At 42.9% G+C, this 60,948-nt stretch overlaps 2 protein-coding genes across 5 annotated transcripts in view; both read right to left on the bottom strand.

The window, feature by feature from the left end:
* Positions 1–605: 605 nt before the first annotated feature.
* Positions 606–28,192, bottom strand: nlrc3 (NLR family, CARD domain containing 3). Of its 3 annotated transcripts, none has more exons than XM_041877440.1 (19): positions 27,855–28,192; positions 16,129–16,314; positions 15,387–15,650; positions 13,430–15,179; positions 12,950–13,036; positions 12,226–12,309; positions 11,925–12,008; positions 10,280–10,363; positions 10,053–10,136; positions 9,397–9,480; positions 8,896–8,979; positions 8,069–8,152; positions 7,723–7,806; positions 7,235–7,318; positions 6,950–7,033; positions 6,738–6,821; positions 6,196–6,279; positions 1,354–1,437; positions 606–1,216 (listed from the first exon to the last, which is right to left on the bottom strand). In XM_041877440.1, exons 2-19 carry the CDS (start codon positions 16,250–16,252, stop codon positions 1,126–1,128), a joined length of 3,408 nt encoding a protein of 1,135 aa, XP_041733374.1. In that variant the 5' UTR covers positions 16,253–16,314; positions 27,855–28,192; the 3' UTR covers positions 606–1,125. The 3 variants fall into 3 exon arrangements, with proteins under 3 accessions (XP_041733374.1, XP_041733381.1, XP_041733390.1); XM_041877447.1 differs by lacking the exon at positions 27,855–28,192 and adding an exon at positions 27,033–27,112; XM_041877456.1 differs by lacking the exon at positions 606–1,216 and having other exon boundaries at positions 1,403–1,488.
* An 11,547-nt stretch (positions 28,193–39,739) lies between these two features.
* Positions 39,740–60,948, bottom strand: part of si:ch211-183d21.1 — a 22,593-nt gene continuing 1,384 nt past the window's right edge. For both annotated transcript variants that reach the window (XM_041877423.1, XM_041877429.1), the window contains exons 2-12: positions 60,403–60,948; positions 59,953–60,133; positions 59,547–59,686; positions 58,659–59,224; positions 55,514–55,787; positions 55,104–55,299; positions 54,081–54,265; positions 53,644–53,739; positions 50,192–50,341; positions 41,468–41,561; positions 39,740–41,166 (exon numbers count right to left, since the gene is read on the bottom strand). The exon at positions 60,403–60,948 is cut by the window's right edge. In XM_041877423.1, the coding sequence (XP_041733357.1) occupies positions 41,103–41,166; positions 41,468–41,561; positions 50,192–50,341; positions 53,644–53,739; positions 54,081–54,265; positions 55,104–55,299; positions 55,514–55,787; positions 58,659–59,224; positions 59,547–59,686; positions 59,953–60,133; positions 60,403–60,948 (2,492 nt within the window). In that variant the 3' untranslated portion in view covers positions 39,740–41,102. The remainder of the gene's footprint in view (positions 41,167–41,467; positions 41,562–50,191; positions 50,342–53,643; positions 53,740–54,080; positions 54,266–55,103; positions 55,300–55,513; positions 55,788–58,658; positions 59,225–59,546; positions 59,687–59,952; positions 60,134–60,402) is intronic.

Here is a 60,948-nt window from a genome sequence, read left to right as displayed (position 1 = left end):
ACGTGCGCAACCGCTTACTGATATGTCAACTCATACCGCAGTTACACCTCCAACATCATCAAAACATCTGCTATGCTGTTTAACTGTCGATCTAATTGAATCCTTCATCTTTTCATGAAATACTAAAGCTTGCTATAGTATAAAATACATTTTATATATGTCATTGCTTTGTTCTAGTAATACAACCTTTCTTTTTGGGGGTGTGATTAGCACTATGAGCTTTATCTCAATATCAATTCAAGCACTTCTTTAATTACTAGTTAGTCAAGTGAAGGAACATTAGAGTAAACTATAGAGTATCAAGAAAAGGCGTCCTGATGGGATGAAAGTTTCATGCACGATCAACACTGCTGCCCTGTATAGTACTGTAGCTAGTAATCATTACTGTATACAGTACTATATACAGTAGGCTAAATATATGTGACTTACTGTAGCTAGTGAGATCTTTGCCATCTGAGCGTGAAGGTCACTGCACAGTACAGTATCTTCACAGTAGGGTACTGTATCTTCCAGTATGTATGGTGCACACATCATATATCCTGCATGAACTGTATATGTCACGTCACACACATTTTCAATTCATATAAAGGCATTGTATATGTAGGTGCTTTAAGATGTGTTTATTAGGAAAATAAATGTACATAAATAATATTTAAATGTAATTAGCTGTAAATCAATGTCAGTCGGTATCAATGTACACAATTCCCCCCGACAGTACCAATGTAATAGATCTTAAATGAAGACCCACAACAAATATCCCTGCGGTTTGTCTTTGTGGCTGTCCGTCAGAAGCTAGGTCCAATGAGCCAGGCTGATGGGTAGCCTCTGAAATTCTTACTCTACATGTCCATTGCAAAGACAAAGATTTCTCCATGGGCAATGGATGTGTTCAGAAGGGTGAAACGTGTTCAGAACATTGCAAAGTATTGACCTGGCACGAGAATGATGGTTCTATATAATACATGTTATATATCAATGTATAAGTATGAAAATGTATGCACTCACTAACTGTAAGTCGCTCTGGATAAGAGCGTCTGCTAAATGACTAAAATGTACTGTAATGTTTAACCCTCCTGAATAAGCCCCTGGTGACCCATGGCCTTTGACCTCTGGTGTCCCTCCTGGTCAGATCTCCACCACACAGTCTGGAGAGTTGGTTCTGATGGCATCAGAGATGACCTTTGCTCCTGACTCTCCGATGCCGTTCCCCTGCAAGCTGGAGGAGTGGAGGAGCATCCATTAATGCCTGAGTGAGTACATACTCACGCATGCACAAACCCTTTTACATACCTTTTATATACAATATACAGTCCACACCAAACCATGTATGAAAAGTCAGCAGGATACACTCACTTTATATAAGTTAGCTGGTGGTTTCCTTTCAGGGCTGTGGCGATGAATATGGCTCCATCCATTCCCAGAGAGTTCTCCTGCAGACTGCACATACATTACATGCATCAAAGGCTCATGTAGAATCCAACATGAGGTCTAAGGCACAACCAGACAAAAAACACTCAAAAACAAGACAACAAGTCCATTTGAAAGTAATGTATTGTGGCAGCACTCTGAAATTGCTATCAATAAGGGAACTGTATGAACTTGTGAATACATGTGCGTGGTTGTGTCTGTATTTGAATGTCTGTATCAAATGCTTTCTAATCAAGCCTTTCATGTGCTCTCGCTCTCCCTCTGACTCAGTACTTAGATGAACTAAGCACAACAAATGAAATGTACCCACACACAATTACTATTTACATTCCTCTACGTATTTATTTGGACAGTGAAGCTAAAAGTTTTAATTTGGCTCTATCCTCCAGCAATTTGGATTTGAGCTAAATGGCATATTATTATTATATTATTAGATCAAATGTTTTATATGAGGCGACAGTACAGAATGTCACCTTTTATTTGAGGGTAATTTCATACCTGTTTTACCATTTACAAATGAAAGCACTTTATGTACGTAGTCCCCCCATTTGACGGTATCATAAGTATTTGGACCAATTCACTTATAGTGTATTACATTTAGTAGTTGGTCCGATATTCTTAGCATGCAATGACTACATCAAGCTTGTGACTCGACAAACTTGAATAGAATATGTTCAGAAACATATTATATTCTTATTTACAATAAAATAATACAAATGTACCATTCATTTCTATTGGGCACAACATCATCTGAAACACAAACAAAACAAACTGCAAATGCATCCAACAAGTTTGTAGAGTCACAAGCTTGATGTAGTCACTGCATGCTAGGATTATGGGACCAAATATAAAACTTTTGACTGAATTTAATACACTATAAGTACATTTTTCCAAATACTTATGCTACCTTCAAATGGGAGGACTAGATATATAAAGTGCATTCATTTCTAAACAGTAAAACATACACTACCGGTTAAAGGTTTAAGAACTCATACTCATTCAAGGGTTTTTGTTTATTTTTTACTATTTTCTACATTGTAGAATAATAGTGAAGACATCAAAACTATGAAATAACACATATGGAATCATGTAGTAACAAAAAAGTGTTAAACAAAACAAAATATATTTGATATTTGATATTCTTCAAATAGCTTTTGCCTTGATGACAGTGTTGCACACTCTTGGCATTCTCTCAACCAGCTTCATGAGGTAGTCACCTGGAATGCATTTCAATTAACAGGTGTGCCTTCTTAAAAGTTAATTTGTGGAATTTCTTTCCTTCTTAATGCGTTTGAGCCAATCAGTTGTGTTGTGACAAGGTATACAGAAGATAGCCCTATTTGGTAAAAGACCAAGTCCATATTATTGCAAAAGACCAAGTCCATATTAAGGCAAGAACAGCTCAAATAAGCAAAGAGAAACGACAGTCCATCATTACTTTAAGACATGAAGGTCAGTCAATACAGAACATTTCAAGAACTGAAAGTTTCTTCAAGTACAGTCGCAAAAACCATCAAGCACTATGATGAAACTGGCTCTCATGAGCACCGACACAGGAAAGGAAGACCCAGAGTTACCTCTGCTGCAGAGGATAAGTTCATTAGAGTTACCAGCCTCAGAAATTGCAGCCCAAATAAATGCTTCACAGAGTTCAGGTAACAGACACCTCTCAACATCAACTGTTCAGAGAAGACCGTGTGAATCAGGCCTTAATGGTCAAATTCCTGCAAAGAAACCACTACTAAAGGACACCAATAAGAAGAAGAGACATGCTTGGGCCAAGAAACACGAGCAATGGACATTAGACCGGTGGAAATCTGTCCTTTGGTCTGGAGTCCAAATTGGAGATTTTTGGTTCCAACCGCCTTGTCTTTGTGAGATGCGGTGTGGGTGAACGGATGACCTCTGCATGTGTATTTCCCACCGTAAAGCATGGAGGAGGAGGTGTTATGGTGTGGGGGTGCTTTGCTGGTGACACTGTCTGTGATTTATTTAGAATTCAAGGCACACTTAACCAGCATGACTACCACAGCATTCTGCAGCGATACGCCATCCCATCTGGTTTAGGCTTAGTTTTACAAAGAAAGAGAGTGATGGAGTGCTGCATCAGATGACCTGTCCTCCACAATCCCCCGACCTCAACCAAATTGAGATGGTTTGGGATGAGTCGGACTGCAGAGTGAAGGAAAAGCAGCCAACAAGTGCTCAGCATATGTGGGAACTCCTTCAAGACTGTTGTAAAAGCATTCCAGGTGAAGCTGGTTGAGAGAATGCCAAGAGTGTGCAAAGCTGTCATCAAGGCAAAGGGTGGCTATTTGAAGAATCTCAAATATAAAATATATTTTGATTTGTTTAACACTTTTTTGGTCACTACATGATTCCATATGTGTTATTTCATAGTTCTGATTTCTTGAATGAGTAGGTGTTCTAAAACGTTTGACCGGTAGTGTATGTATGAAGATACCCTCAAATAAAAGGTGGCTTTCTGTACTGTCGCCTCATAATTTTTTAAAATCTCAAATCCAAAATGCTGGAGTATAGAGCCAAATGAAAAGTTTTAGCTTCACTGTCCAAATAAATACATAGGGGAGTGCATATCAGTGTGAAATACGTTCTTAGTATAGAGTCCACTGGAAGCCAGAGAGATGAAATATGACTAATATCACTTACTGAAACATTTCAGGCTACTAAAGCTTGATAAATGGGTAGAATTACAACCAGCACAATCAAAGACAGGTACATAAATACAGTGCCTTCAGACAGTTTTCACACCCCTTGACGTTTTTCACATTTTGTTGTGTTACAGCCTGAATTTAAAATTGATTAAATTAAAATATTTTGTGTCACTGGCCTACACACAATACCCCATAATGTCAAAGTGGAATTATGTTTTTCAATTTTTTTAGAAATTAATTAAAAATGAAAAGCTTAAATGTCTTGAGTCAGTAAGTATTTAACCCTTTTGTTAAGGCAAGATTAAATAAGTTCAGGAGTAAAAATGTGCTTAACAAGTCACATAATAAGTTGCAAGAATAGGGTTTAACATGATTTTTGAATGACTACCTAATCTCTGTAGCCCACACATACAATTATCTGTAAGGTCCCTCAGTCGAGCAGTGAATTTCAAACACAGATTCAACCACAAAGACCAGGGAGGTTTTCCAATGCCTCGCAAAGAACGGCACCTATTGGTAGATGGGTAAAAAAAAAAGCAGACATTGAATAGCCTTTGAATAGCCTTTGAGCATGGTGAAGTTATTAATTACACATTGGATGGTGTATCAATACATCCAGCCACTACAAAGATACAGGTGTCCTTCCTAACTCAGTTGCCGGAGAGGAAGGAAACCGCTCAGGGATTTCACCATGAGGCCAATGGTGACTTTAAAACAGTTACAGTTTAATGGCTGTGATAGGAGAAAACTGAGGCTGGATCAACAACATTGTAGTTACTCCACAATACTAACCTAAATGACATAGTGAAAAGAAGGAAGCCTGTACAGAATAAAAAATATTCCCAAACTATGCATCCTGTTTGCAATAAAGCACTAAAGTAAAACTGGCAAAGAAATTAACTTTGTGTCCTGAATACAAAGTGTTATGTTTGGGGAAAATCCAACACATTACTGAGTACCACTCTTCATATTTTCAAGCATGGTGGCTTTATCATGTTATTGGTATACTTGTCATCGGCAAGGACTAAGGAGTTTAAATAGTAAAAATAAATAAACGGAATAGAGCTAAGCACAGGCAAAATCCTAGAGGAAAACCTGGTTCAGTCTGCTTTCCAACAGACACTGGGAGACACATTCACCTTTCAGCAGGACAATAACCTAAAACACAAGGCCAAATATACACTGGAGTTGTTTACCAAGACGTCATTAAATATTCCTGAGTGGCCTAGTTACAGTTTTGACTTAAATCGGCTTGAAAATCTATGGCAATATTTCAAAATGGTTGTCTAGCAATGATCAACAACCAACTTGACAGAGCTTGACACATTTTAAAAAGAGTCATTTGCAAATATTGTACAATCCAGGTGTGCAAAGCTCTTAGAGACTTACCCAGAAAGACTCACAGCTGTAATCGCTGCCAAAGGTGATTCTAACAGGGGTGTTAATACTTATGTAAATGAGATATTTCTGTATTTCATTTTCAATAAATTAGCAAATATTAATAAAAGCAAGTTTTCACTTTCTCTTTATGGGGTATTGTGTGTCGATGGGTGAGAGAAAAATAAATTTGAATCCATTTGAATTCAGGCTGTAACGCAACAAAATGTGGAACATGTCAAGGGGTATGAATACTTTCTGAAGGCACTGTAGTAGGAAATTGCTGTTATATCCATTGTGAAATGTATTACTTTGTAAAACAGATTGCCATGGTAACACTAGCCCACTATAGTTAATATGTTTAAAACCACTAATGTTTTGTTCCAGATCTATGGTTGCTAATGACAATACAGCCCCTGGGGAGTGGAGTTGTTAATCCCTGTGGTTTCCTCTGTGCTTGTGGCCAAACATGTTTGATGTTAAAATGATGCAAAACAGAAATGCCTTGGTTACAGTCCTAAAGAAAATAATTTGACTTGTCACGTAGTTAATAATCTTAAAAAGATAAATGCTATTGTAGAAATGTAAGTGGGAATACAATTGCTAGTGTGCTATTGGTATTGTTGTCAATTGGTATTCTTGCTAATGTTCATACATGCTTCTTTATGATGTCCTCTGTGAAATGACAAGGACACACTGGACCAAGAGGACTCACTTTAATGATTTGAGTGTTCTGTTTGTCTTCAGTGCATTAGCCAAAGCCTTGGCTCCCTCCATCCCTATGGAGTTCCCTCGTAGGCTGGAACACAAAAGAGAACATGACAGAAAGGATACAAATAACACAAAGTCTCTATATGGACCATTGGAGGCTGGTGAAGTCAGAGGACAGGCTCATAGTAATGGCTAGAATGGAATACATGGAACGGTAAATGTAGGATTTCCATGTGCTTAATACCATTTAATTTGTTCCATTTCATTCATTACTATGAGCCTATATTGGACTGTGTGGGGACAAAAAGCTGGGAAGAAGAGATTGAAAATGTCAGGAACAAAGCGGTCACGAGAATGTGCCAACAGTGGCTGTCAAGAACAAACAACAAAGAGTGAGAAATTGGGAGGGAAAGTGTGACAGAGTGAACAATTTCTAGCAAATGCAGCGGGTCAAGAGAATGAGAGAGTCAATTTGTTGGTATTATGCCACAAGGACACATTACAAATAAAGAGAGAGCGAGAGGTTAAATCAAATAGAAAACTCACTCCAGAGTGTGCAGGGTTTTGTTGACCATTAGAGCCTCAGCCATTGAGATGGCACCACTCCTGCCTGCTGATACACCCTGGAGACTGTAGAGAGAACACACGTGACCATACACACACACTCATTCTCCTCCATCAGTAGCATTTACAATCTGGCAGAAATAAAGGCAACAAAGCTATTAGATCAGTATTGAATAGAGCTATGGGGCACTAACCACAAAGTACAGAGAGACGCATTGGTCTTCAGGGCTCCTGCCAGAGCTACAACTCCTTCATCCCCAATGGCATTCTCCTGTAGACTATACACACACACACACACACACACACACACACACACACACACACACACACACACACACACACACACACACACACACACACACAGAGAGCAAAATCAGTCTCCAAAGTCAATCAATGACATTTAACTGTTCTTTGATTTCCAGACTTGGGAATGGTACTGTTTAGTCTAAAGAAAGAATGAATTGTAGTTCAGTGCTTACTCTAGTAGCTGCATGGTGGAGTTGGTGAGTAGAGCATGGGCCAAGGATTTAGTGGCTGTGCACTTGATGAAATTCCACTGGAGACTGGTAGACAGAGAGGGATATTTAGGTGAATTTAAATGTGTGTGTGTTGCCCGCATTCTCCACCAAATGTGGCAAGGTGTGGGTTGCTGCTGCAGCCAGCAATTAGGGTGGTTCAATCTCAGCAGGCATTCCCCTCACTTTGCCACAGTGTGTGTGTGTATGTATGTGTGTGTATGTATGTGTGTGTATGTATGTGTGTGTATGTATGTGTGTGTATGTGTGTGTGTGTGTGTGTGTATGTATGTATGTGTGTGTGTATGTATGTGTGTGTATGTATGTGTGTGTATGTATGTGTGTGTATGTGTGTGTGTGTGTGTGTGTATGTATGTATGTGTGTGTGTATGTATGTGTGTGTATGTATGTGTGTGTATGTATGTGTGCGTGCACAGATCTGACTGACTTACTGTAAAGAAGTAAGCGCTCGGTTGACCTTCACAGCTCCAGCTATGGCTTTCACCCCCTCGTCGTGCAGCAAGTTGGCTGTAAGACTAAGACACACACAGAGATAATGAATGCAAGAGCATCGGTGAGAATCAAATAAAAACAGAGAAAGAAAGCGAGAGAAACCTTCATCAATTCTGAATGACCCCAGCTCAAAATAGCCAACTTCTCAGTGCTCCTACTGTTAATACAGACCCCAGACGCCTCACTATAGCACACCCTGGGGTAAAGACATTTCCTGACAGCTAGGCATTTCTGTGCCACCGAATGGCAGAGGAGACTTTACTGACAGGTGGTGTTGTGACTCACTCCAGGTGCCGGAGAGAGCTGTTCTCCTGCAGTGCCCTGGCCATGTCCTTCGCCCCCTCCACCCCGATCGAGTTCTCACGCAGACTAGCAGGGAGAGGGGAATGAAACAGAGTTATGACAAAGGCAGAGCCCTGAAACAGCTAGTGTCCTTCTGAAGATGATATGACAGGCTCTGCATAGGTATAAAATGGTATAAAACGTTGAACACTGAGGAAAACAAGGAGGTTTCTTCTTACAACACTCAGACTGAGATTATGACAGGTTTAGACAGGTTTAAAGCTGAAATCCATAGTTCATGAAACTGCCACGTCCGTTTGCGATATTACAACAACAACAAAAAGTTACTTCAAACAACGAACACAGTTTTTTTCCCCCTCTGACATCATTGCACGTGCAATAGAACAGCAGAATGTAATGCAACTTGTTTTTTTTACAACGATGCTGGATGCTCCTCTCCCCTGTTTAATCAACAAAACAAAAACAATAAAGGTGCTGGGGGGGCGAACAGTGGTGATGTTTCCCCCTTTACGGATTTCAGAACATTTCCATTCTAATCAGCGACTGATTCAGATTTGGCTGAATGTGTGCAGTGCATCCTCTGGGCAATCAGTGATGAAAATTGACCCATTTAAAGTGCCTGGGAGACAGATGTGCAGATGACATGTGCAGCAGCAGCACTGGTGTTTAGGGAGAGACATGATAAGCTGAGCAATCATAGTTGAAGGAAGTCATAATGACATACATTAATCACTTAATGTTTCCTCAGTCATTATACTCATTATGACTTCATTGAAGTGAACAGCATTTGCATTAGCTCCAGTACTCACTTCAGAGAGATGAGTCCACGGTTCAACCGCAGAGCCTTGGTTAACGCAGTCATCCCTTTGTTACTGATGGAGTTACTCTGCAGGCTGAAAATGGACATAGAAGGATTAATTTACCCTTAGAACCTACCGATCGGTTCTTCTATTTCATTCTATTTCTATGGAGTTCTTGGTAGCCTATTGCTTTTTGTGGTTGTAAATGGAACTGTACGTATTGGAAACGTGTTTGTGGCAGGCTTGCAGTAAGTTAATCATGATTGAACCAGCATGAGGAAAATGTGCCAGAAAACAATGTCGCTATGACAACTGCCACTGCTTCAAACCATGTTAGATAACAAACAGATGGTTTATGTCATCTAGGTCAAATGTGTGTTTGTGAATGTATTTGTGCTTGAGTGTAAGGGGAATATGAAACATTTAAAGTTTATGTCAAGTGGAGGAGCTGCATTGTGGTAATGTCATGTCAGGTAATGTCATGTCATGTAGTGAGGGCAGGACACTGACTGCAGCGAGAGGAGGCTGTGGTTGACTGTCAGGGCCTGGGCCAGGGCTGCAGTGCCTTTATCCCCAAGCTGGTTACTGCTCAGACTGCAGACACAGAGAAACAGAAAACACATTTCAGAAAGCAGCAATTGTGCATTATTCTGGGCCCTATTCTGTCAATACTGGTAGTCAGTGGTAACCAGGTTTCCAGGGTACCCTAAGCTAAAAAACAAAAATTCGTATTCTTGCACCATGGAGAGCACGTAAAAAATTGATATGAAAATCGACTTTCTGTTTTCTTTCAAATCCAACATTGTTTTGTTGAATAAATGAAGGATAAAGACAGGATATTGATAGAAGTTTTACTACATGTCAGGCCTTCTCCATTCATATTCATATTAATCCTGCACACCTGTTTGAGAGTCCCAGCTTTAATTTCACAATTTACATTGTGACCATTGCTTTCCCGCTCTGAGAATATAGGTCACTCGATTCTGACATATTGAACAGTTCTATAGCAGTCAATAGTCTACTATGTGATGGAACATGACATTGATTGTCTTATGCTCCTAGACGGCCAGACAATCAAGACGTTTCGGTGACATATATTTCATAGAATGTTTAGATAGACATCTTGTAATATGAACCACCGATAATGATGACCCAAACGTCCTTACATCAGTTCTGTAAGTGTCCGGTTTGTCTTTAGCGCTTCTGCAATCCTCTTGGCTCCATCTGCTCCAATACAATTCTTCTGTACACTGGGAACACAATGTTGACATGTTTCAGCGTGCGCACACACACACACACACACACAGCCACAAGACCCATGCTCACTTGCTGACCTCGATAAGTTGACCGTTCACTTATAAACACACACACACGGATGGTCGCTAGGACTCACTTCAGCGAGACAAGCTTGCGGTTGGACAACAGCACCTCAGCCAGGGCATGAGCACCCTCCTCCTCAATGCGATTATTTTGGAAACTGCAGAGCCGGGAGAAAATGAAAACACAAACCAAAATTATATTTCATATTTCACAGGCATTGGTAAAAATAATAAATGGCAGTAACTGTTGAGAGTAAATGTCAGAGTCGAAAATCATATACAGTGCCTAATGAAAGTCTTCACACCCTTTGCACATTTTGCTGCCTTATTTTTAAATCTGAAAAGGGATTACATTTGATTTCGTTTCTACTGATCTACACAACCTACTACTCATTTTCAAAGTGAGAGAAAAAATATAGAAATGTTCTAAACTTAATAAAAAACAAAGATGTCTTACTTGCATATGTCTTAAATCCCAGAGTTAATACTTGTTTGAAGCACCTTTTTGGCAGCAATTACAGCTGTGAATCATGTTGAATAAGAACATAAATCCATTGTTTTGGCAAAACTGCTCAAGCTCCGTCAATTTGGTTGGGGATCATTGATGGACAGCAATATTCAAGTCTTAATGATCTCAGATTTTTTTTAAACAGATTTATGTCAGCACCAAGACTGGACCACTCAACACCTCATGGAAACCCATTCTGGTGTGTCTTTAGTCTTAAAATGTGTTTAATTTTCCCACTGTAAAATTTAACTATCCCAGTGTTAGGTCTTCAAAAGACTGAGGCAGGTTTTCCTCCACATTCTTCCCTGGGCTTTGCCAGTTTTATATTTATTTTGGTCCTGACCAAACTCTGCAGTCCCTGCCAGGACAAGCATACCTATACCATGACACTGACACAACAATTCTTTAAAATGTAGAGGGTTTACTCTGTGATGTGTTGGATTTGCCCCAAACCTTACATCCAATTCTTTGCCATGTTGTCTTGAAGTATTACTTAAGGGCCTTGTTGCAAACAAGAGGGATGACTTGGAATGGATTTTTTAGCATAGGTTTCCTTCTTTTCACTCTGTCATATAGGCCAGTAATGTGGAGTGAATTCAGTGTTGTTGATCTATGCACAGTTTTTTTATCAGCTTAGCCAATTAACTTTGTGGCTGTTTTAAAATAATCTTTGGCCTTATAGTGATATCCATGAGCAGTTTCCATTCTCTTAGGAAGGACAGCCAGATTCTCACAGTACCAGGGTGATATGATACACCATCCACAATTTATACCGTACTTGACCATACTCAAAAGGATATTCAGTGTCTTGTAATTATTTCGTAACCTCCCCTGATATGTGCCTGTCTAAAAATGTATCACTAAGCTCATTTTCAGCTCTGAGGTTGAATCATTGTTTGAAATTCACTATCCAACTGAGGGACCTTACAGAGACAGGAGAAGTTGTTCTTAAATCATGAACTTGTTAAGATGTGCCACAGCAAGGGGTGTGAAGAATTACGCAATCAAATTCGCATATAATTTATATATGTTTTATTAATTCCTGCAAATGTCTATAATTTTTCATACATTTTGAAAACTCTTAAGTAGTTTATGTAGATCTGTAGGAAGAAAAATTGAATGTAATCCTTTTTAGATTTAAATTTAAGACACCAAATGTGACAACTGTGCAAGGGGTGTAAAGACTTTCACTAGCCATTGTAGTTACTCACTTGATGGACACCAGGACCTGATTCATTTTGAGGGCTTCTGCTAGAAACTTGGCGCCTTTAGATCCAATGTTGTTGCTACGGAGACTAAGCCACAAACAACTTATGCTTAACCAAAGGAGAACTTTGTGAAATTAAACTTTCGGTACCACTTTCACACTTATTATATAACCAACAGGTGGGGGGGGTTTCTTGCTCAGAAGATGTTCTCAGATTACTGTTAAAGTGACTGGAACATTGTCATGAACAAACAAACATATGCCATTAATTTGGATGTAATCAGACACAAATTGATCTCACTCACTCAAGCGTAATCAGTGTCCGGTTAACCAGCAGTGCTCGACTCAGGGCCTTGGCCCCTTTGTTGCTGATAGCATTCTCTGCCAGACTGAATATAAGAGAAGTTACATAAGAAAGACCATCATACTACATCATTATGCAATACTGGGCATACCAATTTGCATGTATGACCTCAGTGAATATCATGAACAGTATTATCTCACTGTAAAGAACATTTTCAATCGTAATAAAAGCATAGCAATGAACCTGAATGAGAGCTGAAATGTCCCCAATGCTAAATGTCTGACGACATTATTTAATGGTTGTGTAAACATTATGTAATCTCCTTGAAATTAAGCATTACCAGAATAGATGTGAAGGACCTGAGGTCCCAGGGGTCTAAACTGGTTAATGAAAGAAGTAGCAATGTAATTTGTTTAACCCTGATAACAGATCACACAATTGGGTGGCAGTCGGGTGACAACAATCAATTTGAGTCCAATCACAAGTACTTGAGGAGACTCATTGACAGTCCTCTGCACCTGATTGGACCATGGACGAGTTCCCCGTACACTAAAGTACAGAAACAAGGCAAGACAATGACTGAAAATTGAACACCTGCATGTCCTTAAGAGAGGCTACTTATAGGATGTAGGCTGCTTAGTTTCGGCTATTTTTTCCCCACACATAGTGAGGGGTTCTAGTCATTTTATAGAATCCCTGTCGCAAAGAAATTAATGGCTCCTGACCTTATCTTCTGAAGGTGGCAGTCCTTCGCACTCAGTAAGCTTCCCAGCAGTTCCATGACATCATCTTTAAAATGGTTATTTTCCAATCTGCAAAATGTTAAGATATAGCATCCTTAGTATTATAAACGTCTATACTCTGTCATAGGGATTTGGAAATTATATTTCAAGTTTAGCCATAAATGTCCCAACATATGGCAGGTTCTGCCTCTGACCTTAACTCTTTTACTATGTCCCCACATTCCCCCCCTTTTAATTCCCCTTATCTGAAATGGTTGCACTTTGGAGTGAAGGAGGGTCTTTTCTGGGATGGGGAGGGGCTTTGTTGAGATGAGGAGGGGGTTATCTGAGATGGGGAGGAGCTTATATGAGATGTGGAGGATCTTAGCTAAAATGTGGAAGGGTTTTTATTAGATGGGGAGGAGACACCATTAGACAGGGAGGGTATGACAGTGACCTGAGATAGGGTCTGCTCTAACTAACCTGAGATGGCTGCAGTAGAGCAGCTGAGGCAGCAGGCTTTTGACAGTGGAGTAGTCCAGACATGCCGACAGGTTGGTCTCCTCACTGCACTCTGGAGACACCTGTAGCAGGTAGGCCAGCGCTGTGCGGTGTGTTCGTGTTAGCTTCCCTCCCAGGCCGCCACAGCGCAGGTCCTCCTCCACGCTGCGTAGCACCTCTGTGTGCTGCAGCTCCTGCAGGCAGTAGGCCACGTTCACTGAGCGCAGTGACACCACAGCACCCCCGCTGCCCAGGAGGTCCTGCAGCAGCCCCGCCGCCCAAACCCTTTGGCCCCCATCGTCCTTCCCCTGGGCCAGCAGGCCTGCCAGCGGCCGCACTGCCGCTGGACACAGCAACCCTGCCAGGAACCGCACAAACACGTCCAGGTGACCATCCTCCGCCTGCTGGGACCGCTGCAGGGCACTCCTGAAGTGGTTCTGGAAGCCGATCTTGGGCCAGGACATGGCGCTCTCGGTGAACAGGTCAAAGATGGCACGTTTGGAGCAGATGTGGTAGTATGTGGCTGCTAAGAACTCTTGCACAGTCAGGTGGGTGAAGCGGTAGGCCACACAATTCGGGGAATCCTCGCGGATCAGTACTCCAGTTCCGAGGCCACCCTGGGTGGATGGAAGGTCTACTCCATAGGCCCTCATGTCCTGCTCACTGAAGGTGTATTTGTGCTTCAGAAGTCCGTAGAAGGCCAGTCGGCCCAGACTTCCCAGCAGCTTGCGGTTGTTCCCGTTAAGCTGGTCCATCTTGATAGGCTCTCTGCCTCTGGGCTCGCCTGCTTCGGCTCTCATAGCGCAGAAGTGGGAATAGAGCTCAGTGCAGGTCCTGGGAAGGCCCTCCTGCCAGCCACTCTCCAATAGGTACCCAAAGGTAACCGCCACTATCCAGCAAATGCAAGGCATGTAAGACATCACCATTAAGATCTTGTTGGACTCCAAGTGAGTCCATATCTGACTGGCAGTATCTCCCTTAGGGAAGTTGTGGCTCAGGAACAGCCGGATTTCCTTCGGGCTGAATCCGGGGATCTCGGTCACCCTGTCCACTAGTCCCCCAGGAATCAACGAGGCCACCGCCGGCCTGGAGGTCACCCACACCGCTGCTTCAGGGAGCAGGTTTCCCCGGATGATGTTGGTGACCAAGTCGTCCACCGACACCTCCTTCTTGGGGTCGGTGCAAGGCGCAGCCTCCGAGAAGTCCAGAGGACAACGGAACTCGTCCAGACCGTCGAAGATCAGCAATGTCCGACATGTGCCACTCAGCACCAGGCTGGGGTCCGTCATGTGAGGGAAGGCCAGCTTCACCAGCCTTTCGGCCGACAGCTTCTCCCCAGTGTTCAGCTCCCAGAAGGCAAAGGGCAAGACAAAACTCACGTCCGTGCAGATCTCGCCTCGGCTCCAAAGGCGTACAAAATGTCCCACAAGGGTGCTCTTGCCAATGCCGGCCACTCCCACGGTGAGGGAGACCCTGGGGGGCAGGCTGACCCGGGTGAGGGGCTCCAGGAGTTTGGCCAGGGCCAGCTGTCTGACGTGGTGTCTCCGCGCCCCACGGGTGGCCTCTACCTGCATGAGGTCGTGCTCCTTCTGCTGGAGGTCTGAGAGGCCGTCGACCAGGAGCAATACTCTGGAGGAGGAGAATTCTGGGCTGGAGGGGCCAGAGGAGAGGCTGTCACTTGGTGTGGGATACTGCAACAGAAGAGCCTCCTTGTGCTCCTGAACCATGGGGTCTGCAGAGAGAGGAGAATCAAATCACAGACAATGATAGCTTACAGTAGTTTCAGAGAGGGGAAGGTGTATACCTATACAATTACCAACAATAGATAGCTTTATCACTATGTGGATCTGAACTACTTGCAGAAGGCAGATGACAATCCTACACACAACACACTCTAGCCTATAAACTAGATGTCAACCAATAGGCTCCTCCTCCTCACCGTGCATCGTGATGAGCCGGTACACCTGGGAGTCAGAGTTCTCAATGAAGGCCTGGAGAGCGTCGGAGCCCTGGGGCTCCATGCTGGCCAGGATGGAGGTGAGGGTGCCCACCCGGTCCTGCAGCTGCCCCCCAGCCTGTACCTGGGCCTCCTCCCCCTGGCTCAACAGCTCCAGCTTCTTCATGTGGGACAGCGCCCCCTCCAGGAGGGGAGTGGTAATGAAGCGCTGCAGCTGCCCCTGGTGTTTCTGGATCCAGCCCACATCTGGGCCACAAGAGAGACCAACAGGATAAGGGAAAATCAATGTACATCATATACAGAGCTCTGAATTCTGATTAGAACTCTGTATGTACAATTTGCACTTTTGACTTCGAGTAAATCATACATTTATGTTAATGTTGGATTGGTGTGAATTCTTCAAGTTATGTGTACGTATCTTCTGTTAGAATTTGGTCTAGCATTGCTGACGGGCAAAAAATAGATGTTTTTTATGTCAGATGTCTGGTACAACTTAACCTAACATAGCAGGTGTAAGAAGACGCCTGAGCATAGTTCCTACATCCGGTTTCAGGGGTAAAGGAAGCTAGGTTGAATTAGCTGTATCCCTGAAAACCGGATGCATCCAGTTGTTGGCAACTTGTCCAAGGCAGCTTTCATGTACAGTTCTTTCATTGATTGAGGAAATTATCAATGAAGGACATTAAGTGCAGCTCATAATGGAAACAACAGCAATGGCTTTTACCTTCCATCTCTCCCTTGGTGGAAGCTGAGCTGGGGGTAGACTGGAGGTCAACATAGCAGTCCTCTTGCCATGCGATACGCTTGTTTCTGTCCAGGATAGAATTGTAATGGGTGTTTCTTTCCATGGAGCTGTTGCTTGTTCCTGCCTAAAGATATTCCTGTCCACCTCTCTCCATCTCCGATTACTCTTGAACACAAAAAGAAAAGCATGTCTCACCTCAGGGCACAGAAACGTAACATGTTGTGATGGAAGCCTTCTTCATTGTCAGTACAGTAACGCCCTTGCCAATCATTGACTTTGTCCTCACCTGATTGGAGTGTCCAAGGGCTCATATGAACAGTGTATGATAATTGTGCCAATCATCAGGGGCCTCATTTATAACAGTTGTGTAAATTTCACACAACATTTCTGTGTGCACCATTTCTGAAAAGTCTGTGCATGTACAAAAATATAGAAATGTATCAACTTGGCACAAAATCAGACCTGTCGTAAAACTGTGCGCACGTGAACGAGCATTAAAACTCCCCCTGGAAACACCCTCCATTCACCTTTTATGGTGACAATAATGCACTTTATTTGCTGTATAATTTGGAGCTATTTGGAATTAGGCCACGGCAGTTTCTAAAAGAAAGAGCAATTGCAATTGCAAAGGTGTGGGCAGAATGTTTTAATATTTTCAAACTAAATCATGTTTTGACTAAACATGCATGCTGCAGCGATTGCCTGTCCGCGCATTCTGCAAGATTGATTGTATATTCTAAACTATTTAAAAGTAGACTATGCTACAGCCCACACTTTTATGCAAAATATGAATTGTTGTTCAATATGAACAACAGATTCACGTGGTGTGTAACATCCAGAAGTTGTCCGAAAATACGAAAATGTGTTTTATTAAGACAGTACACATATTTTCCCCCTTTTTCCACTGATGAGCCATTAAATTGAGTAAAGGAGGAAATTGATGCCTTTGCAGCCTGAATGGAGGATGTTTTATGTACCAACCGGACAATGGGGGGAGACGAGCGTGTTGCAGGCTGAGGAAATTAAAATCGGACGTAAGATAACAAATGACGTAAAGGAATAATATCGCCATCTTGAGTCCAGTTTGGTATTACAGTAGCCTACCCATACTGTCAAATAATTTACGTAAGCTACTGGTCTATTTACTGTGTTGGCAGAATGTTTTAATCTTTTACAGTAATTTATGCTGTATCTGGCAAAGGACTGTGTCAGTTTCCCAAAGAGAAAACTATGGCAAATTGTTTTGGACCTGTCAGCAGAACATTTGAATTCAACAATGTTTTGCATCTACTTTTTCCCCAACCTAAATACAATTAAATATGAACGCAATATGCAACCATTTCTAAGATTTTACTGAGTTACAGTTCATATAAAGAAATCAGTCAAATGAAATAAATTCATTAGGCCCTAATCTATGGATTTCACATGACTGGGAATACAGATATGCATCTGTTGGTCACAGATAACTTTTAAAAAAGGTAGTGGCGTGGATCAGAAAACCAGTCAGTATCTGGTGTGACCACCATTTGCCTCATGCAGCACGACACATTTCCTCTGTATAGATTTGATCAGGCTGTTGATTGTGGCCCGTGGAGTGTTGTCCCACTCCTCTTCAATGGCTGTGCGAAGTTGCTGGATAATGGTGGTAACTGGAACACGTTGTCATACACGTCGATCCAGAGCATCCCAAACATGCTCAATTGGTGACATGTCTGGTGAGTATGCAGGCCAAGGAAGACTGGGACATTTTTAGCTTCCAGGAATTATGTACAGATTCTTCCAACATGGGGCTGTGCATTATCATGCTGAAGCATGAGGTGATGGTGGCGGATGAATGGCATGACAACGGGCCTCAGGATCTCGTCACAGGAATCTCTGTGCATTCAAATTGCCATTGATAAAATGCAATTGTGTTTGTTGTCTGTAGCTTATGCCTGCCCATATCATAACCCCACTGCCACCATGGGGCACTCTGTTCACATTGACATCAGCAAACCGCTCACCACAAAACGCCATACACGCTGTCTGCCATCTGCCCAGTACAGTTGAAACCGGGATTAATCCGTGAAGGGTACACTTCTCCAGTAGCCATCGAAGGTGAGCATTTGCCCACTGAAGTCGGTGACGACACCGAACTGCAGTCAGGTCAAGACCCTGGTGAAGACGATGAGCATGCAGATGACTTTCCCTGAGACGGTTTCTGACAGTTTGCGCAAAAATTATTCGGTTGTGCGAACCCACAGTTTCATCAGGTGGCTGGTCTCAGGCCGGTTGGACGTACTGCCAAATTCTCTAAAATGATGTTGGAAGCAGCTTATGGTAGAGAAATTAACATTTAATTATCTGGCAACAGCTCTGGTGGACATCCCTGCAGTCAGCATGCCAATTGCACTCTCCCTCAACACTTGAGACATCTGTGGCATTGTGTTGTGTGACAAAATTGCACATTTTGTGGTGTTTTATTGTTCCCAGCACAAGGTGCACCTTTGTAATGATCATGCTTTTTAATCAGCTTCTTGATAAGTCACACCTGTCAGGTGGATGGATTATCTTGTCAAAGGAGAAACGCTCACTAAGAGGGATGTAAACAAATTTGTGTCAAAAAATTTCTGGGATCTTTTATTATAGCTCATGAAACATGGGACCAACATTTTACATGTTGTGTTAATATTTTTGTTCAGTGTTTGATGGACTGCATGTGAAATTCTGAAATATTGTATAGGGCAGGCTACTGATTATTTAAAATGTATTTACAATACTTACTAGGGCTGGGAATTGCCGGGGGACCTCATGATACTTAGGTGCCGAAATGCAACCTGGTCTCAGAGCATTTCGTAATATTCTGTAAGTAAATCTGACACCCTCCATTTAGAATTCTATGTTACGTTTCGAATGGTATGTATTAATTTGTGGATGTCCATTGCAAATCATACAATACGTTATGAATTAGAAAAATGCACAATATGTTACGAATTTGCAATACGTATGATATGTTACAAATTTCAATTTGTTGTTGCTAACGTTAGCTACGTGGCTAATGCTAACGTTAGCTAGGCTAGTGGTTAGGGTTAAGGTTAGGAGTTAGGTTAAAGGGTTAAGGTTAGGGAAGGGTTAGCTAACATGCTAAGTAGTTGCAAAGTAGCTAAAAAGTAGTTGCAAAGTTGCTGATTAGCTAAAATGCTAAAGTTGTCCATGATGAGATTCGAACACACAACATTTGAGTTGCAAGACATTAGCGTTATTCACCCACCCATCCATCCATCCATCCATCCATCCATCCAGCTGACCAACCACTCATTTCCTTTTTGCATTAAAAGAGTCTATTGACACACCCGTGCATCAATCTAATTAACATGATAAAAAAAAAACAATCAAAATCAATCAGTTTAGGCTATAGATATTTTGCATGGGCTCAATCCACTGCATCCGCCTATGTCGGCCTTCCGCATCTGCAGTGGAAAGTGGCAGAGCTACAGCATTGTTTGTCAGACCAGGAGACATCCCGAAAATCTGTATTCTCATGAAAACATCTGTAGTGTCCGAACCTACAAACTAATATGACCCTGCTATGGAAAGGGGAGACACTCACGATGTTGTTCTCTGTTTTGCTCTACGACCCCCACAAATGTCACGGACTCATTTGAAGCTAACCCATACAAATGAATGGAAGGTATGGAGGTAGTTTTGTGCCAACAAAAAAAATCAATCAATCAGATTCCAAACTCTCCACCATGGCCAAGACCAAAGAGCTCTCCAAGGATGTGAGGGACAAGATTGTAGACCTACACAAGGCTGGAATGGGCTACAAGACCATCGCCAAGCAGCTTGGTGAGAAGGTGACAACAGTTGGTGCGATTATTCGCAAATGGAAGAAACAAAATACCTGTCAATCCCCCTCGGCCTGGGGCTCCATGCAAGATCTCACCTCGTGAAGTTGCAATGATCATGAGAACGGTGAGGAATCATCTTGTCAATGATCTCAAGGCAGCTGGGACCATAGTCACCAAGAAAACAATTGGTAACACACTACGCTGTGAAGGACTGAAATCCTGCAGCGCCTGCAAGGTCCCCCTGCTCAAGAAAGCACATTTACAGGCCCGTCTGAAGTTTGCCAATGAACATCTGAATGATTCAGAGGAGAACTGGGTGAAAGTGTTGTGGTCAGATGAGACCAAAATTGAGCTCTTTGGCATCAACTCAACTCGCCGTGTTTGAAGGAGGAGGAATGCTGCCTATGACCCCAAGAACACCATCCCCACCGTCAAAGATGGAGGTGGAAACATTATGCTTTGGGGGTGTTTTTCTGCTAAGGGGACAGGACAACTTCACTGCATCAAAGGGATAATAATAATAATAATATGCCATTTAGCAAACGCTTTTATCCAAAGCGACTTACAGTCATGCGTGCATACATTTTTGTGTATGGGTGGTCCCGGGGATCGAACCCACTACCTTGGCGTTACAAGCGCCGTGCTCTACCAGTTGAGCTACAGAGGACCACATGATGGACGGGGCCATGTACCGTCAAATCTTGGGTGAGAACCTCCTTCCCTCAGCCAAGGCATTGAAAATGGGTCGTGGATGGGTATTCCAACATGACAATGACACTACATGACAATGACCCAAAACATACGGCCAAGGCAACAAATGAGTGGCTCAAGAAGAAGCACATAAAGGTCCTGTAGTGGCCTAGCCAGTCTCCAGACCTTAATCCCATAGAAAATCTGTGGAGGGAGCTGAAGATTCGAGTTGCCAAAAGTCAGCCTCGAAACCTTAATGACTTGGAGAAGATCTGCAAAGAGGAGTGGAACAAAATCCCTCCTGAGATGTGTGCAAACCTGGTGGCCAACTACAAGAAACGTCTGACCTCTGTGATTGCCAACAAGGGTTTTGCCACCAAGTAATAAATCATGTTTTGCAGAGGGGTCAAATACTTATTTCCCTCATTAAAATGCAAATCAATTTATAAATTTTTGACATGCGTTTTTCTGGATTTTTTTGTTGTTATTCTGTCTCTCACTGTTCAAATAAACCTACCATTAAAATTATAGACTGATCATGTCTTTGTCAGTGGGCAAACGTACAAAATCAGCAGGGGATCAAATACTTTTTTCCCTCACTGTATGTATTGCGATTCTCAAGATTCTGTATGTATTGCGATTCGATACTGTGATTTTATTGTGATTCGATGTTCCAAACATAATGCTCACCACATATCTTCAGCAGAGAGATGAGGAGAGCATGAGAAAATGAGTTTTGATCAGTCATGGAAATAAAAGTTCTGAAAACAAATTGGCTCTCTATTTAAAAAGAAGATGGAGAACATGCTATGAAGGAAAAATACTGGAGTTTTGGTACAGGTACAGCCAACTAGCTCACAAATAATATTACGATATTGTCGATATGATATATTGAAAAACATAATATCCCGATATGTAACTGTAGGCCTATCGATTTTTTTCCCCCATCACTAGTACTTACAGTAGCATGCATACATACTGTAGGTCTACTTCAATTGAAAAGATCAACTGTTCATTCACCTTAAATCCGACTGTATATTATAAACTGTGCTGCCTATGGGATTGCAAAACTTGAAATACAAATAGATTACAGTGGGGAAAAAAATTATTTAGTCAACCACCAATTGTGCAAGTTCTCCCACTTAAAAAGATGAGAGAGGCCTGTAATTTTCATCATAGGTACACGTCAACTATGACAGACAAAATGAGAAAATAAAATCCAGAAAATCACATTGTAGGATTTGTAATGAATTTATTTGCAAATTATGGTGGATAATAAGTATTTGGTCAATAACAAAAGTTTCTCAATACTTTGTTATATAGCCTTTGTTGACAATGACACAGGTCAAACGTTTTCTGTAAGTCTTCACAAGGTTTTCACACACTGTTGCTGGTATTTTGGCCCATTCCTCCATGCAGATCTCCTCTAGAGCAATGATGTTTTGGGGCTGTCGCTGGGCAACACAGACTTTCAACTCCCTCCAAAGATTTTCTATGGGGTTGAGATCTGGAGACTGGCTAGGCCACTCCAGGACCTTGAAATGCTTCTTACGAAGCCACTCCTTCGTTGCCCGGGCGGTGTGTTTGGGATCATTGTCATGCTGAAAGACCCAGCCACGTTTCATCTTCAATGCCCTTGCTGATGGAAGGAGGTTTTTACTCAAAATCTCACGATACATGGCCCCATTCATTCTTTCCCTTTACACGGATCAGTCGTCCTGGTCCCTTTGCAGAAAAACAGCCCCAAAGCATGATGTTTCCACCCCCATGCTTCACAGTAGGTATGGTGTTCTTTGGATGCAACTCAGTATTCTTTGTCCTCCAAACACGACGAGTTGAGTTTTTACCAAAAAGTTATATTTTGGTTTCATCTGACCATATGACATTCTCCCCAATCCTCTTCTGGATCATCCAAATGCACTCTAGCAAACTTCAGATGGGCCTGGACATGTACTGGCTTAAGCAGGGGGACACGTCTGGCAGTGCAGGATTTGAGTCCCTGGCGGCGTAGTGTGTTACTGATGGTAGGCTTTGTTACTTTGGTCCCTGCTCTCTGCAGGTCATTCACTAGGTTCCCCCGTGTGGTTCTGGAATTTTTGCTCACCGTTCTTGTGATCATTTTGACCCCACGGGGTGAGATCTTGCGTGGAGCCCCAGATCGAGGGAGATTATCAGTGGTCTTGTATGTCTTCCATTTCCTAATAATTACTCCCACAGTTGATTTCTTCAAACCAAGCTGCTTACCTATTGCAGATTCAGTCTTCCCAGCCTGGTGCAGGTCTACAATTTTGTTTCTGGTGTCCTTTGACAGCTCTTTGGTCTTGGCCATAGTGGAGTTTGGAGTGTGACTGTTTGAGGTTGTGGACAGGTGTCTTTTATACTGATAACAAGTTCAAGCAGGTGCCATTAATACAGGTAACGAGTGGAGGACAGAGGAGCCTCTTAAATAAGAAGTTACAGGTCTGTGAGAGCCAGAAATCTTGCTTGTTTGTAGGTGACCAAATACTTATTTTCCACCATAATTTGCAAATAAATTCATAAAAAATCCTACAATGTGATTTTCTGGATTTTCTTTTCTGAATTTGTCTGTCATAGTTGACGTGTACCTATGATGCAAATTACAGGCCTCTCTCATCTTTTTAAGTGGGAGAACTTGCACAATTGGTGACTGACTAAATACTTTTTTTCCCCACTGTATCTATTTACTTCTACTAGGTCCAATTCAATTAGAGATGTGCATGGTAATTTGTTGTATGGCTACTTCGGGAATATGAACCCATCAAGGCCAGAGAAGGTGAGGAATTTATTCTGCAATGGTCATGAAAATAAAATAAATAAGAAAAAGATTCCTGTTTATATTTTAGATTCAAAAAATTAAACATACTAATGGAAAATGGCTGCATTTTTGTTAATATGTTCTCCAGTTTAAATTTTTTATGAATAAACTTTTCATCATGACCCCCATTTGCACAAAACACTTGCCAGGTTGCAATGCAATACAATATACAATATAGACTCCTGAACAGCTTCTACCCCCCTCACCCCACCCCACCCCAACACCCTCTTTTACGCTGCTGCTACTCTGTTTATTATCTATGCATAGTCACTTTAACTCTACCCACATGTACATATTACCTCAATTACCTAGACTAACCGGTGCCCCCACACATTGACTCTGTACCGGTACCCCCTGTATATAGCCTCCTTACTGTTATTTTATTTTACTGCTGCTCTATTTTCTATTTTTTACTTATCTATTTTTTACAGATTTTTTTTTTTTAACTGCATTGTTGGTTAAGGGCTTGTAAGTAAGCATTTCACTGTAAGGTCTACACCTGTTGTATTTGGCGCATGTGGCAAATCAAATTTGATTTGATTTGATTCAATGTATTGAATTCAAAATTGCAATATGGGGAATTCAATTCACCATATTGGAATAAAGAGTTAAATAATGTATGGTCAGTAATGAGGGTTGCAGAATAGACGTTCCTAAAATGTAAAGACCAATAAATGAGAAGACGTTTAAGAGAAGAGTTTAAACAGTGTCTGTCAACATATCTGACAACAAGCTAAGGTTCTATAAGAGGAGCTACATAAGGGGCCAAGCACTGCAGCTAGAACAACTACAAAGTAACAACCCTCAGCAATTTTGGAATTAAATCAATAAGATGGGGACGAAAAAAAGATTTATGAAAATTCCTATGGAAATCATACTGGAAAATGGTGAACTTGAGCATAAGATGAATTGTGTATTAGAGAACTGGGAGAATGACTTTCCTAACCTATTCTTCAGGCAGCAATATCCCATGTGTTTGATGATGACTTCTTAAATTATACTTGTAACTTAAAAAATGGGTTGGAAATGGAAATGAATAGGGCTGGATTAACCTCAAATCAATTCCTGAATGCAAAATTGACTATGGAGGAAGTTAAGAAGGCTAAAAAGCAACAGGAAAAAAGGCAACATGAATAGCGGAGCTTCCAAATTTGGACATAAAGTATTTTAAGATTACTGCAGACTCATATTGTCTTGCCAAATGTGTTTTGAAAATGTTACCATCCCATCAACTTGGTACACATCTATCATCAAACCAATCCCAAAGTCATCAACGAATGATCCACGGGTCCCACTAAATTACAGAGGCATCAGCCTTATAAGCACAGTCTACAAGTTATATTCTGGGATCTTAAACAGTCTGACTCTGTATTTGGAAACGTCAGGTTTGCTTGTAAATCACATTTACACAGTATCCACTGTGATTAGAGCCAGACTTCAAGAATGCGAACCTAAATATGCATGTTTTATTGATTTCAAAAAGGCCTTTGATTGGGTAAATATAGATCTACTTGCTTCCAAACGCATAAATGCTGGGATGGGTGGAAAATTCTATGATACAATTAAAGCCTTATATAATGCTCCAGTTGCCTGTGTACAGGTAAATAAGCTGAAGACTGGATTGTTTCCCACTCCATTTGGGGTCAGAAGGAAACAAGAAAATCAAAGGTCCTTGTGTGCAGAGTTGAGAACCAGGATACTGCCTTTGGCAATTAAAATAGGTAGGTTTAATGACATAGATGAAGAAGAGCCGCTATGTACTGTATTCGATTTAGGAGAGGTCGAGAATGACCAGCAGTTTTTTTTCACTGTACTTTATATGATTATGTAAATAAAAATGATATGATAATTGTATTTTGCTACAGAAAATAGTGTCTTATAAGCCAATGTGGGTTGGGCATCCTTGAAGTTCATAATAATATGAAACCTTTGTGCAGTTATGAATGGTGCATCTGTGTGAGATCCTCAAGTAAACAAGCAATTTTCCTCTCATTGATACCATTAGTGTACTCCTTTTTCAAGTCAGCTGAAAATAAACCGTGCAGTGCAGCATAATGTGCTGTTCTTAAAAATAAATAACAAATAAATAAATAAGTGCTTTTCTTTTCAAATCAAATCAAATGCATGGCCCATATAATTCACAAGGCATACACCTTTTCAGTAGTCAGCATTAAGTGGTTACTTTATTCTTTTTCCATTTAAAGAGTATATTTAGAGGCCAAACTCAAGGTACTGATTCATTCCAAACATGATGAAAGAAATAGATGTAATTAAGTAATCAAAATGAAAACTTCTATGCAAGATACACTACATGACCAAAAGTATGTGAACACCTGCTTGTCGAACATCTAATTCCAAAATCATGGCCATTAATATGGAGTTGGTCCCCCCCCCCGTTGCTGCTATAACAGCCTTCACTCTTCTGGGAAGGCTTTCCACTAGTTGTTGGAACATTGCTGCGGGGAGTTGCTTCCATTCAGCCACAGGAGCATTAGTGAGGTCGGGCACTGATTTTGTGCAATTAGGCCTGTCTCGCAGTCGGCATTCCAATTCATCCCAAAGGTGTTCGATGGGGTTGAGGTCAGTGCTCTGTGCAGGCCAGTTCTTCCACACCGATCTCGACAAACCATTTCTGTATGGACCTCGCTTTGTGAACGGGGGCATTGTCATGCTGAAACAGGAAAGGGCCTTCCCCAAACTGCCCCAGACCATTATTCCTCCTCCACCAAACCTTACAGTTGGCACTATGCATTCAGGCAGGTAGCGTTCTCCTGGCGTCTGGCAAACCCAGATTCGTCCGTCGGACTGCCAGATAGTGAAGCATGATTCATCACTCCAGAGAAGGCGTTTCAACTGCTCCAGAGTCCAATGGCAGCGAGCTTTACACCACTCCAGCCGACACTTGGCATTGCGCATGGTGATCTTATGCTTGTGTGCGGCTGCTCGGCCATGGTAACCCATTTCATGAAGCTCCCGACGAGCAGTTCTTGCGCTGACGTTGCTTCCAGATGCAGTTTGGAACTCGGTAGTGAGTGTTGCAACCGAGGACAAACGATTTTTACGCGCTTCGCGCTTCAGCACTCGGCAGCCCCGTTCTGTGAGCTTGAGGGGCCTACCACTTCACGACTGAGCCGTTGTTGCTCCTAGACGTTTTCACTTCACAATAATAGTACTACAGTTGACCGGGGCAGTCCAACAGGCCAGAAATTTGATGAACTGACTTGTTGGAAAGGTGGCATCCTATGGCGGTGCCACGTTGAAAGTCACTGAGCTCTTCAGTAAGGCCATTCTACTGCCAATGTCTATGGAGATTGCATGGCTGTGTGCTCGATTTTATACACCTGTCAGCAACGAGTGTGGCTGAAATAGCCGAATCCACTAATTTGAAGGAGTGTCCACATACTTTTGTATATGTAACTGTCAAAAATACAAATTATTTCAAAAACGTCCATTATAAAATCTCCCTCCCCAGCCACCCTAATTGACATCAAATTTCAAATCAACAGAAAAACATAAAGTCACCTTACCGTCAAGATCTTGATGTGCTACAGTAGCATAGTATACACCTGGCTTATACATGGTTTTCACTGTAACAAGATAGACAGAGCAAAGCAAGTTTTCCTGTAAAGTCAGTCTGTCTTTACCATACAAGGTATGTTTACAGCGGAAGCTGACTCAACTCATCACCCAAACCAAACCCCATAAAAGTAGCACTTGAGGTTTTCAGGCAGGTTGTCAGCTTCCGGTTCAGTCTGAGACAGAGTTTTGTCAGAGAGTCACTAAGCTAAAAACCACGTAACCCACCACGGCCTGGCTGCATCCTTCACATTATACCTCAGACACAAACAGTGAGACAAACTTACGTAACTATAGTAACAGGAGTACAGGACAATGCTACTCTTTGGAGATACTCGAGTAACTATGTTAACAGTCACTCTTATAAACTCTCAAGAGCATCAGCATCGATATACAGTCTCATCAAAAAATGAATGAAGCATTAGGTGAGCTAGAGCGAAACTTTGTGTAAATAATTGCCTTCCATGTAGTCTATCATTGTACTTCCTGTCTAGGTGGCCGTTGGGCCTCACTTGACTGCTCACACATGTCTGGTAGTTGCAGCGGAGTTTAAACAATGGTTTTGAAGTCCCAGTCAGAGTGGCTGGTCCCAATGTTGAAAGGAAATGAGAGAGAGAGTGAAGAAGTTGGAAGGGGTGTGAGAAAGGTCAAGAGCTCAAGTAGCCATAAATCCAATATCTAAACCCATGTGGACCCCCACAAGGGAGAAAATAACTGAAATTGAAGCGAGTTTAAGATAAATAAATGTATGATCAGGTACGGAGGTAACTCACCTTGGGCGACTGGTGCAGCTGTGGGTCTGGTTTCAACAGGTGTGAGCAGAAATTACCTGAACCCAAGTCCTCTACCTTTTAGAGTGGGGTGGGATAGAAATAGAACAGCTGCTTTGGTTTAGTGGATCTTGCTCTCGCTGTCTGTAGCTGGCCTGAAAGGAACTCGCAAACAAACGAAAAAAATTGAAATCCTCTGGAGACACTTTTCTGACTAGACAGCTTAATGCTGCTTCAGCACTGAAGGTGTTACTTGTGTCAAGAAATGTATCTAATAGAAAGTAAATAATAGTAATTATAACTTGTCGCTCAGTTAAGGGGGGACTCTGCTCTCGCTGAGCTGTTTGACGTTGCACCTCTTCCTGTATCACTATCTGACTTCCTTTACCGAGGCGAGGAGATTTCAGTTTGGCATATGACGCTTTGCATTGCATAAACTAAATTTTTTAATTATTCCTTGCGCACATAAACACACCAAAACATCTCCCAAAAAATAATTTAAGCTAGGGAGGTAGAAGACGTTATCAATCATCCTGAAATCTAATCTAATGCCAAAATCTAATTTAAAAATGACATTGATATGATTAGGATAATTTACAATTGACAATAATCAAAATACATTTAATCAACTAAGGGCATGAAGCTGTCAGGGCAGGTATAGAGTGGATGACAGAAAGAGGATGGTACTGACTCATCTCATACGGTGTAGAGAAAACAAACTAGATAGAAAAAACAAGTTATTGACAGAGAAAGGGAGAGATGGCGAGGTTGTGAAAAGGAGACACACACTATGTAGAATTACGTAGGTACTCGCACTCAAACCATGAAAAGGCAAAACCAAGGAAGCCGAGATGTAAAAATATAATTAATAGCAACAGTTATTGAATCCTTTAGCCCAGTCTCCAGATAAAAAATGAATCTTGATAAGTCGTTGGCTATGCTGTTAGGGCAGTTTGGAAACCTGACAACTACAGTGAGGGGAAAAAAGTATTTGATCCCCTGCTGATTTTGTACGTTTGCCCACTGACAAAGACATGATCAGTCTATAATTTTAATGGTAGGTTTATTTGAACAGTGAGAGACAGAAAACAACAAAAAATCCAGAAAAACGCATGCCATAAATGTTATAAATTGATTTGCAGTGGCAAAACCCTTGTTGGCAATCACAGAGGTCAGATGTTTCTTGTAGTTGGCCACCACGTTTGTACACATCTCAGGAGGGATTTTGTCCCACTCCTCTTTGCAGATCTTCTCCAAGTCATTAAGGTTTCGAGGCTGACGTTTGGCAACTCGAACTTTCAGCTCCCTCCACAGATTTTCTATGGGATTAAGGTCTGGAGACTGGCTAGGCCACTCCAGGACCTTCATGTGCTTCTTCTTGAGCCACTCCTTTGTTGCCTTGGCCGTGTGTTTTGGGTCATTGTCATGCTGGAATAACCATCCACGACCCATTTTCAATGGCCTGGCTGAGGGAAGGAGGTTCTCACCCAAGATTTGACGGTACATGGCCCCGTCCATCGTCCCTTTGATGCAGTGAAGTTGTCCTGTAGCAGAAAAACACCCCCAAAGCATAATGTTTCCACCTCCATGTTTGACGGTGGGGATGGTGTTCTTGGGGTCATAGCATTCCTCCTCCTCCAAACACGGCGAGTTGAGTTGATGCCAAAGAGCTCGATTTTGGTCTCATCTGACCACAACACTTTCACCCAGTTCTCCTCTGAATCATTCAGATGTTCATTGGCAAACTTCAGACGGGCCTGTATATGTGCTTTCTTGAGCAGGGGGACCTTGCGGGCGCTGCAGGATTTCAGTCCTTCACGGCGTAGTGTGTTACCAATTGTTTTCTTGGTGACTATGGTCCCAGCTGCCTTGAGATCATTGACAAGATCCTCCCGTGGAGTTCTGGGCTGATTCCTCACCGTTCTCATGATCATTGCAACTCCACGAGGTGAGATCTTGCATGGAGCCCCAGGCCGAGGGAGATTGACAGTTATTTTGTGTTTCTTCCATTTGCGAATAATTGCACCAACTGTTGTCACCTTCTCACCAAGCTGCTTGGCGATGGTCTTGTAGCCCATTCCAGCCTTATGTAGGTCTACAATCTTGTCCCTGACATCCTTGGAGAGCTCTTTGGTCTTGGCCATGGTGCAGAGTTTGGAATCTGATTGATTGATTGCTTCTGTAGACAGGTGTATTTTATACAGGTAACAAGCTGAGATTAGGAGCACTCCCTTTAAGAGTGTGCTCCTAATCTCAGCTCGTTACCTGTATAAAACACACCTGGGAGACAGAAATCTTTCTGATTGAGAGGGGGTCAAATACTTATTTCCCTCATTAAAATGCAAATCAATTTATAACATTTTTGACATGCGTTTTTCTGGATATTTTTGTTGTTATTCTGTCTCTCACTGTTCAAATAAACCTACCATTAAAATTATAGACTGATCATTTCTTTGTCAGTGGGCAAACGTACAAAATCAGCAGGGGATCAAATACTTTTTTCCTTCACTGTATCCCACATGTTCTGGGTATATTTGTCTCACCTAACCTTAAAGATCTTTTCAAACTCAACATTCTTGCAGTGCTCAAGAAAGTCAGAATTGATCTCAAAAGGTGATTCAATCTTGCCATCTCATGGATTGTCAGGGTGAGCCTTATTAAGATGAATATCCTCCCACGTTTGCTCTACCCCATGCAAATGATTCCACTATGGCTCACTAGAAAAATGGTGAAGTGTTGAGAAGGAACTCTAAATTCATTTGGCATGGTAAAAGAGCTCGAATTAAAATGAGGACTCTACAACTACCCAAAGACAGGTGGGTTAGCTCTGCCCAATATGCTGTACTACAATTGGGTATGCCTTGCCCGCATATTTCAGAATGGATGCAAGGCTATATCAGGGGTGGGACAGAGTCTCCAGAAGCATGGGGCTGTGCACCTATGGCTTGGTTAAACGTACTAGTAATTTGCCCCTCTATTACCAGATTCAGTTCACTAATCTCAAATAAATAAATGCAGTCTTTCATTGTAAGATAAAAGTGGATCCAGGGCTGTTTCTATTAAGTTTACCAGTGAGAAACAAGGTTTTGAACTCTTCTAGACCTCTTCTTTTAGAAAGGTACTCTTATTAGCAAGAAAATGCATCCTATTTAATTGGATTAAGGACAAGCCACCAACGATTACACAGTGGTTTCAGGAGATTAAAGTTTTGCCTATGGAAAGACAGTGCTAGGATGAAAGGAAATGAAAATATTTATACGAAAGTGTGGCAGCAGACATATAGTTCACCTGTTAGAGGGGCAGAGATGCTGTTGCTTGGCTCTCAAATGGGCAACCTTAACTCAGCGTAAGGGGATACAGTACTGTTTATGCCGATACGTAAGCTTATTGCATGGTGGAATGTGGTGTGTATCTGAGCAGAAAGTTGGGCAACTATGTGTAAAAAATAGTTTTCTTCCTTTTGAATGTTTTGTTGTTATTGTCCTTTTTTCTATTACAATATATTGTTTTGGATTGTTATCATTGTTTCGGTCTTTGTTGATGTTGGAAAAAAGAAAAAAACTACAATGGATTTACCACTTGGACAAATGCATTTGTTTGATATCCATCACACACAAATAATATCTATCTACACTACATGACCAAAACTATGTGAAAACCTGCTCGTCGAATATCTCATTCCAAAATCATGGCCATTAATATGGAGTTGGTCCCCCCTTTGCTGTTATAACAGCCTCCACTCTTCTGGGAAGGATTTCCACTAGTTGTTGGAACATTGCTGCGTGGACTTGCTTCCATTCAGCCACAACAGCATTAGTGAGGTCGGGCACTGATTTTGGGCAATTAGGCCTGGCTCGCAGTCGGCATTCCAATTCATCCCAAAGGTGTTCGATGGGGTTGAGGTCAGGACTCTGTGCAGGCCAGTCAAGTTCTTCCACACCGATCTCGACAAACCATTTCTGTATGGACCTCGCTTTGTGCACGGGGCATTGTTATGCTGAAACAGGAAAGGGCCTTCCCCAAACTGTAGCCACAAAGTTGGAAGCACAGAATCATCTAGAATGTCACTGTGTGCTGTAGCGTTTAGATTTCCCTTCACTGGAACTAAGGGGCCTAGCCCGAACCATGAAAAACAGCCCCAGACCATTATTCCTCCTCCACCAAACTTTACAGTTAGTTTGCACTATGCATTCGGGCTGGTAGCATTTTCCTGCCATTCGCCAAACCCAGATCCATCCGTCGGACTGCCAGATGGTGAAGCGTGATTCATCACTCCAGAGAACGCGTTTCCACTGCTCCAGAGTCCAATGGTGGCGAGCTTTACAAAACTCACACCGACGCTTGGCATTGCGCATGGTGATCTTAGGGTTGTGTGCGGATGCTCGGCCATGGAAATCCATTTCATGAAGCTCCAGACGAACAGTTATTTTTACGCATTACACACTTCAGCACTCGGCGGTCCCGTTCCGTGAGCTTGTGTTGCCTACCACTTTGCGACTGAGCCGTTGTTGCTCCTAGATGTTTCCACTTCACAATAACAGCATTTACAGTTGACCGAGGCTGCTCTAGCAGGGCATAAATTTGACAAACTGACTTGTTGGAAAGGTGGCATGCTATGATGGTGCCACGTTTTAAAGTCACTGAACTCAGTAAAGCCATTCTACTGCCAATGTTTGTGTATGGAGATTGCATGGCTGTGTGCTCGATTTTCTATACCTGACAGCAACGGGTGTGGCTGAAATAGCTGAATCCACTAATTTGAAAGGGTGTCCACATACTTTTGTTTGTTTGTGTGTGTATGTATATACAGCTGCGGAAAAAATTAAGAGACCACTGCAAAATTATCAGTTTCTCTGGTTTTACTATTTATAGGTATGTGTTTGGGTAAAAATAACATTTTTGTTTTATTCTATTAACTACTGACAACATTTCTCCCAAATTCCAAATAAAAATATTGTCATTTAGAGCATTTATTTGCAGAAAATGACAACTGGTCAAAATAACAAAAAAGATGCAGTGTTGTCAGACCTCGAATAATGCAAAGAAAATAAGTTCATGTTCATTTTTAAACAACACAATAGTAATGTTTTAACTTAGGAAGAGTTCAGAAATCAATATTTGGTGGAATAACCCTGATTTTCAATCACAGCTTTCATGCGTCTTGGCATGCTCTCCACCAGTCTTTCACATTGATGTTGGGTGACTTTATGCCACTCCTGGCGCAAACATTCAAGCAGCTCGGCTTTGTTTGATGGCTTGTGACCATCCATCTTCCTATTGATCACATTCCAGAAATTTTCAATGGGGTTCAGGCCTGGAGATTGGGCTGGCCATGACAGGGTCTTGATCTGGTGGTCCTCCATCCACACCTTGATTGACCTGGCTGTGTGGCATGGCACATTGTCCTGCTGGAAAAACCAATCCTCAGAGTTGGGGAACAATGTCAGAGCAAAAGGAAGCAAGTTTTCTTCCAGGACAACCTTGTACGTGGCTTGATTCATGCGTCCTTCACAAAGACAAATCTGCCAGATTCCAGCCTTGCTGAAGCACCCCCAGATCATCACCGATCCTCCACCAAATTTCACAGTGGGTGCGAGACACTGTGGCTTGTAGGCCTCTCCAGGTCTCCGTCTAACCATTAGCTGACCAGGTGTTGGGCAAAGCTGAAAATTGGACTCATCAGAGAAGATTACCTTACTCCAGTCCTCTACGTTCCAATCCTTATGGTCTTTTGCAAACCTCAGCCTGGCTCTTCTTTGCTTCTCATTGATTAAGGGCTTTTTTCTAGCTTTGCACAACTTCAGCCCTGCCCCTAGGAGCCTGTTTCGAACCGTCCTCGCCGTGCACTTCACCCCAGCTGCCGTTTGCCATTGTTTTTGTAGGTCACTTGATGTCATCCTACTGTTGTTGAGTGACATTCGAATGAGTTGGCGGTCATCCTGGTCAGTAGAGAGTAGTTTTCGCCCTCTACTGGTCTGTAGCTTTGTTGTCCCCAATGTCTGCTGCTTGACCTTGTTCTTATGAACCGCCGTCTTTGAAATTTGAAGGATGGAAGCAACCTGACGCTCACTGTATCCATCTGCCAGTAAAGCCAGAATTGAACCCTTCTTTTCTTCACTCAAAACTTTCCTTTTCAACTCTTTTGCCATGGTCAATAGTTATTTTTGATTAATATTACTTTTGAGGTACTATTAGCACTGTTTTTGCCATCCAGCTGGTCCTATTGCAAAAGGATAGTGATGACCACAGCAGTGGTTTTTATACTTTTCCTCGTTAAATAAGATTTGGTTCATGTGATCACCTAATCAGTACCTGTGTTGGAATTCAACAGACACTGGAATGAAATGACTGTCATACATGTAGAGATGCTGATTTAAGAACAATTTGCAGTGGACTCTTAATTTTTTCCACAGCTGTATATACAGTTGAAGTCGGAAGTTTACATACACCTTAGCCAAATACATTTAAACTCCGTTTTTCACAATTCCTGACATTTAATCCTAGTAAAAATTCCCATGTCAGAATAATAGTAGAGAGAATGATTTATTTAAGCTTTTATTTCTTTCATCACATTCCCAGTGGGTCAGAAGTTTACATACACACAATTAGTATTTGGTAGCATTGCCTTTAAATTGTTTAACTTGGGTCAAACATTTCAGGTAGCCTTCCACAAGCTTCCCACAATAAGTTGGGTGACTTTTGGCCCATTCCTCCTGACAGAGCTGGTGTAACTGAGTCAGGTTTGTAGACCTCCTTGCTCGCACATGCTTTTTCAGTTCTGCCCACAAATGTTCTATAGGATTGAGGTCAGGGCTTTGGATTGGCTACTCCAATACCTTGACTTTGTTGTCCTTAAGCCATTTTGCCACAACGTTGGAAGTATGCTTGGGGTCATTGTCCATTTGGAAGACCCATTTGTGACCAAGCTTTAACTTCCTGACTGATGTCTTGAGATGTTGCTTCAATATATCCACATAATTTTCCTTCCTCATGATGCCATCTATTTTGTGAAGTGCACCCTCCTGCAGCAAAGCACCCCCACAGCATGATGCTGCCACCCCAGTGCTTCACGGTTGGGATGATGTTCTTCGGCTTGCAAGCAACCCCCTTTTTCCTCCAAACATAACGATGGTCATTATGGGCAAACAGTTCTATTTTTGTTTCATCAGACCAGAGGACATTTCTCCAAAAAGTATGATCTTTGTCCCCATGTGCAGTTGCAAACCGTAGTCTGGCTTTTTTATGGCGGTTTTGGAGCAGTGGCTTCTTCCTTGCTGAACGGCCTTTCAGGTTATGTCGATATAGGACTCGTTTTACTGTGGATATAGATAATTTTGTACCTGTTTCCTCCAGCATCTTCACAAGGTCCTTTGCTGTTGTTCTGGGATTGATTTGCACTTTTCGCACCGGAGTACGTTCATCTCTAGGAGACAGAACGTGTCTCCTTCCTGAGCGGTATGACGGCTGCGTGGTCCCATGGTGTTTATACTTGCGTACTATATTTTGTACAGATGAACGTGGTACCTTCAGGCGTTTGGAAATTGCTCCCAAGGATGAACCAGACTTGTGGAGGTCTACAATTTTTTTATGAGGTCTTGGCTGATTTCTTTTGATTTTCCCATGATGTCAAGCAAAGAGGCACTGAGTTTGAAGGTAGGCCTTGAAATACATCCACAGGTACACCTCCAATTGACTCAAATGATGTCAATTAGCCTATCAGAATCTTCTAAAGCCATGACATCATTTTCTGGAATTTCCCAAGCTGTTTAAAGGCACAGTCAATTTAGTGTGTGTAAACTTGTGACCCACTGGAATTGTGATACAGTGAATTATAAGTGAAATAATCTGTCTTTAAACAATTGTTGGAAAAATTACTTGTGTCATGCACAAAGTAGATGTCCTAACCGACTTGCCAAAACTATAGTTTGTTAACAAGAAATTTGTGTAGTAGTTGAAAAACTAGTAGTTGAAAAACAAGTTTTAATGACTCCAACCTAAATGTATGTAAACTTCTGATTTCAACTGTACATACACACACACATACACACACAGTGCCTTGCAAAAGTATTCACCCCCCTTGGCGTTTTTCCTATTTTGTTGCATTGCAACCTGTAATTTAAATGGATTTTTATTTGGATTTCATGTAATGGACATACACAAAATAGTCCAAATTGGTGAAGTGAAAAGTGTTTCAAAAAATTCTAAAAAATAAATAACGGAAAGTGGTGCGTGCATATGTGTTCACCCCCTTTGCTAAGAAGCCCCTAAATAAGATCTGGTGCAACCAATTACCTTCAGAAGTCACATAATTAGTTAAATAAAGTCCACCTGTGTGCAATCTAAGTGTCACATGATGTCAGTATATATACACCTGTTCTGAAAGGCCCCAGAGTCTGCAACACCACTAAGCAAGCGGCACCATGAAGACCAAGGAGCTCTCCAAACAGGTCAGGAACAAAGTTCTGGAGAAGTACAGATCAGGGTTGGGTTATAAAAAAATATCAGAAACTTTGAACATCCCACGGAGCACCATTAAATCCATTATTAAAAAATGGAAAGAATATGGCACCACAACAAACCTGCCAAGAGAGGGCCGCCCACCAAAATTCACAGACCAGGCAATGAGGGCATTAATCAGAGAGGCAACAAAGAGACCAAAGATAACCCTGAAGGAGCTGCAAAGCTCCACAGCAGAGATTGGAGTATCTGTCCATAGGACCACTTTAAGCCGTACACTCCACAGAGCTGGGCTTTACGGAAGAGTGGCAAGAAAAAAGCTATTGCTTAAAGAAAAAAATAAGCAAACATGTTTGGTGTTCGCCAAAAGGCATGTGGGAGACTCCCCAAACATATGGAAGAAGGTACTCTGGTCAGATGAGACTAAAATAGAGCTTTTTGGCCATCAAGGAAAACGCTATGTCTGGCGCAAACCCAACACCTCTCATCACCCCCAGAACACCATCCCCAGCAGCAGAGGTAATCTTCCTTTCCTGAGGTGGTCCTCATGAGAGCCAGTTTCATCATAGCGCTTGATGGTTTTTGCAACTGCACTTGAAGAAACTTTCAAAGTTCTTGAAATCTTCCGTATTGACTGACCTTCATGTCTTAAAGTAATGATGGACTGTCGTTTCTCTTTACTTATTTGAGCTCTTCTTGCCATAATATGGACTTGGTCTTTTACCAAATAGGGCTATCTTCTGTATACCAACCCTACCTTGTAACAACACAACCGATTGGCTCAAACGCATTAAGGAAAGAAATTCCACAAATTAACCTTTAACAAGGCACACCTGTTAATTGAAATGCATTCCAGGTGACTACCTCATGAAGCTGGTTGAGCGAATGCCAAGAATGTGCAAAGCTGTCATCAAGTTAAACGGTGGCTACTTTAAAGAATCTCAAATATAAAATATATTTTGATTTGTTTAACACTATTGGTTAATACATGATTCCATATGTGTTCTTTCATAGTTTTGATGGTGTCACTACTATTATACAATGTAGAAAATAGTAAAAATAAAGAAAAACCCTTGAATGAGTAGATGTGTCCAAACCTTTGACTGGTACTAATATATATATATATATATATATATATATTTTTTTTTTTTTAATTTATTTATTATTTTTTAATTAATTATAGTGCCTACAGTGCCTTTGGAAAGTTCAGACCCCTTTTAACACATTTTGTTATGTTACAGCCTTATTCTAAAATGGCAATCTACACACAATACCCCATTAATGACTAAGTGAAAACATGTTTAGACATTTTTGCATATTTATAAAAAATACAAAAACATGAATACCTTATTTACATAAGTATTCAGACCCTTTGCTATGAGACTCGAAATTGAGCTCAGGTGCATCCTGTTTCCATTGATCATCCTTGAGATGTTTCTACAACTTGATTGGAGTCCACCTGTGGTAAATTCAATTGATTGAACATGATTTGGCAAGGCACACATCTGTCTATATAAGGTCCCACAGTTGACAGTGCATGTCAGAGCAAAAACCAAGCCATGTTGTCGAAGGAATTGTCTGTTGAGCTCCGAGACAGGATTGTGAGGCACAGATTTGTGGAAGAGTAACAAAAAATGTCTGCAGCATTGAAGGTCCCCAAGAACACAGTGGCCTCAATCATTCTTAAATGGAAGAAGTTTGGAACCACCAAGACTCTTCCTAGAGCTGGCTGCCCTGCCAAACTGAGGAGTCGGGGGAGAAGGGCCTTGGCCAGGGAGGTGACCAAGAACCCGATGGTCACTGACAGAGCTCTAGAGTTCCTCTGTGGAGATGGGAGAACCTTCCAGAAGGACAACCATCTCTGCAGCACTCCACCAATCAGGCCTTTATGTTAGAGTGGCCAGACGGAAGCCACTCCTCAGTAAAAGGCACATGACAGACCGCTTGGAGTTAGCCAAAAACAGAAACCTGGCACCATCCCTACGGTGAAGCATGGTGGTGCCAGCATCATGCTGTGGGGATGTTTCTCAGCAGCAGGGACTGGGAGACTAGTCAGGATCGAGGCAAAGATGAACAGAGCAAAGTAGAGAGATACTTGATGAAAACCTGCTTCAGAGCGCTCAGGACCTCAGACTGGGGCAAAGGTTCACCTTCCAACAGGACAACGACCCTAAGCACACAGCAAAGACAATGCAGGAGTGGCTTCGGGACAAGTCTCTGAATGTCCTTTATTGGCCCAGCCAGAGCCCCGACTAGAACCCGATCGAACATCTCTGGAGAGACCTGAAAATAGCTGTGCAGCAACGCTCCCCATCCAACCTGACAGAGCTTGAAAGGATCTGCAGAGAAGCATGGGAGAAACTCCCCAAATACAGGTGTGCCAAGCTTGTAGCGTCATACCTAAGAAGACGCGATGCTGTAATCGCTGCCAACGGTGCTTCAACAAAGTACTGCGTAAAGGGTCTGAATACTTATGTAAATGTATTATTTTTAATAAATTAGTCTAAAAACCTGTTTTTGCTTTGTCATTATGGGGTATTGTGTGTAGATTGATGAGAAAAACAAACAATTTAATCAATTTTAGAATAAGGCTGTAACGTAACAATGTGGAAAAAGTCAAGGGGTCTGAATACATTCCTTAGGCACTGTGTGTGTGTGTGTGTGTATATATATATATATATAGCTAGTGGGTTTAGCACTTTGCACTAGCATCTTTGTTATTCTTTATGGCGGCACATTACACAATCCATTGAAGCCCTGGTGCAGACCCTCACACTGGCTTTCAACATGATATCAATCACAATTGTCAGGTCTTGTTAAGTGCACCCATACTGGGCAGAGGGCTCTTTGAGGGCTATGAAACAGTAAGAGGTCCATTAGGAGCAATTACAGCTGCAGAAGGTGAGTCACCACTCAGCACAGTGATTATACAGACCCAATCATTTTGTCCCTTAAAAGTGGCACTCCAATCTCCTTTTCACCTCATTTAACACCTGATTTACTTAATAAAAGGAACATCTCAGTGGTCCAGGTTTGTCATGACATAGCAGGGGGACCTTTCCTCTTTTGTTCTCCATTGCTCCTCAAGCAAGAGGGAGGCCGACGACATTATGAATTCTAAAATCAGTCCTTGAATGCTCTATTCCTTGAAGTTTGCAGTTGTGTCTAAACATGTTTTTACTAAAAACATTATTTTACCCTTTAGGGTGTGTACTCCTCTATTTATACTTGGGGTATCGCTTTTCAACAGTAAAAGTTTTTTTTAAATCGCTGGAGGACGTAATTACGTCCACTCCAACCCCTTTACAGGGACACAACACAGGAGGGAAACGTAGAGGGAGAGGAAAGGGGGGAGATGGAAAGGGAGAGGGTGAGGTGGCGTTGTTGACCGACAGTGGAAAAGGATTAGAAAAGGAAATCCAGACAAGATGTTCATACATCTAAAGAAAAATCTATTTATTTGAATACAAACTTAGCTACATGGCATGAAAAAATATATCTACCAAAGTGCATTCAATTGAAATGTACTAACACGATTAAGTGGTTTAAAAAGAGCAATAAAAGGACACATTCTTCAAATGTCTAACCTTTACATAAAGTATTGATCTAGATACATTTGGCCATGAAAACAAAACAATGAGACATTTCAAAGCAGTTTAACAACTATTTTGATAGCAAAGCCACAAACTGTTCCATTCTTTTAAAAAGAGCAAATCTAGGGCAAAAACAAGGCTGTGCTATGACCACTAAACTTTAAAGGACTGGAGTGATTGTGTTGTGTAGGGCAGTCATTGAAATCGTTGGAAACCACTGTCTTATTATATTCCATGTCAAGGAGCTGATCAAAGTCAATGCACTTCCAGCAGATTGAAAAGAATAGAACTGAATACAAAAGGACAGCCTGGTTTTTGCTCTGAATTTGATCATGAACATTTCGGCAAACCTATAATTACTTCTTTAACAGTAAATACCCTTTTTCATGTGATTAGTTGTATTCATGGTTGCTTCTGCATATAGGTTCCCCCTGAGAACATTTAAAACAAATTTACACACAAGGCTCTCACAGACATTGCTATAGTTCTTCTCTACAAAATACTCATCAGATCGGGCCTTTTTGATCTCATATAAAAGTAAAAAAGCACAATAGCGGTTTGCAAGCCAGCTAGGACACAAACAGTTTCAAATTAATACTGACCAATCTTGAATCATTTGTAACAGTTTTGGGGGGCTTTGTGCTTATAAAGGATTCCATAGCTCCAGGAGAGGAGAGAGGCTCCATATGGTCTTTCGTATTCCTTTTCTATTCCTCAACTAATAGAATGTAAACATGTATTCTGCCAAATGTAAAAAATAAGACAAAAAAAAAAAAAAAGTTACAGACTAATCACTGGTTCATCACAAGCATTCACATTTTAACCAAACAAATCAACAGAACTTTCAGTACCGGTAACTCATGATTGTTTTTAGATTTGTAGTCTTGTTACTTCATACACTTTCAGATATGTTTAATAAAAAGAGAACATTACAAAAAAAAATGTAGGCACAGAACAGTGAAACCATGATTATGACATAGTAGTAAAACTAGTGCAACATTAACTGGGAATTATGATGGAGGGAATGTAAAAGCATGGCAATTTACAAAAATGGTGCTGGTCCCTTATCTAGTGGGAGATCCCCATTCAAAACCACAGACAGAAGAACACAATGTTTGAAGAAAAAAAACGGCAGGACAACTTCCCTTCACTCACCAGTGCTAAAGAATGCTCCTTCACATGCACGCACACACAAACACACTTAAAGTTCAGAAAGTCCCTCTCCATGTTCATTCAACTCCATGGAGTAATAGTCCAGTGGTCGCCTAAAGACAAAAAGCACGCACACAGCTTTTGACAACTGCTACAATGGCACAATTATTAAGTGAAGGAATTCAATGATATTGTTTCGTCAGAAGGGTGATGTTGAGCCAAGAAAATGACAGCTAATCATGTTTCTATTCACATTGGAGTAAAAGGGCCATCTGTGTAACTATTATGTACAGCTGCATACAGTGAAATGATGCCTCTTCACTTAACCACTGAGGCAGGATGTGTGCGTACATGAGCACGCACATTCGAGACTGTATGCGTGTGGCCTGAATGTGTGGTTGTGTATAGTCTCACCTCTTTTTGTAGAGGTAGGTAAAGATGGCTGCTCCCAGTCCCAGCAGCAGTAGAGCTCCGAGCACCAGGCCAATATGAAGGACCAGGGCAGACTCTGAAAAGAACCACAACCATCAGTCAGCTAACCCTAAAAGGCCATTTAAATGGAGATTCTCTAAGCTTACAGAGAAGGCTTAGTCTGTGTCTAGGAAACCAGCCCATTGGAAATAAACCTGCGCACTGAAACTATGCTCCCAAAATGAGCATGTTCGACTCACAAATGTTGTCAGCCATGCTTACCTTACAAAAACATCAGGAGAGCTCTTTGCATGCTAGGGTTCATGAACTCATATCTGAAGTCTCCAATATCTGGTATGACCATTGGCTATGTCTAAAGCTCTACAAAGATCGCCACCTTCTGGACAATAATGGGAAAACGTGAGTTACGAATCAGTCCTTCATTGGAAACCTTTGCACATATTTCCACAGTTGAATAACTGAAATAATAAATCTTGACGCAGCAACTATAGATAATCTATCCCACTGGATTAAGGGTACAGTTGATCTGTGAAAATACAGTATAATGCAGGAGGATTAAACTCAATGCCTCCAGCGCTGTCCTGTGTTTTTTATTTTTTTCATTCCATCCAATATCCTTGGCTTTGATTGGCTGTTTACCAATATCCTTAGTCTTCATTCGCTGTTAGTTCATTTGTACTTAGGCCTTCTACAACTCAACTCTAGTGGTCAGTGTGTGGTGTTAAGTTGTGTGTACGGGGGTGTATTCCTTAGTCGCAGACTGTAGCAAAACATTTTGCACCGTAGCAAAACGCTTTACAAACAACAGTTTACTCCAAATGGAAACAATTTTGCAACGAAAATTACAGTTTCTATTGGACAAATTCATGAAGGTCCCTCCCCGTTTCTGTCCGTTTGCTTCTGTTTAGTTCAGTTTGCTTACTAGTAAATACACCCGTGTTAAGGCGATGAGATATTTCCTCCAATCGTGTTGGGTAATTTTCAGCCATGTTTGCTCACACATATCAAGAAAGCTATGTCCAGGTTTTCAATAAAGCTTTATAAGTGTGGTGTGTTCAGGCTGGTTGCGTGTGCTGGGTTAAGACCAGGGTTGTGTTCAATAGGGCAAACTGTAGCAAAACATTTCAAAACACTGTGCAGCCAAAAATGAAAACGTAAGGTTACTTGTATAATCCCGGTTCTCTGATATCATGAGTAAGATATCTCATGTGGGGATTCGCTAGGATCACCTACTCTCGGAAGAACCTATCAAAAGCGTCTGTTGGAGACAGACAGGTAAGAGTGGCGAATGAGGTGAGCACCTCACCTTCTGGTTATTCTCAAACATGCTTATCTTGCGAGCAGGGGAATGCGGGGAGATATCTCACAAATAATAAATCAGAGAACCAGGTTTACGCAAGTTTAAGTTCTCTTTCAATTATTCATTTCGATATCTCACATGTTGGGATATGGCCAACTCCGTATCGCAAAGACATGCTGTCCGAAGCCAAGTCCCAACACCAACAACCCTCAGAGGACCCGAAACCGAGGGAGTATGCGGCAAGGTGCAGAAAAAAACCCATCTGGAGGGGGGGGGGGTGAGGGGAAGCCCAATACATGGAGCACACAATCTCAGTTTAATGAGATATGTCCCAAAAACAGTGCCCAAGAGGTAAACTCCTCTGTAGGAGAGGGCCCTTCGAGGCCCCGCCGAAGGCCATCACCCTCGACATTATAAATCAAAATAATATCCTGCAGGACATTGTCAAAGAGAGAAGGGCCCAGAAATGTTCTACACACACAACAAGAAGCTTATTTCTCTCAAATGTTATGCACAAATTTGTTTACACCCCTGTTAGTGAGCATTTCTCCTTTGCCAAGATAATTAATCCACCTGACAGGTGTGGCATATCAAGAAGCTGATTAAACAGCATGATCATTACACAGGTGCACCTTGTGCTGGGGACAATAAAAGGACACTAAAATGTGCAGTTTTGTCACACATTGCCACAGATGTCAAAATTTCAGGGAGCGTGCAATTGGCATGCTGACTGCAGGAATGTCCACCAGAGCTGTTGCCAGAGAATGTAATGTTAATTTTTCTACCATAAGCCGCCTCCAACGTCATTTTAGAGAACTTAGCAGTACGTCCAACCGGCCTCACAACCACAGACCATGTGTAACCACGGAAGCCCAGGACCTCCACATCCGGCTTCTTCACCTGCGGGATCGTCTGAGACCAGCCACCTGGACAGCTGATGAAGCTGAGGAGTATTTCTGTCTGTAATAAAGCCCTTTTGTGGAGAAAAACTCATTCTGATTGGCTGGGCCCTGCTCCCAAGTGGATAACCCTATGCCTTCCCAGACCCACCCATGGCTGCACCCCTGCCCAGTCATGTGAAATCCATAGATTAGGACCTCATTCATTTATTTCAATTGACCGATTTCCTTATATGAACTGTAACTCAGTAAAATCTTTCAAATTGTTGCATGCTGCGTTTATATCTTTGTTCAGTATATTTAGCTTGACCATGCCCAGCGCGCATCAGCTGTTGGAGAGACGCAGCGCTGCGGCGCTCCACCAAACGTAACATTTAAAAAAAGCCCTATGTGGCTTTTCTGTAACCCATAGACTGGAGACCAAATGTATTACAATGTCATGAGACACTTTTTCAATCATTAACTTATTAATGAGGAGAGAGTGTGCAGTGAAGGGTCTACTAAAAAGGCAAGCGGGCAGACATTAGCTTTGGAGCGGCTGCAGTATAATCAAACCGAGGTGGACAGCAAATGGTGCTGAAAGTAATTCATTTCAACAATTGTCTTCATTTCAACTTACCTAAAAAACAGAGGGCTTTGTTGGAGCCCATTTCTTCCTATTCAAAAAATAAGAGGTAGGCCCTACCCATTTGACAGATGCAATTATGCTATCCATAGATTTGTCGTGTAGCCAAATCCTTGAATACCGTCACCATGCACTCCTTAAATACCGTGTTTGGGAAAGGCTTGGTGTGTATCCAGATAATATAAAGCGTTCTATAGCAATGCTTAACTCCATGATGCCCTTATGCTAGAAACAAGCTTTACAACGCCCACAAAAGTAGTGACTAATGCATATGGGGATTCATTGATTAGTCTCTGACATTCTGAGGCTGAGCTGTGCCTTCAAAATTGACAAAAAGAAAATGACTTTTTTGTCCCTATTAAGCTTTTCACTTTCTGAAAAGAGAAAATGTTTAAACCCAGGCAGCTTTTAAGGAAGCACTTCTGTTTCGTTGCAAACAAGACACTCTGGTTTGACACTGGTGAAATACAGTAAGAATGCCTATTTCTCTGTCCATTCTTCCCTGAAACGTATCATTTTTATTATCTACTGAGACTTTTGAGACTTTTTCAGAGCGACATTTTCTCTTGATTGCAAGCAGTTTTCCCCCAATTAATGCACAAAGAAATATTTAAAAAACAAATTTCAAATAGACATGGGTGATTTTGTCAGTGTAATCAGATTGAACATGTTAAGATATGTTATTGATGTTGAACTGATTATATAGCCTACTAACCAGATGTGTTAAAAATGTTGATTATTTTGTAGCATAGGCCATTTAATTGGGCTACTATTATGTTCTGCTGACTATTAGCTGAGAAACAAAATTGGCCCAAGGCCAAACCCTGCTGTACACTATTATAGTTTAGTGGGGACAGGAGGGGGTGGCCATTTGTCTCGCCTAGGGCGGCAGAACGTCCATACAATTTTTGAGTGCATGTGCGTGCACACATAGGAGGTCCTGTACCGGGAAGAAATTAAATCTACTTTCACCCCTGGTTCAATGTCTGTGATGGGAGAAAACTGAGGATGGATAAACAACATTGTAGTTCCTCCACAATAATGACCTAAATGACAGAGTGAAAATAATACAAATATAGAGAATATTCCAGAACATGCATATGTATGCAACAAGGCACTAAAGTAATAGTGCAAAAACACGGCAAAGGAACACACCTTTTGGCCTAAATGCAAAGCCTTATGTTTGGGGAAAATCCAACACAACACTGAGTACCTGCATCCTTATTTTCAAGCATGGTGGTGGCTGCATCATGGTATGGGTATGCTTGACATCGGCAAAGACTGGGGAGTTTTTCAGGATGAAAAGAAACGGAATGAAGCTAAGCACATGCAAAGTGTCCTAGAGGAAACAATATCCTATAACACAAAGCCAAATCTACACTGGAGTTGCTTACCAAGAAGACCGTGAATGTTCCTGAGTGGCCAGGTTAAAGTTTTGACTTAAATCTGCTTGAAAATCTATGGCAAGACTTGAAAATTGTTATCCCAACACCTTGACAGTTCTTGAAGAATTTCGAAAATAATAAATAAAAAAAGGGCAAATATTGCACAATACAGGTGGCAAAGCTCTTATGAGACTTGCCCAAGAAGACTCAGCTGTAATCACTGCCAACTGTGTTTCTAACATGTATTGACTCAGGGGGTGAATACTTATCTAATCAAGGTGTATTAGTGTTGTTGTTTTTTTATGTTTGAATTTTTCTTCCATTTTAATCCGACATTGTAACACAAAATGTGAAGAAATCCAAAGGGGATCTGAACAGATCTTAAGCACAATAGTCAACAGACCTGTAGCTTATTTGAAAATACCAACTTTTCAAATACTCAAGGTAGTCGAATATACAGTACAGTATCAATCTACACAAAATACCCAATAATGACAGGTTTAGAAAACATGTTTAGAAATGTTTGCTAATTTATTACAAATAAAAAACAGAAATAGCTTATTTACATAAGTATTCAGACCCATTACTATGAGACTCGAAATTGAGCTCAGGTGCATTCTGTTTCCATTGATCATCCTTGAGATGTTTCTACAACTTGGAATCCACTTGTGGTAAATTCAATTGATTGGACATTATTTGGAAATGCAGTCACCTGTATAAGGTCCCACAGTTGACAGTGCATGTCAGAGCAAAAACCTAGCAATGAGGTCGAAGGTATTGTCCGTAGAGCTCCGAGAGACAGGATTGCATCGAGGCACAGATCTGGGGAAGGGTACCAAAATGCTGCAGAAATGTTTTGGTACCCTTCCCCAGATCTGTGCCTCGATGCAATCCTGTCTCTCGGAGCTCTACGGACAAGTCCTTCAACCTCATGGCTTGGTTTCTGCTCTGACATGCACTGTCAACTGTGGTACCTTATGTAGACAGGTGTGTACCTTTCCAAATCATGTCCAATCCATTGAATTTACCACAGGTGGATTCCAATCAAGTTGTAGAAACATCTCAAGGATGATCAATGGAAACAGGATGCACCTGAGCACAATTTCGAGTCTCATAGCAAAGGGTCTGAATACTTATGTAAATAAGGTATCTGTTTTTTTATACATTTGCAAAAATATCTAAAACCTGTTTTTGCTTTGTCATTATGGGGTATTGTGTGTAGATTGATGATATAGCTATTGTTAAATCCATGTTAGAATAAGGCTGTAACATAACAAAATGTGGAAAAAGGGTTCTGAATACTTTCCGAATGCAATGTAGTGTATAAGGAAAACAGTAAATTGAAATAAAATTCATTAGGCCCTAATCTATGGATTTCACAACTGGGAATACAGATATGCATCTGTTGGTCACAAATACCTTTAAAAAAGGTTGATCAGAAAAACAGTCAGTATCTGGTGTGACCACCATTTGCCTCATGCAGCGCGACACATCTCATTCGCATAGAGTTGATCAGGCTGTTGATTGTGGCCTGTGGAACGTTGTCCCACTCTTCAACGGCTGTGCGAAGTTGCTGGATATTGGCGGGAACTGGAACACGCGGTCATACACGTTGATCCAGAGCATACCAAACATGCTCAATGGGTGACATGTCTGGTGAGTATGCAGGCCATGGAAGAACTGGGACATTTTCAGCTTCCAGGAAATATGTTACAGATCCTTGCAACATGTGGCCATGCATTATTATGCTGAAACATGAGGTGATGGCGGCAGATGAATGGCACAACAATCGGCCTCAGGATCTCGTCATGGGATGCCATTGATAAAAGGCAAATGTGTTCGATGTCCGTAGCTTATGCCTGCCCATACCATAACCCCACCATTGGGCACTCTGTTCACAACGTTGACATCAGCAAACTGCTCGATCACACAACGTCATTCAGGTGAACTGAAGAACACAATCTTCTTTATCGCCTAATGTATTGCACAAGTTGACTGCAGGTATTTACTTAAAGTAGCTACAAATATTAAAAATGTATTAAAACACTTCAAAGAAAGTTTCAACGGTATTGACAAATACCTGGTATACCGCCCAAGTCTAATAGTCACTAGTCTTCCCTTTCATTTTAGTAGACAGATTTTGCCATAATGATATGATCACACCATACAACAAGGGATGTAGCCTACAGTCAGAGATAGACAATGTTGATTGGCAGGTGGAATGATGTCCAATGGGGTTGCAATGTAAAAGTGGGAGGCAAGGGTCAGGTCGGCTCCTTTTCTCCTTGCTTGGCAGAGAATTCAGAAAAGGTAAAATGGTGAACCATTCAACCAAATGTATCACATTAAATGCATATGCCATATTATGTAGATTTGCGTTAATCCACAAAGTGGGGGAGGGGCCTGCATAACCTGATGACGTAGCTCACACTAGTTCAACCTCACTCTCCCTGAGGGAGAGGTGCGCATTTTGACATTTGATTCCCCTTTAAACCCAAAAAGAGAGAGGGTAGGGCAGAGGGCTGTGCCCTAGGTTGGCCGAACCCTTCTTACCTCCCTTAGAGGGGCAGATCCTTTCTGCGGCATAAGACTGCTTCCCTACAGGTTTGGCCATTTTCAGGGGCCTAGCCTGAGTCCTGGCAGACTGCTGCATTTCTTTCTGTTAAGCTGGATAAGCTCAGCCAAAGCACCCTTTCTCCCACCACCGCTAGGCTCATGGTACCACTACAGCCTTTAATGGCACCACGGCAGACATGGAGGTTTAGGTCTGTAATCATACAGATCTCTTCCCAAACGGCTCCACCGTGGGAGGGTTGCAAAAACCAGATTCCTCCATATTGTGGATGTCCAAGCTCAGGGTATCCCTAGCAAGAATCTTGCTAGTGAGGGGTTTATCCCACAAGCTCTAAGCTTCCCTGCGGGGAGCAGTTATTTTACTAGGGCTGTATAAGACGGGAGTCTCTTCCCGTCGTATAGGTCCCTTAACGGGTCCTGAGCCCCCACAGGAGACGGCCACGCGATGCCAAGTCTGGCCGCGGTCCGCTTGCAGACATGAAGGAGCCCAAACTCCAAACAGAGGGGCAACTCCACCACACTCGGGCCGTCAGGCCTGCGGGCATGAGAGGGCGGGAGAATGGGGGTCGTCATCCCCCATCTCCTGAGCTATCTCGAGGATCTGTGAGATTACTCCCATCGTCATCCCCTAACTCGCCTTCCCGACACTACGTCGTCAGACAGTGAGGGGAGGGAGTCAAGGCTATCCATGGCCTCGCCCCAACTGGGCTCGGTTGCGAGGAGCTGAGCCTCAGTTGTCGCTGTTGGCTCGGAGGCAAGAGGGGATACCTAGATAGAAGCATGTTTAAGCCTCCTCTTCAGGCCTGCCCTCATCAGCAGTTTGCAGTGCTGCAGGTCTCAGGGTCGTCGAGCGCCTCTTGGGCATGTTCCTTACCCATGCAATTGATGCGTAGAGGTTGGCAATCATGGAACTGCAAGCACAAAAACGTGGGGGTTCGAGTGCTGTGCTACGCTCGTCCTGGGATAGCAGTGGCCATTGTGAGGAACAAGGCTTGCTAGGGGGACAGAGAGACTCATGGCGTAAGCTAGCTAGTTAGAAGCCTTGCGGCTGGTGACTAGCAAATAATAGATTGTGTAAATGGCGTAATAAGCTAGCTAGTTTGAAGCCTTGCGGCTAACAGATAGCAATGATAAGCACAGTAGAACGCTACAGCCGCGAGGCTAGTGGGGTGTTAGCTAGCTAGCAGCTACTTCATGGTGGAGGTGTGCCGTGGCTAGCTCAGTGCGGGCTGCAGGAAATAGCGTGGGGGCAGAGTTAGCCTTCAGAGTGTTGTTCCGCGACCAAAGCAGCTGTGAGGCTGAGACGGTCGATCTAGTTAACACAACGGGTGAACGTAGGTTAAACTAGACGAGAGAAGGAAGCTAGCAACGCTACCGTGTTGCAGGTAAGATATGCTAGTGAGGTCAGCTTACCTCTCAGTGAGCTAGCCAAGTTGGCCTTGCAGCGTGGTTTAACCGAGTCTTAATAGCTAGCCGTGAAGCTAGCTACCACGGAGACTGAGAAGTAGAAAAGGAATTTCTACATGAAACAAAAACCTTCCAGACAGTACTCAACCTCTCAACAGAGTCTGAAGACTTACACTAGGCAGCAATATCCTTCACGGTTCACTTGTGAGCAGATAAGCAGGAAAACAGGGACCAGTCGATCTGAGGAGCGCTATAGTAGTAATGCTCTTCGTGAGGAAGAGAAGCCAGAATAACCAGAGTGTGGGAAAGAGTGGCTCACCTCATTTGTCACCCTACTCTCCAACAGACACTTTTGATAGGTTCTATTGAGAGTAGGTGATCCTAGCGAATCCCCACATGCGAGATATCGAATCAAATAATTGAAAGAGAACTACCCCATTTCGGATAGTTTTCTTCCGTTTCGTGCCTAGTGAACACAACCCAGGTTAGTGAATGTTGTTCAGGCGGGGGGCTCACCAGTGCTCATGTGTCGGTCAGTAGCCGGGCCGGTGCAGGTGTCCCCCTGGGTGGGGGAGGTCTGGAGGATGAGGGCCCTCTGGTGGTCCGACAGGGCCTGGATGTTTCCCCGCACACGCAGCCACCCGGCCGCACAGGAGAAGTTGGCCACTGACACACACACACACACACACACAGAAATTACTCTACTATCCTAGGAAACATAAAACCAAATCCCACATCCTCAACATTGGATGACAAAAAAACGGAGTATTGCACAATGTTATGTGCGTGTATATACAGTGGGGGAAAAAAGTATTTAGTCAGCCACCAATTGTGCAAGTTCTCCCACTTAAAAAGATGAGAGAGGCCTGTAATTTTCATCATAGGTACACGTCAACTATGACAGACAAAATGAGAAAAAAAAATCCCGAAAATCACATTGTAGGATTTTTAATGAATTTATTTGCAAATTATGGTGGAAAATAAGTATTTGGTCAATAACAAAAGTTTTGTCAATACTTTGTTATATACCCTTTATTGGCAATGACACAGGTCAAACGTTTTCTGTAAGTCTTCACAAGGTTTTCACACACTGTTGCTGGTATTTTGGCCCATTCCTCCATGCAGATCTCCTCTAGAGCAGTGATGTTTTGGGGCTGTCGCTGGGCAACACGGACTTTCAACTCCCTCCAAAGATTTTCTATGGGGTTGAGATCTGGAGACTGGCTAGGCCACTCCAGGACCTTGAAATGCTTCTTACGAAGCCACTCCTTCGTTGCCCGGGCGGTGTGTTTGGGATCATTGTCATGCTGAAAGACCCAGCCACGTTTCATCTTCAATGCCCTTGCTGATGGAAGGAGGTTTTCACTCAAAATCTCACGATACATGGCCCCATTCATTCTTTCCTTTACACGGATCAGTCGTCCTGGTCCCTGATGGTAGGCTTTGTTACTTTGGTCCCAGCTCTCTGCAGGTCATTCACTAGGTCCCCCCGTGTGGTTCTGGGATTTTTGCTCACCGTTCTTGTGATAATTCTGACCCCACGGGGTGAGATCTTGCGTGGAGCCCCAGATCGAGGGAGATTATCAGTGGTCTTGTATGTCTTCCATTTCCTAATAATTGCTCCCACAGTTGATTTCTTCAAACCAAGCTGCTTACCTATTGGAGATTCAGTCTTCCCAGCCTGGTGCAGGTCTACAATTTTGTTTCTGGTGTCCTTTGACAGCTCTTTGGTCTTGGCCATAGTGGAGTTTGGAGTGTGACTGTTTGAGGTTGTGGACAGGTGTCTTTTATACTGATAACAAGTTCAAACAGGTGCCATTAATACAGGTAACGAGTGGAGGACAGAGGAGCCTCTTAAAGAAGAAGTTACAGGTCTGTGAGAGCCATAAATCTTGCTTGTTTCTAGGTGACCAAATACTTATTTTCCACCATAATTTGCAAATAAATTCATTAAAAATCCTACAATTAGATTTTCTGGATTTTTTTCCCTCAATTTGTCTGTCATAGTTGACGTGTACCTATGATGAAAATTACAGGCCTCTCTCATCTTTTTAAGTGGGAGAACTTGCACAATTGGTGGCTGACTAAATACTTTTTTTCCCCACTGTAAATGAGGAAATGTATTATGCGTGTGCCTGTGTGGAGGCTCATGAGAGGAGGAAGAAGGGGAGGACCATCCGGAATAACAAAAAAAAGTTATCATTTTTAGATGAAACTATACAAAATATATTCACGGCACCAAATACAAGATTAAAACACAGTTTTGCAATGAAGGTCTACAGTAGTCTCAACAGCACTGTCTAGGGTAGCACCATGATGTGGCCGGAGGACAGCTATTTTCCATCCTCCTCTGGCTACATTGACTTCAATACAAAACCTAGAGGCTTGTGCTCCTTGCCCCCTTCCATAGATCTACATGGCAATTATGACGACTTCCGGAGGACGTCCTCAGACCAATCAAAGCTTTTGCAGTATGAACTGACATGTTGTCCATCCAATCAAAGGATCAGAGAATGAACGTACTACTACGCATGTGTGATTTAAAAACTTGTGTCGAGTTAGTGCCATTTATTTCAAATTTGCCCTGCTAACTTTAGTAGCAAGTAGCTAGCTAGCTAGCTGCCAGAGCGCAGATTTATCTGCCAGAATGGCTAGCTAACGCTTACGACAATGTAGTGGGTTTTTGTTGTTGAAGAACCCGTTTCATTGCCCGCATCAAATTCAAGCTTCTGGGAAAAAGATGCGATCATGTAATGGACAAAGGTCTGCGTATTCAAACAGCGCAACACAATGAGAAGGGTAAGAAGATACAGAGATACTGTATTTTTGGGCATGTAAGAATTGACTTTTAGGGGGCACGTTGCTTCGTCCCGCTACGTTGCGGGACAAAGCAAGGGGGCATGATGAGAGGGAAAGTTCCGCTAACAAGGGCAACAACAAGGAGGTTGCAGAGGTAAGTGCACGTTATGATGCTTTACTTGCTGAGCCTATGGAAGTTTCTACTGTATTCTCTGGGATGTCGGAATCAATTCAGAATGAGTGGGATTAACAGTCAGGTTAACGCAGCAAATTTTTTCGCATGTCAAATGGATGAAACTACAGACATCAGCTGTCGCTCACAGTTGTTAGTTATCGTCAGGTATGTGGATGATCAGGTGTTTATTCAGGAACGTTTCTTGACCTACTTTGATGTGTCAAGTGGGCAAGATGCGCAGTCTGTGTTAGACTTTTCCTCATATCAGGAGAGAGAACTCAGACGTCTGAGTTTAAATTCATGGAGAAACTTGTTTCCCAAACTTACGTTAGTGCTGCTGTAATGGAATGTATCTGCTATTTGTATTTACAGCTAAGTCCACTCCTGTTCCCTGATTAAGAGGGGATGAACACTCCACTACCAGTGTCAGTTCTCTCCTGATATGAACTGAAGCCATGTCTCATGTGCCGTCTCGTCCACTGGCGCAATGAATGTTTCCTCTCCAAGCACTGAGTAGCCCTGTCCATTTTCTCTCATTACTGTATGTAGAGTCAATCACATACAAATTGACATTATTACACATCAGTGTATTCCCAGTCAAATCCTGTCCTGCCCTCAGTGGAAATGTTGCGCTCTTCTCCAACACCATCCATCCATGATGAGCCTGTCCTGCACTGAAGCCTCTGAACACCTCAACTCATGCCTCATACCCTCATTTAATCACTGCGGTGATCCCTGCCCCACACTGTAAGTAGCCCTCTCATTCCCCATAGTATTTCACTATAAATGTCTATTAAATGTTTTAGGTCAAAATAATTTGTCTTTGAATATTTTTTAAACACGCTTTGTCCTCTCTGTGCGTTCTGCGCCTATACCGTGGGTCTCCCATCCGCCAAACATGTTTAAGTCACCAGCCTCCACTAGTGTGCCCTTGTTTGCAACTGTGTGTGTGTGTGTGTGTTTGTCTCTCTAATGCAAGAGTGTTGTGTCTCACCCTGCAGGTAGAGGGCAGAGATACCACAGTGACATCTTTCTTCCAGGTAGCCAGCCACATCCATCTCACTGTGACCCTGCACCAGCCCACTGCAGTCTGACACAGAACGAGAGCAACAGATGGATAGAGAGAAAGAAGGAAAGAGTGAGCGTTAGTATGGTTAAGGACGGTACATAAGCAATTAGCAATACCAATGAGTTGAGACCACTTGATTGAACATTATATTAAGTATTACGCACTTAAAATACAACACCTCAAATACGCTATATCAGAAAAACTGTCTAGTCATGCAGCAGACAGAATCGTTCCTCAAATCTTTCCAGAAATGTGAGTCCATAAATAGGTGCTACTAGCGTCACTTTCCATTGACACTTCCCTTTTCTTAGAATCACCACAAAAAGGCCAATTTCCCAAGGAATATGGATGACATGGCTTACTTCCTGGGTGCTCCTGCCAATCACCGGAGAGGGGCGCCAAGCATAGGTCGATGTCGCTGGAGAAGGCTGGGCTGGGGCAGATGTTGGTCAGGCGTGGGGTGGGGGAGGAGCTGGTCCAGGAGGAAGGGCTTCTCGCCTCACAGCAGGAGCAACGGCTGAGAGAGACAGGACCTTCCTCCACTGACCTGTAGCGTACAGACAGAGGCGTGCGCGCACACACGGTATCTTTATTGACACTAAGGCCTAGATTCAATCCGATCGACGTTAACTGGCGATAGTAGACACCCGCATAGCTGATGTTTTGGAGGTGTCTGAGGAGGAACTGCGTTTGAGCTGTCAAATCGGTGAGCAGCTGCTATTGTGATCATTGTCACGAAGCCACACCCGTCCCACTCGCGTTAGAAGTTCAGAACGAGAAAGCGTAGGCTAAATAGAAATTAGGGCCGGGACGATACCAGTATCACGATACTCAAAGCGGCTTTAACTTCTTAAGGAAAACAGAAAACAAACCAGAGTCACATTTATTTATTTTCCAAGCTATAGCACACAATATTTTACATACAACAAGTTTATAAAGGACCAAAGAGTTTGGTCTGCTTCTTGTTTTCATTTTTGCCATGGAAAAAATATGGCGATACTGGTATCGTCTTGGCCCTAATAGAAATGATGACGCTCAAAATCATTAAACAAAATAATTAGAATTTCTAATCAGCCTAATCGTGGTGTAGATTACATCTCACATCCCATTGTTCGAGCTTGTAAACAAGGCTGCATGGGATTTATCTTAATGCAACACAGTGCAGCCAATGTCAGGTTTAGGTATAATGCCGGTAGCAGCTTGTGGATTTAACAGCTTTCTAACGCAGTTTCACCTCTGACACCGTAAAAACATCAGCTATGCAGATGTCGGCTAAAGCAGATCTAATTGAATCGGGTCCTAAGACTGTCTAGCTACACTTGACCTATATACCTTGACGAAGAGTTTTATTCTCAGTAGTAAAAACAAGTGAATTTCATTCCTACCTGAGTACAGGCATCACCTGCTGCCCTCTGGTGGCTGAGAGTTTAATGAGCAGTCTCAGGTCATCACTGAACACTAGGGTGTCTCGGAGAGTGCTGTTGGTTAGGGTGGTACCAGCTCTACACACAGTGACTGTGTCAGAACACAGGACTACGGCTCCATTGGCCGGAATTGTGGCCCCCTGGGGAAACACCTGGTCTGTGAGAGGGATAGCGGAGAGGAGATTATAGACCAAAAGCGGAGGTGAGGGAGAAAAATACATTTTGATTTAGTTTTATTTTGTGCCGTTTATCTTTCCAGGGTAGTGTTTATTAGGGCAACAAAACACTTCAAAACGTTGTGCAAATAGTCCCTCCCCATTTCTGACCATTTTCTTCCGATTTGTGCCTAGTGAACATCACCCTGCTCTCACCTGCTCCAGTGACGTTCCCGATGAGGTAGAAGCCGTTGTGGTCAGTGATACTGGTCAGAGGTAGGGCCATGGTCGTACCAGTGCGATACTCTTCAAACACTGTCAGGACCAGGCCCTGTAGGGAGGTCAGGGGCGGTCCTAGCAGCTCCACAAACCCCCTCTGCCGGCTGTGGTTGGTCCAGCGGGCACTGCCCACCTCGCTGATGACCACGCCCTCAGGGGGAGGGGGTGGGCGGGGACAAGAGTTCTCCCTCAGAGGTGTGGGTGGGGCCACCTGAAGAACAATAGAATTGATAGACATTCAATGGTACAATAGCTTGCCAATTGAACAGGTGCCGTGGCTATCTAATCTAATAGTCAGACTGGGGCCACGTCCCAAATATCACCTTCTTCCCCAAAGTGTGCACTTCTTCACTCCCCTTCACTTATTTAAAAAGGAAATAACTGCTATAAGAAATATGGTGGAAACTCCCTCTAGCCCATGCCTCCCCCAATCCAATGCTTTTAGAATTTTGGGAAGTAGTGAACGAGTGTACACTTCAGGAGGAATAAGTATTATTGGGTCTCACCCCAGGCGTTTCTCTCACGCTATGGGAATTCCTACACATGTACAAAACCCACCTTCTTTCTAGTACACAGTAAGATGCCAGATAAGTAAATGCTTTCTTTCTAGATACGCAATGGCCAAACAATGAGCAAAAAACAACTGTTTAGAGTAAGGTTGTGCCGATGTTGTCATACATTCGTAATCGTATCCATTTTAATCACACTTGATACTCGTAATCGGATTTACTCATGATCGGAAAACCTGGAAGTGAGCTTTAAATGCCGGTAAAGCCTATACCTCAAGTACACATTACTGCACTATCACCCAGAGTGCATCTCAGAGCACATCGTTATGTTCCTTCACTCATTCACACAAATTGTTAAACGACCCGACAGATGAAAATGCACATGATTTACTTACTTAGTCCAATTCAACTATCAACGACATAGGCTAATATATAGCCTAATGCATGGCTGGCTACTACTGCCTGATTTGATTCCAGACACAGATTTAGATTAAGGTAGGCTAATTCGCTTGCCCCATATATTGTTTAACTTTTGAGAGGAGCAAAACTTCTCTTCCGACACTTATGCCACAACATTTGATCAATCAAAATAAACAAACAATCTACTTTTGTCATTTTATTTTCTAATGATCTGTCGCTAAGTAAACATGCCTGGGCGAGAATAAATAACAATAGCAAGCAAGCAGTGGCTTGGATAACGACAGACGTCGTCAGCAATGGAATAATTATACGGGCAGACAAAGTAGGCCTACTAAACAATGCCAAGTAGACAGACTAAAACCACCATATAGCCTCAGCAAAGACAACAGGAAATAACTAGATTGAACAACAACGACTAGCTACAGATTCTGATTTATACACAATGTTTGGAGAAGGGGAGACTTGTGCCCTGAGACGACCGTGTGAGTGTCTGTCTGGGGAAAGGGGAAATGAGAGCAGAGGGAGAGCGGCTTGTTCTAATCCAATCGTTGAGGCAGGCTCAACCGATACCCCGCCCGTTTCTTTACAGACAGAAGAACTAGCCAATAGTTGTTTAGAGCACACAGCGCTTCACACTGTTTGAGTGAAAGAGAGATGCGTGCTGGCAGCTGAAAATTACTTTTTTCCCAATCACGGATAATTACAAAAAATACCCGTCATACTCGTATCTGGGAAATTCTCCATCCCCGTTACGATGCTCATTTTGTCCGAGTACTCGGCACACCCCTAGTTCAGAGATGTTCCATTCCAATAAGTTGACAAAATCGGAATAGAGATAAAACATAGTGAAAAGACTGCAATTATCCTTGAGGACAAAGGGCATGCCATATTATGGTTGTTTTAGCTTCCTTATTTATGTAATTATAGTGAACAAAAATATAAACGCAACATGCAACAGTTTCAAAGATTTTACGGAGTTAGAGTTCATATAAGAAAATCAGACAACTGAAATAAATTCATTAGGCCCTAATATATGGATTTCAAATGACTGGGAATGCATCTGTTGGTCACAGATAATGTACCTTAAAAAAAAGGTAGGGGCGTGGATCAGAAAACCAGTCAGTATCTGGTGTGACCACCATTTGCCTCATGCAGCACAACACATCTCCTTTGCATAGAGTTGATCAGGCTGTTGATCGTGGCCTGTGGAATGTTGTCCCACTCCTCTTCAATGGCTGTGCGAAGTTGCTGGATTTTGGCGGGAACTGGAACACGCTGTCGTACACATCGATCCAGAGAATCCCAAACATGCTCAATGGGTGACATGTCTGGTGAGTATGCAGGCCATGGAAGAACTGGGACATTTTCAGCTTCCAGGAATTGTGCAGATATCCTTGCGACATGGGGGTCGTGCATTATCATGCTGAAACATGAGGTGATGGCGGCAGATGAATGGCACGACAATGGGCCTCAGGATCTCGTCACGGTATCTCTGTGCATTCAAATTGCCATCGATAAAATGCAATTGTGTTGGTTGTCCGTAGCTTATGCCTGCCCATACCATAACCCCACCATGGGGCATTCTGTTCACAACATTGATATCAGCAAACCGCTCACCCCTATGACGTCATACATGTGGCCTGCGGTTGTGAGGCTGGTTGGATGTACTGCCAAATTCTCTGAAACGACATTGAAGGCGACTTATGGTAGAGAAATGGACATTAAATTCTCTGGCAACAGCTCTAGTGGACTCTTTTGCAGTCAGCATGCCAATTGCACTCTCCCTCAAAACATGAGACATCTGTGGCATTGTGTGTGACAAAACTGCACATTTTAGAGTGGCGTATTATTGTCCCCAGCACAAGGTGCACCTGTGGAATGATCATGCAGTTTAATCAGCTTCTTGGTATGCCACACCTGTCAGGTGGATGGATTATCTTGGCAAAGGAGAAATTCTCACTAACAGGGATGTAAACAAATTTATACACACAGTTTGAGAGAAACAAGCTTTTGGTGCACATGGAAAATTTCTGGGATCTTTTATTTCAACTCATGAACCATGGGACCAACACTTTACATGTTGCGTTTATATTTTTGTTCAGTATACTCTAGCTAAGGGCCTCTGCTGATGTAATAGAGGAAGGGGTCCTCACCACGAAAGCAGACAGGTCGGCGGGCAGGAGGCCGTTACAGCGGCTCAAGGCCTCGTCTCCGGGCTGCACTTCCGGGTCCTCCAGCAGGGGGAGCTGTCCTGGGGTCAACGCATCGCTCAGCTCCTGGGCGTCCTTGTCCGAGCCCCTCAAACGGTACACTACTGCATCTAGCAACCCCTTGGTGGGGATCCCTGTCTGAAAGGCAGAGGGCGGGCCGAAGGGGCTGCGGTACAGGGCCACTGCGTCCGGTCCGTTCTGGATGGTGTTGGGTGGTAGGCGGATCGAGGGGGCCGGGACAAGCCTATCACTGCCCACCAGGAAGTAGCCTTGGGCAGTGGTGAAGTGGCCTGTGAGGCTGATCTCGCGGTAGGGCTTGCTGTTGTGTCCGCTGAACAGGAGGAGCCACAAGGCCTGCAGGGAGACGCGGCGGCCCGACAGGTGCCACAGCTCGATGAACTCGCCGTCCTCGGCCGAGCCCGGGTTGTCAGCATTTACCTCGCTGATCAGAAAGTCCCCCCGACCCCAGGGAGGGAGGTGAGGGGGCACTTCTGTACCCCCAGGGACCACTGAAGAGCGGGAAAAGGAGATTTACCAAATAGCAACAGGTCAAAACTCACTACAATTTGGATAAATTATAGTCTCTTCAATTTGATAACTACTTACATTAAGTTGCTCTTATACCCATGTTTGTAAAGACATGTTGTTAGATATTATATTCTATTCGATTTATGTTCATTATCCTAAATGTTTATTGAATTTAATTGGCTTTGATTGATTAGAAGCTAATTGACTCTGACTAGCCTATAAGCACTAATGTGCATCACCAATCGAAAGCATCACCAATGTAAAGGTGTGTGTCAGTGTGATAGAGAAATATGGAACACTCACCAATGGCGTGAGGGCAGATCTTTGGCCAGGGGCACTGGTTGGGCTGTCCGGGGGTTTGTGGCGCTTCCCAGAATACACCAGGGTCTCTGGTCCAACTGGCCACACCACAGCGACTGAGGTAGAGGCCTCCTTCCCCAAACCTGAGAAAGAGCAGCAAGGTTAGTACTTCAGCCCAAGATAGACAAATAAATATATTGATGGGTGGGTGGCTGGATGAGTATGGGTGGGTGGCTGGATGAGTTTGGGTGGGTGGCTGGATGAGTTTGGGTGGGTGGCTGGATGAGTTTGGGTGGGTGGCTGGATGAGTTTGGGTGGGTGGCTGGATGAGTTTGGGTGGGTGGCTGGCTGGATGAGTTTGGGTGGGTGGCTGGCTGGATGAGTTTGGGTGGGTGGCTGGATGGATTACCTGGCGCTGAGCTGGTAGGGCTGTCTGCCTGGTATAAGGGTCTCTGTGAGGTTGGCGCTGGGTTGGTTTCCTGGTCCAGCGAACACGAAGGCATCTAGGGGCTGCGTCTGGCTCAGGGGGCTGCCTACAGGGAAGTCAGAGGCCTTGCCACTGTACAGCGCCACTGCCCCCGACTCATCTCCTGATGTACAACATAGTAGAACTTAATCACTCAACACAGCTTTCACACCAACGAACAATTCAACACAACACTTTTTGCACACAGGAAGTTAAACAATGTGGTAGATATAATTTCACACACAAAAATACTACAGGTCCAGCTCCTTGACTCAGAAATCTCTGCAAGACCTCCCAATGAAGAGATATGAAGAGACAGTATTGGCTTTTGAAAAGCAGCTTTTCTCAGCCCTGAAGACCAGTAGGAGCTCCTCCAGGTACAGGTTCACTGACCTTTCATGTTGTTCTTGTCGATGGTGATGGAGAGCAGGCCTTCCCTGGAGGTGTGCACGTCCACACTCTCGCTGACCGTGTCCGTCCGCCCGTCCAGCACCAGCAGCACCAGAGGCCCTGCAGCCTGGGACTCGCTTAACTCCACAAACCCGTCCACCTGCCCCCCTCCCAGCTTCAGCTCGCTGATACGCGTGGTGGCAGTGATGGGATCAGGGGGGATGCAGCGGTTGCGTTGGCCAGGTGATGGCAGGTCCACCTGGAAGCCCCAGCTTTCCCCAGAGACCAGGCACCTCTCGATGGACTCATCACCCTCATGGGCCCCCTCATCCTCCACGAAGGCAGGCACCCCAGGGGTCAACGTCTCGGCCAGAACCTCCGCACCCCCGGACCGCCGCGTCATGTACACGATGGCATCCACCAGCCCCACGGCTGTGGCATTCATCTTCTCCCCGTAGCGTGCCGCGGATGTGTGGTATAGCGCGATGGCGTCCGGGCCATTCTGGACGGTATTGGGTGGGAGGGGGATGGCCGGTTTTGGCTGCATGT

This window comes from Coregonus clupeaformis, chromosome 1, assembly GCF_020615455.1.
Source record: "Coregonus clupeaformis isolate EN_2021a chromosome 1, ASM2061545v1, whole genome shotgun sequence".
NCBI lineage: Eukaryota > Metazoa > Chordata > Actinopteri > Salmoniformes > Salmonidae > Coregonus > Coregonus clupeaformis.
Note: the sequence above shows the minus strand (reverse complement) of the source record. Positions and strands in the feature narration are given on the sequence as shown.

Coding starts and splice junctions, on each gene's coding strand:
- nlrc3 (XM_041877440.1), bottom strand. CDS start 16,252: ATGGAAAGAAACACCCATTACAATTCTATCCTGGACAGAAACAAGCGT. Junction 6,822..6,949: donor GCGTCTCTCTGTACTTTGTG/GTTAGTGCCCCA, acceptor TTCTCTCTACAG/TCTCCAGGGTGTATCAGCAG. Junction 6,280..6,737: donor AAAACCCTGCACACTCTGGA/GTGAGTTTTCTA, acceptor TTTGTGTTCCAG/CCTACGAGGGAACTCCATAG.